At 33.2% G+C, this 72,089-nt stretch overlaps 1 pseudogene across 1 annotated transcript; it reads right to left on the bottom strand.

Annotated features, from left to right (window-relative positions):
- Nucleotides 1-32,274: 32,274 nt before the first annotated feature.
- Nucleotides 32,275-71,700, bottom strand: LOC308653410 (tetraspanin-3-like; annotated as a pseudogene). The gene is made up of 2 exons: nt 71,496-71,700; nt 32,275-32,987 (listed from the first exon to the last, which is right to left on the bottom strand). The product of its transcript is annotated as a tetraspanin-3-like (transcript).
- Between the last annotated feature and the right edge of the window lie 389 nt (nt 71,701-72,089).

Below are 72,089 nucleotides of genomic sequence, written 5' to 3'. Positions count from 1 at the left end.
GTCAGTGTACATTCTTGACCTTGTCAAATCAAATAATTATTTTCCAGTTAAAAATAGTATTCATTGATTTCCTAAGTGATTTAGACAAATAATAAAATTGACAATGAATAAACCAATTCCGGTAATATTTGGTAATTCTTATTATCATTTTATCTAATATTTTATTCCTGCCTAGCTCTACTAAATACTGGATGATTTATGTTTTTGTTACACACAAATAAAATTAAATTCTATGTGGAACTTTTTATATTTTAAGATCCATAGGTTTTCTGCATTGTTGGTTTTATTCAATGCCAGTGTAAAGATTTCCAAGAACCCATAAGTTGCATGTGTGAATCTTTATATTTTCTAAACTACTTCCTAGTGTACTCTCTCTTTTGGGCCTCATCTCAATCTCTGAAATAAAAAGTCAATGTCATCAGTTTATTAGTGTTGTTTTTCAATGATAAATTGAAACTAAGTTGATACATCCAGTTATCTTATGATACTGTACCCTTAATCCCAGAAAATATGGAATATAATATGTCATTGTGATTTGAAGTCCCTCACCTTCTAGAAATAGAATTTTCCCATCATGCCTAAAATCCAAAAATGTTAGATATTGTCTTTTCAGTTATTGGATGACTCTAATCCTACTTCTCTATGTAGACAGTATCTTAAGAAAGAGGTTAAGGGCTGGAGTTGTAGCTCAATGGTAGAGCACTTACCTAGCACACATGAAGCACTGGGTTCGGTCCTCAGCACTACATAAAAATAAAATAAAGATATTATGTCCACCTATAACTAAAAAGTTTTAAATAATTAAAATAAAGGAATTGTGTCCATCTACAACTAAAAAAATTTTTTAAGTGAAAGAGCACAATTAAATCTCTCACATCTCATGATTAAATATGATACCAATTCTCTAATTGATTATCTAATCAAATGTCTACTAGATAATGACAAATATTAATTACAAAAAGAACAAGTCAAATATCCAATGACTAACATATACACACATACAAATCTTTTTCTTTTCTTTGACTTCTAAATTGATGATTTGTTTTTTTTTTTTTAAAGTGGTTATTGGTGGGGAAGGAAGAAGGAAGTGAAACAATTGTTTCAGAAGATCAGAGCTAAGATGGTCAAGGCTGGCAGAATTTCAGAATAGAAAATAAATAATTTGTTTCATTTTTTTAAAGGAGGGACTGAAGAGACATTGAATTGGACTGTGAGCCTTTTACTAGCTTCTCATCAGAACAGGAACATGAAGAGGTGGAGTAATGATGGAAACCAGCAATCCAAACCATCACAATATGGTGAGCATTCTCAGATCCAAACCACAAAGAACAGCTAGTTGAGCATTGGTGAGAAAATGAAAAAAAAAAAAAAAAAAAAAAAAAAAAAAAAAAAAAAAAAAAAAACAACGCACTGAATCAAAGAAGTGAAAGCAAAAGTGGCATTGGAGTGGTGAAAGTCAGCATGAATATTATTGTTTGCAGGAAAGGGCAATGTCATTGATGAGCTGGTTTCCTGAGGCCAACAGTGAAAATGTGAAGGGTTAAGGTTAAAGGTGAAAGAAAGGGTGACTCCAGAAGCCTACTGGAAGAAAACAGAATAGAAACTTGGAAAATTATTAAGGCAACATTGGGTTCAGTGCACATAAATTAAGAAAAGAGTGCATTAAGGGAAATGTTTATAGAAAATAAAAAAACACATAAAATACTATGTCAGAAAGAAAATCTACACATTGAATTTAACAATCTTATCAATAACAATCTTTATTGTAAAAATCCAGGTGGGTTTTTTTTCATTATTTGGAAAGATGATGATTTGCCATGAAAGGATGAACAGTGAATTTTAGTTCTCATCTTTCCATATCTCTAGGATATTTGAAGTAGAATATTGCTTTAAACACAATCACTACTTATGTTGCTCAGGTTGCAAACTGCCAGACTGAGGGAGACTTTAATAGCTTATCCATGCAATGCATAACCTGTGCAACCCATACACATTGTCTCTGATTCTGGGTCTACATAAGCAATCAAATTACATAATAAATGCTGATCTTGGGAAGAGCAATGGATCAGGAGTCTTACAGTTTCTGCTTAGGTCCTAGCTGGATATTATTCAAGTGAATTAACCTCTTTCGATCCACTGTGCTTATTATGCAAAACGCTGGTAATAATACTTATCCTTCCAAAGCTTACTCAGTTGTCTTGGTAAGGAAGTTTTGGAAATTTTTGTTTTATATAAGTGTCCATTTTTATATAGAAGGTCAATACAAACTTAGGATAGTCGTGTTGTTACATGTATGTATCTTAATCTTTTGAAGAGATGGAATGACATACAACATCATGAAAGTTATAGTTACATGTTAAGCTAGAAGTATCTGTTTAATAAGTGGTTTTTAATTAAATGGATGGTTATTATGTGCTATGGCAAATATTTTCAACAGTTTGTACTACTTTTTAAATTCTGTACATTAGATTTAGAGAACTCCAGTGGTCTCATTCTCCTCAGGATTCCTTTTAAAAGTTCATTTTCATATTATAATAGAAAATGCAATTACAATAGAAAATGCAATAGTTTCTGATTCAAGATCCTTTCATCCATGCAGTCTACTTTGCAGATCATCTTCCTTTTCAAGACTTCCAGATATTGGAATATTTTAGGAATCTGTCTTCAACTCTCTCTCCTCTGTCCAAACTGAGGTTTTCTCAACTGGCCACATGACTTTTAAAAAATTTCATATGCAAAAGTCTTTCAGATTTATAGCTATATAGCAGAATTCTCCATGACATTTTTTGGGGGGGGGCGGGGATTTAACTCAGGGGATTTAACTCAGGGGCATTCAACCACTAAACCACAACGCAAGCTGTACTTTGTATTTTATTTAGAGACAGAGTTTCACTGAGTTGCCTAGCACCTCACTTTTGCTGAGGCTGGCTTTGAACTTGCAATCCTCCTGCCTCAGCCTCCAGAGCTGCTGGGATTACAGGTGTATGCCACCATGGCCAGCCCTCCATAACTTCTTGATTTGAGTATCAAATAGCATGTAAATCTTCTTTTGTGTGCCTAATCATCTCACAATAAATAGGTACCAAGTCGACTCCATGTTCCATCTAAAGTTGTTTCTCCCTAACTCATCCCTATTTTTATAATAGTGTCATTAAACCCCTGGTTGCTTAAGCCAAAAATATGGGTATCATTCCTGTCCTCTCTGCTCAATTCATCAGCAAACCCTGTTGGAGCTACTCCACACATGTCCCTTATTATGCTCCATAAAATGCCACATTATTGGATCCATGGCCATTATTTTATCTATATAAAGCAGGCTTACCATTTTCCATAGCATATTTCCCTCCTAGAAATTATTATGCTATTTATTTATTTATGTATTTATTTATTTATTTTCTCTTTTCCTATTAAGAACAAACTTTTTTTTGCTTCATTCCCAGGTCCGGAGCTAACATAATGCCTGGCATATCACAGACACTCAATCATACTGGTGAATGAGTGAATTCACAGCCATGTTATAAATTCTTGAATAGAGATAGGCCTCAGATTGTTGGAAAATCAGATCAACTGCTGCACCTAACCAACAGCAATGCTGAATTGGGACATGTGCATAAGTGTTTTCACAAACACATTCTCTGTTTATGAAACACATTCTTGGCATTACGTTTGACTTCAGAGAGGCAAAATTGTCAAATTGAGCCAAAGAAATAATTCTATCTACTTTCAACTCAAGTTTATAAAAATGAAAATTCTCAAAAAGAAAGCAAGGAAATGTATTTTTGTTTATGTTATAAGCAACTACTCCAACCACTCTTTGTACTTTCCAAATTTTTATACTTGGGAACCTATATGATATCTTTTCTTTCCTAGCCAAAATTGATACTCATACTGAATGCCAGTGACAAGTATGATTATGTCATTTTTTTTCAAATGGAACAGTAGCCAAAGCACATAAAAACATCACAGTAACAAACCTGCTATTTCACTCCTTCAAAGTCTTTTATTTGCCCTAACAAATTTTTAGACAATAGCTATAATAAATGGACTCTCCAGTGTGATTCACACATCTCTCACCAGAAAAATAGTGTCAGTTTCAGAACTTAAAGTTGTATTTGGTACACTTAAAAGATCCTGAATAGTAATCCCCAGAGTTATGCTGATTTTGTTGATAATGAATTTTATTGTCCACTACATTGTCTTTTGACTAGACCTGCAACTAATTACTTGCTAGAAATATAATAATTGAGCTATTGTCAGATTTAATCTCCTGATCAAGAAGCTTGTTCCTCCTTTCATATTTTATATGTTGCTTGATGATTCCTTTTTTATCCAATCTCTCATGCCATAAGTCATTTCGTGCCTCTCTTTAACATCATCTTTTAATAAAGAGTCACCATATCCTCTAGGTTCTGCATGCAGAATCTGTGGTATCTATGGTCTTCTCTTCAGCACCATGGCCTCTGTTAAAGACTGGCCCATTCTAGCCTCAAAGAGGTGTATTCACTCGCCTTATGACTTCTCTGATGCCTCTTTCCCATAAAATCAGAGAGGAGGTAAACTCAGAATCACACCCCAAAGCCTTCTCCCTGAGAGGTAGGTGCTAAGGTTTTGAAATGGTCATCTCACTACTATATATCCAGCCAAAAAGATGCCATTTGAGATACGAAATTCTACAGAAAGAGTATAAGCTGTAATACCAGGCAGGCAGTTTCATATTTCTTCTCTGCTTCTTCCAGTTGTATCATTTTGGGCAATTAACTCACCTCTCTGGAATTTAGTATAGCAGCATTTGATTTTGAGAGACTATTTTACACCATATGTTGTTGTAAAAGCTAAATAAGATCATGTAATTTACAAGATATTTGCTAACTCATGTTGGATGCTCCCAGATAATAGTTCCCTGGATATGTTCTCCTACCACTTCTAGATACAATCAGATGGTACCCAGAAACCCTGTGTGCTTCCCTAGTCCTTTTGGACCAATATCATCTGGGACCAGGGATTTCCTTACTTCTTAAACAGTATGTGAGTTGCACATGAGATGCTTAGAATATGGATGAGACTTAGAATATGGATGAGACCCCATATTCTGTCTCAGAAACCTGTCTGTTTCTATGCTTCTCCAAATCCTTGTTCTACAATATTGGAAAATGTTTCTCTCCATGCTATTTTCTTGCTTTACTATGCACCAACAACTCTCCCTAGATTAAAATCAAAACAAAGATTTCTGAGTCATCCTTACTCTATTGTTCTTATGCTTTTATAAAAATCAGCTCTGCCACTCGTGATTTTTGCCTGTTTGACTTCCTCAAAAAATTCATGGTGCCCCATATGGCCAAATTTAGAATGCACTACCCTGCCTGTGTGTTCTATAAATGCCCAGTATTCCCAGATAAAGTCCTCAATAAAACTTTGGGAATCTTATCTTCATCCCAAGAAGTCAGTTTTTCCCAACTTAGTGTTCCCCATGCACTTCAATATATCTCTATGAGCAGATATCTTGTCCTGTCAGTACCATTTTATATTAGTTAACTTAGCCACCACCATGTATATTCTTGAATGGATAACAGTATTGCAATACCTAAAATATGCTTGAAGATTCATAAATAAATAAATGATGAAGGTCTATTCTATTGTCTTTACCTATTTTAAAAAATATTTTCCCAGTCACATTCTTATCTGAATTTTGTCACACTGTGTTACTGCTTTGTATTTGGTATCATAAACAAATGTGATTTTTCATGTAAACACTATCTTCATATAATTCTAATATTAGACTTTAAAACCTAGACAAATACTCAGAATGTATGTTTCTCTCATTTGCATAAAGATAGCATTCTATAATTGAGATTTCAAAGTGGAGAAATTTCAAAGCCTTTGTTAGGGAAAAAAAAACCTTAGATAAATTAATCATATTTTGCCAGTTTATTAAATAAATAAATTGGAAAGCAATAGACCATAGTTTGAACAACCTTCAAATTGGTGTCAAAACATGAAACCCTACCATGATGACCCTAAGACATTCTACTTGATATAGAAATATCTGGCATCCAGCTACTACACTATACTTAACCTACTGCACAGTAAGTGTACTCCTAAAGTAACTTAATAAACTTTTACAATTCTCTGCACAAGATCTTCATCACTGAGATAAAGACCAGAAAGAGCAGAGCACTGAAACATCTATGTATTAAGCCCACTCCATAGTAGAGCTATATAAGAAGGTTTGAAGATTTCTATTGTTCTGTGTGGCAAGGGGAGAGTAATGGTATGGTTCCTTCCTATATTGTAGATGTGCTTAAAATTTTACATTATTTAAAATCTTTTTAGAAATTCTATGCATATCTCAAGAAATCTGGTAATTTATAGTTTGTCTGCATTCTTCAACTTATATGAGAATTTTTCAAAAACCCACTTCATAAAATAACTGACAGTGAGGAAATTGTACTTCCTGACACAACATGAGTTGGGAGTGTCATTCAAGTTTGATTAGTCAAGCATTAAAAAAATATTACTCTCATGCCTGTGACAAGATAAGACTATTTTTACCTCCTTTCCTCACTTTAAAAGGAAGATTCTGAAAAATTCCATTTAAGAATAAATACAACTTTTAATTATAACAATGTAAAATTTTCGAAATTAGAACCTCCAGATAATCAAAAATTTTATTTTAGGAGCTCTTTAAGCCTTTTTTCCCAATGAACTTCTTAATTTTGCTTAGAACTGAGAATTCATTTGAGTAGATTCTATCATTCATACTTAAAATACCTCTTCTCCTATTGATCAGCAGTACATTAGATACTGAGTAAAGAGTAGCTGGAGAAAGCATGCATAGAAACCAAAGACCAATCAACTCACAAATTTCATCTCTAACTCTTGGAAATTTTAAATACAATAAATCTTCAATTAGGTTTTATAATAGCAATAGACATTCTAAAACTAAATGCTAACATTTTGCAATTGAATTTATCATGGTAAAGGCAAAACCCATGACCTCTGGGAGATTTCAGCTGCATCCCTGTCATCTCAGTGTTCTACATTCCATGTGATCAAGAATCTATATTAATGAAATAATGATCTTGAAAGTTATACTTGAGATCCTTGAAATGTTTATTAAGAATTTCAGAAATGAATACATTGTAGATAGTGGGCAAGTACAGCAAATATATTCAAGGCTTGCTGTGTATGTTTGTTTGTCTGTGTCTCCAAACTGGTATGATGGAATTTGAATGCCTAGAAATCCCCATTCCTTGCTAGAGGGTTCTTTTTATGCTGTGGGCCTTAATCAGGAGCAACTTTTCTCCAGCTGTAGAGAAAGAGCTATTTGTGTGAGACTTGCTTCTTCTTTAGAATTTTTAAGGGGCAAGGGGTGACATTCAGTTTGTCCTTGTCTTCAAGGTATTGTTCTTTTTTTTTTTCTTGGCCCTAAATCTGTTTGAAATATTGTTATTGTTTCCACTAGCAGAATCTGCTCCCTTTGAGAGTTTTTTTTAAATGAAGACATATTGAACAAAGAGACTTCTGCTTCCCTGAAGTGCCTAGAATACTCCCAAACTGGGAATAACTGTCTTCCTCATAAATCCAGGTCCCAAGTATTGTCTCTGGGCCTGCTATATCAAAATAACTTAATCTACTTGTTTCAAAAATACAGATTTCTTAACTTTATTTCTGACCTTCTGGGCTACAATCTCCAAGCTAGAACTAGGGAAACAATATTTCGACAAGCAATCCAAATGACTCCAATACCCATAACACACTTTTTTAAAAATCCTCTTTGTATGTTTATGACATTGGGACTTAGACACAGATTTTAAGTTTTTATTTAATTTAAAAAAATCTTGTAGTTTCAATAACTTCAGAATCAGCACTCACATGGTAAATATTGATTAAAGGAAAATTATTTTGTTCTGTCTTTAAAAAATATGCAGATTCACAGCTTAACTCAGGAGTATATTTTGTTTTATATATAGCAAGAGAATGAGTATTCTAATTTTTGCAAACTCCCAGATAGTCATGTTCCTAATTTATTTCATTGGTTGTATTTCTAAAATAAGGATAATATACTGTCACCTTCCATATCTGTACTTTTCTGCACCTGAAGATTCAAATAACAGTCATCTAAGTGTTGAAAAAAAATTGTGTCTGTATTGAATGGATACAGATTTTTTTCTTCTTTTTTTTACCATGTTGATCACTACAACTCTTATTACATATATAGAGCTCAAATTTTCATAATCTCTGGTTGTATACAGTGTATAATAACACCAATTCTTGCAAATGTTTTTTCTTGTCATTATTTTTAAAACAATATTCTATAGCAACTATTTAAACAGCAAATACATTTTATTATCTATTATAAGTAAAGGTGATTTAAAGTTCAGGAGGATATATGCTTTAGGTTATATGCAAATGCTATACTATTTTATATGATACTTGAGTACCCCATAATTTGGTATCGGTGGGGATCTTTAAACCAATCTTCCCCAAATACTCCTGAAGGATAACTATATTCAGACATAAAAACCAATTTGGGATTTCTGTAACCAGTAAACAACACACAAAACGTGATTGAGTTTCTAACTCAGAATTGTAAGAAGTTTTATGTGTGTGTGTAAAATGTACATATCCACATGACGTATGACACACGTGTATATATACTCATAAATGTGAATATGTATGTAGGCATATGAAAAATGAAAATAATTTGAGACTTAAAACCATATTATTTTAGGAAGGACATTTTTTTTATTGCAAGCTATTGTCCATTATTCTGTTTTCATTTATTTGTTTGGCCTAAGAAAGTTAACACTAGGTAGCAATTATAAACTTCAAGGTCTAGATCACACGGATTCATGCCTGACTTCTAATGCTCATTTACACTGATTAGCACATATAAATGAATAGTGTTGAATGAATTAATGAATGAATGGAAAAACAGTGTCTTAGTCCAAGGGTTGGTAAACTATGCCTGCTGGCCATATGTAGTCTATCACCTATTTTTCTATCGTCTGGGAGCTTCACATAATTTTTACATTTTTTCAATAATTTCTAAAAGTCAAATGGTTGATGATACTTCATGATACATAAAATTACAGGAAATTCAAATTTTACTATCGATGAATAATATTTATTTTAAAAACTTGTTTAGGTATTACATATGGCTGCTTTTGTGCATTATGAACATTCAATTTAGAAAGATGGCCAAGTTTTCTTGCAATCAAAAAGTAAAAGATGGATCTGAAATTGAAATCAGTTGTTTTAGTTTCAAATTCAAGACCTTTCCCTTTATACTATTCCAAACCTAGAGAATTAATTTAAGTTCTGGACATTGCTTGCTGTTAGAGGTTCTTGGTGTCACACAGAACGGAATTTGAACCATGATTCTACTGAGGGTTGGCTGCATAATTTGTGAGATTCAACAGATAGGAAACATTTTGAGATGGGAATGCACTAAATGTGGAGTTGCCCACCAAAAGTGCAATGGAGCCACCAGTTCCAGGCATGGAAAGCTACTGCCTTCTTCCATGACCCCTCCAGCAGAGGGTGGCAATGTCAGAGAAGAGAGAAGGAATAGAGAGGAAAGGCAGGACTGAACTTTGCCTGAAGCTCCAAGCCCCTGGCTGGTACTCTATTGTCCTCCTGAACTTTAGTAAAAATACAAATTCAAAACCAAAATCACCAAGAATCTCAACCACAGAGCAATGAACCTCAAGTATAGGATTTCTCTAAGCCAGAGCACACTGGTGGTACCTCCCATGAACCACTAGAACACATACCTTCCCAAGTTAAAGGATCTATCTGAGCCTGTCTTTACATAATGATTCAATGTAGCTCCTGATATCTATTTCAAAAAGTTGGGAAGTCACAATAGAACTTGCATATAAAGCAGTTAGCAATGTTCTTGGCTATTGTTTTTCAATTTCCTATTCTTCCTCCAAATTCTTCCTCCAATTTGTTCTTCCAGGTGTAGTGTTCCTATCACAAAAGACTATCATTTCCCTATTCTCTAGACAAAACTTCTTACTAGCATAAAGTAATAATAGGTATGTAATATATTCTCCTACAGAGGTGTTCAAATTGGATTTAAATTGAGCCATTAGATAGCTCCATTTTGGTTTCTTGAGAATAATTCTTTCCCTGGGCACTTGTAAACTAATCTATGCCCTTCCAGTCTGAACCTTACAAAGCAAATAAGAAGAATTCCTTTGCATTCATTGTAGAGTGCTATTGCAAAGAGTCCTGCCTTCATGATAGGTCATATTTAATAGGTGATAGGCTAGACAAGACTAGCAGACATAGTTACCAACCCTTGGACTAAGTACTAAGCACTAAGCTTACACCAAACCTACACTAAAGCTACACTGAACCTCCAATAATCCTAGAGATTCTTTTCCAGGATTTTACTTAGCAGAAAAGGAAATGTCATCTATATACTTTATTATGAACATTTTATTTTCTACTAGTGGATATGCTGGTCATGAATTTCATAATAGGGTTCATCATCTTTGGTGGAAGTTGTTGTAAGTCTAGAGAAATGATTCACAGCTTTAGGAAAGAAGGCAATAACCTTATTCTGCCATCAGAGAACTAAGATTGTGAATAAACTCAATGTACTCATGAAAATATCCTTAGCAAGAGGCCTGTCCTGCCCACTGAGATTTTGGTAGTTTTTAACATTAAGAAGGATATTGCTTGTTTAGCTTTTGCTAAACAAGGTTTTATTTTTCTTCACATTGAATAACATTCAATTATTTGGAAAAGAATTTAATGTCCAAAACTGGTTAATATTTTCATAGAACTGGTCATTTGTTATGAATAATAGAGGCATCCAACAAGTGTTTAGTTAAGGTGAAGTTATAGAATCCTTTAATGGTTTAAAAATCAATTAGTTTGCAACTTACCAAGGGCTAAGATTTGCTGTTATGTGACATATCTCATTAAACTTTAACTTCAAGTGTTATTTGTAGTACCACTATCTCAGAGAAACTGACAGTACTTACAAAAGTAATTTACTAATTCCCCAGATACAACCTTGAGGAAAAAGTTTAAAAATATGTGAATCTACTCTATCCTACATCTTCTAAAACTGAAAGTCAAAAGGATCAGGCTAGGTGTTAGAGAATAGAAACAAAGTCTTGGAGCCCATTTATTCCTCTTATAACTATATTATCTATTCACTCCTATTCTTAGTCATGTATTTACAAATTAATTAAGGTCACTTTTAATATTGCTGCTTTTGTTTTTCTTTGTGCTGAGGATTGAACCAAAGGGCTTGAACTAGGCAAGTGCTCTACCAATGAGCTATATCCAGTCCTAACTTTGTTATTAATATAGTGTCATTTCAATAACATAATACTTAGCAGGTATAAGAAGAACATTCTATATTAGTGATATGTTATGATTATTTTTTCTTTTGTGATAGAAACATCAAGGTTTTGTTTTTCAAGATTTATAGGGCTGGGGATGTGGCTCAAGCGGTAGCGTGCTCGCCTGGCATGCGTGCTGCCCAGGTTCGATCCTCGGCACCACATACAAACAAAGATGTTGTGTCCGCTGAAAACTAAAAAATAAATATTAAAAAAAATTCTCTCTCTCTCTCTCACTCTCACTCTCTCTTTAAAAAAAGATTTATTATGCATATGAAGAATTCAAAATGACATGGATTCCTTAACATAGCTTATTAGTCAATAATAACTCCCTAATTGGATATTTGCTTTCAATAGTATTAAATATGTTTTTTAGTTATACATATAAACAAGCCAATAATACTTTCTTCTGTTGATAAAGAAAGAAATGATTTGATTATATAACAAAACAGGTTAGGAGTTTAGGGTGTCATATTGTCATAAAATCCCAACCTCAGTTCCACTTTTCCCAGTGTTAGCTTCATCATAAAACTTTCATTATCTTAATGAAATAATGTAGTCACCAATAACTTCGGGTTTTCATCTTACTAGTTTAGCAATACCAGAAGAAAAGAAATAATTAACAAGGGCAAAATAGCCTTACAAAAGTAGCCATATGGTTATGGTTTTGTATCTGTAGCAGAAATGTATGACAATGCATTTTTAGACTGCTTTTTACAAGGAAATTTTTATTTATATATGACAACAGAATGCATTACAATTCTTATAATACATATAAAACAGAATTTTTCATATCTCTGGTTGTTTACAAAGTATGTTCACACCAATTCATGTCTTCATACATGTACTATGGATAATATTTTCATCACATTCCATTATCATTTCTAAACCCATGCCCCCTCCCATACCCTCCCACCCCTTTGCCCTACCTAGAGTTCATCTATTCCTTCTCCATGCTCCCCCTCCCTACCCCACTATGAATCAGGCTTCTTATATCAGAAAAAATATTCAGCATCTGGTTTTGGGGGATTGGCTGACTTCACTTAGCATTATCTTCTCTAACTCCATCCATTTACCTGCAAATGCCATGATTTTATTCTCTTTTATTGCTGAGTAATATTCCATTGTGTATATATGCCACATTTGTTTTCCATTCATCTATTGAAAGGCATCTAGGTTGGTTCCACAGTTAGCTATTGTGAATTGTGCTGCTATAAACATTGATGTGGCTGTGTCCCTGTAGTATGCTGTTTTTAAGTCCTTCGGGTATAGATCAAGGAGAGGGATAGCTGGGTCAAATGGTGGTTCCCCAAGATAGATGCAATGTCTTATAGAGATAGGGCTGAAAGGGTGGGCCTCATACACTTTTTGGGATGCCTGCTCTGAGATGCAGCTGCTTTCTAGGTCCTGTCTGTTATCAAAAAGTTAGGGGCTACTTTGTGGGTAAGGCTATGGCGATGACTGCAGTGTCCCAAGATGAAAGTGAATTAGGCTTATGCTGCCAGGTGAGGGGGAAGTGAACTCAGACCTACTCTGAACCTGGGTTCTGTGCAGGTCATTGTGGGCAGATGTGTCCTGGGCCTGGGCTCCCAGGGTAGTTGTGTGCCTGGGTCCCTTGCAGGCTGGTGTGGAAGAATCTGGGCTGGGCCTGGTCTCCGACCATAGTCTCCAGTCAGAAAAGGCAGTTTTGTGCTAAGGTTGGGCTCCAGGGGGTGTATGCCCTACCAGTGGAGGGGATGGACCTGGTACTTTGAGGCTGGGTCCCACGCAGGTTGTGTGGAAATCCTCAGTTCTTCTAGGGACTTTAAAACAGAAGATTTATTGCTAGAATCCTAACATAAAAGGATTTTTTATGTCTAAACAGAAAAACCCAGTAAAAATCCATGAAACTACTATAATCCTTTTCTTTCCCCTTATTCTGACACTTCCTTACATCATTTTGGCTGGTACATTTATTAAAATAAGTATACTTAATTTTGATTCTTGCCTTTGTATTTCAAAATTTTTAATTTGTTACTAAAATATACTATGCAGAGGAGGTGACTGAATACAAAAGACTTATTTTTTATTTCACAAAGGCAAACTATGACTTCAAATTTCGGTTTATTTGTTATTTGCAACACGTGACATAATACGTAAAATCCTATCTTAAAATTGAAATTCACTAGAGATAGTTTCAAGTGATCAAAATACTTTGATTATTTGCTAATAATAGTGGTCTTTTAAAATTTTTAAATAGATTCACAAGAAGTTGCAAAATAATACAAAGAGGTAACTTGTACATTTGACCCCGTTCAAAAAACCTAACACTTTTATGTAAATATAACACAATATCACAACCAGAAAATTGGCTTTGGGAAAATATGCCTGCATATTTTGGCCATTATATTTGATGTGTAGATTCATGTAACCACCGTAAATGAGATCCAGAGCAATTCGGTCACCTTCAAGGTTTCTCTCCTGATACCTTCTCATAGGTGCACCTTCACTTTCTCCCATAGTCCCTGTCCCCTGACTGCTACTACTCTGATTTTCATTTCTATAATTCTGTCATTTTGAGAAGGTCCTATAGTTGGAACAATGCAGTATGTTAAATTTTAAGATGAACTTTTTACACTTATACAATGCCCTTGAAATCCATCTAAGATATTGTATATTTCAAATAGATTATACCTTTTTATTGTTGTAATGGACTTTTGTGGCTTTGCACTGAAGACTTTTATGTTAAAACTTTTACGATATTGCTCAATAATTGACTGAAATGAAAACCAATTGAACTGTACATATGCAGTTCATATGGAAGGAGACAGATTGGAGTATCTCCACTGTCTTTCAATCTGGTTATCTCTTTGATGGCAAAGCTGAGAAGGAAAACCTACTTAATGCCTGAGGAGAGTGGTGGCTTCCTTCACGCTATCATCTGAGTGGGTCTAACATCTTCCTTCCTAAGAAAATACTTGTCTAGGTTTTCCTTAATTCTTTAATTCTCTTAATCAAATCTGGCAATGAAAATTCTTCTTTACTTTCAATTGCATTATATATTTGAAAAGAAAAGAGGAACTAAAATATTAATCTATTTTGCAATTAATTATTTTAACAAATATATGGAAATACAAGAGGAGTTCACTCTGGTCAATGGAGTGACAAGGTTAAAAGAAATTAATTCTACATATATTATTCTAGATTTCTATGAAGTTCAATAAGCTTAAAAATAAAATAAAATAAAATAAATTGTATCTTTTGAAGTTATCCAAGAACTTCTGCTCAAACCTTATTCTCAGTCATGTTCCTTTTCTTCTTTCCCTAAAATTAGAATTTGATTAGCTTTGGAAGACATCTCTCCATTCCCATTAAGGTTATATTATACACTCATTCTTCTGGAAAATTAAGAATCTTTAAATATTAGCAACTCAATAGTTCAAGACAATAGTTTTTTAAATAAAAAGACTCAACACATTGAAATGAGTTATAAAACATTACATGTGCTATAATAGAATTTCAATTATCTGGGATTTTGTTTTAATAAAATAATTTTGGAGCACACTAAAATAATGGCAGCTACTAAATTATTAAAGTCAGAAAAATTATAATGAAATAATACCACTTATGTGATGATTTTAAAATTTCTATTTCAAAACAGTACCCAAACTCTTTCTGCAGAAAAAAAAAAAAAAAAACAAGAGACTAGAAATCTCTACAGATTACAAACTGGGAAATGTTTCAAGACTTAACCTTTACAAAACAACCTTTTGACACTTTGTCTATAGTGTATTAGGATAGATTTTTCTCTATCAGAGACCAGAGTCAGCTGCAAAATTCCTTTTAAGAGCCACGAAACAGGGGCTGGGGTTGTGGCTCAGTGGTAGTGCACTTGCCTAACATGTGTGAGGCACTGGATTCAATTCTCAGAACCACATACAAATAAATAAAATAAAGGTCCATGAACAACTAAAAAATATTTTAAAAAAAAGAACCACAAAACAATGGGCACAGATGGAAGAGACATGCTTCCAGCTCTGGTTTGATCTTAATAAAACAAAAGTGTTGATCAGGGTTCCAAACTCAGACAAACTTTTGTGACCATGGCTGGCAGACTCCCTGATTCATGTTCATCTTTATCATCAAAACTTGGGAAATTATATATCTCTACCTGTGTAGTAGGAAGGATTCTAGACCTCTCTTACAAGAAATTATAATTTATTTTCAATCAAGAACAACCTCAGAAATGAAAATATGAGTAAAATTAAAAGTACAAGTAATTTGTAAAATCTTTTGGTTTGTGTTAGTGGTCTCAATAATATAAGCTGGAACTATTTTGGCTTCTTAATGTAGTGCTGATATGTTTAGCTGGATTCTGTTGAAAATATTACTTATTTAACATTTTATGGTTTGGATTCTAATATGTTAAATGTAAGTTGTATTCTTCCTGAATACATCTTATAGTATTTCTGGTGTTTGTATCCTAAGTGTTGTTTTGAAGCACAAATGACCAAATATAATAAATTTCTTGCATTATATAAGCATATCACTGATCCTTCAATATCCTTTCTTTTGGGTATTGCCATGCTTTGCTCAAATTCTCATTATTTCATTTAATATGTTTTTTTCTTCAGAGTTTTCTTTAGATCCTAATTTATTATTTAAAGATGGAATACATATTCTCTTCTGAAATTATTATATTGGTGTTTTCACTCAGAAATTGATCTCCTAAGTCATACATTCTCCTGAAGGGTTTTATTCATCAGATTTCCAGTGCCTAAAATATAGCAGTCATCCAATTATTTAGAGATGTTTTAATGGAACACTCAGTACATGCTAGCACTGTGCCAGGGATAGAGATAAGCAGCTACCCAATGTCCCTGCTCTTGTAAAACTGCCTCCTCCTGGAGGAAGTACAGAAAGTAAATAGATAATTATACATATAGCATGTCATATAAACATGACATGAAGATAAAGCAGAATAAATGAGAGTATTCCAACTTTATACAACTGTATGCATGTTTTTTTAACAAATAGACAAATAAGGCTCATAAAAAGGCAAACAACTTTTCCAAATCACTTAACTCAATAACCATGTAGTCAGCATTTCAATTTGTTTGTTTTCTTTTTTTTTTTTAACTATAAATCCAATGTTGCTTTCCCAGTTGCGTGAGTGAGTGCTGGTTTTTTAAATGGAAGGAAGACAGTATCTAACAATATTACAAGCTCCTTCCCTTGAGCAAAAAGTTTGAATGAACATCTTCTTTAAAAGAGTAATTGTGTTAGACAATAAGATAACAAATAACCCAATCAACAAATGGGCCAAGGACCTGAACAGACACTTCTCAGAGGAGGACATACAATCAATCAACAAGTACATGAAAAAATGCTCAACATCCCTAGCAGTCAGAGAAATGCAAATCAAAACCACCCTAAGATACCATCTCACTCTAGTAAGATTGGCAGCCATTATGAAGTCCAACAACAAGAAGTGCTGGCGAGGATGCGGGGAAAAGGGTACACTTGTACATTGCTGATGGGACTGCAAATTGGTGCAGCCAATTTGGAAAGCAGTATGGAGATTTCTTGGAAAGCTGGGAATGGAACCACCATTTGACCCAGCTATTCCCCTTCTTGGTCTATTCCCTAAAGACCTAAAAAGAGCATGCTACAGGGACACTGCTACATCGATGTTCATAGCAGCACAATTCACAATAGCAAAGACTGTGGAACCAACCTAGATGCCCTTCAATAGATGAATGGATAAAAAAAAGTGGCATTTATACACAATGGAGTATTACTCTGCATTAAAAAATGACAAAATCATAGAATTTGGAGGGAAATGGATGGCATTAGAGCAGATTATGCTAAGTGAAGCCAGCCAATCCCTAAAAAACAAATGCCAAATGTCTTCTTTGATATAAGGAGAGTAACTAAGAACAGAGTAGGGACTAAGAGCATGAGAAGAAGATTAACATTAAACAGGGATGAGAGGTGGGAGGGAAAGCAAGAGAGAAGAGAAATTGCATGGAAATGGAAGGAGACCCTCAGGGTTATACAAAATTACATACAAGAGGAAGTGAGGGGAAAAGGAAAAATAATACAAGGGGGAGAAATGAATTACAGTAGAGGGGGTAGAGAGAGAAGAGGGGAGGGGAGGGGAGGGGAGGGGGGATAGTAGAGGATAGGAAAGGCAGCAGAATACAACAGACATGAGTATGTCAATATGTAAATCAATGGAAGTGTAACTGATGTGATTCTGCAATCTGTATACAGGGTAAAAAATGGGAGTTCATAACCCACTTGAATCAAAGTGTGAAATATGATATATCAAGAACTATGCAATGTTTTGAACAACCAACAATAAAAAAAATTAAAAAAATTTTAAAAAAAGAATTCAAAATTGAAAAAAAAGAGAGTAATTGTGTCTTAGATATATAAGAAGATTTATTGCTTTTTTAAATTTGTTATGATTAGTTATACATGATAAGTGAATGCTGCTCCCTAATTCAGGGGGTTGGGGGAGAATGGAGGAATTTTGGGCAAAGGGGAAGGGACGGAAGGGGAAATCTATAGCTTTTTTTTTTTTTCTTGCTGGAGTTGAATTTTAAAGTAGTTTTACAAGAATTTTCTAGCAGATAGTGAAATGTCATTCTATGGTCAATTGCTCTGCTAATTTACTTTATTAACTAAAAATAATCTTTGTATGTTAAAAAAATCAGTTTTCCAGATAAATGATATTATTCTGTTTTTAATGTATATAAGGAAAAAAGTAAAGATAAAGATAACACAAATATCCAAATACAAAAGAGGGAGAAAACAAAGGAGCATTTAACAAATGAGAATTGTACAAAGTCAATCAAAATGAAAATTAACTACTTTTTGTTTGTTTTTTTAAACTTTCAAATTAACAAAGAACTGTAGAGAATTGAAATGAATATTTGAGAGAGGTATTTTCACTTTACATTTCTGGCAAGCAAATTAATTGGCACAAATTTACCAGAGTTCTATTTGATAATACGTATTAAGTACTTTGAAAAGTTCTACAGCTTAAACTGGAGAATTCTGCTTACAGAAATTTATTTTTAGAGGAAAATATCTTGTGAAATCACAGATGTTTTATAATTCATTTAAAAAGTGTTGAGTTTTTATTTTTTCTTCTTGGATATTGAATATTTCAAGAATCCTCATTTTCCAAAAAAAGAGAATAAATAATGTAACTTGAATAGGAATAGAAAAATTCTTTTTCAGTCTTATCAATTGCTAGTTTTAGAAGAATAAAGTGACCAGGAGAGAGGCAAGAGCAAGAGTTCTTGGGGATTCTTAGATCATTTTTAAGTTATGAAGCTTCAAATTCATCTAAAATTTCTAATAAGATAAAAAGAATGCATTTTCTTTATGCAGATGCTATATAAAAGGAGATGTTTAGAATTGTAAATGCAAAGAAATATTAAATGTTTAAAACTAAGGATGATTTAATAAATCAAAAATTGTGATATATCCATAAAATTACACGTGCCCATATACAAAATATTTTGAAAGATACTTAATGATATAGAAAATCTTACAATGTTTTATTAAGCACAAATCATAAAAATATATGAACTCTGAGAATACAAAATGGCGTGTATACATTTTTTCTTTTTGTAAGTATATTTTTAATTTTAACTGACTTAAAAATTATATATATTTATAGGGCACAGTGTGACATTTCAATACATATTTGCAATATGTAATAATCATATCAGAGAAATTGGCGTATCTCTCACCTCAGAAATAGATTTCTTTGTATTGGGAACATTCAAAATCCTCTCTACTACCTATTTTGAAATATTCAATTAATTGTTTTCAATCCTAGTCATACTAATTGCTATAATACATTAGAAGTAATTTCTCTTATTTCACTGCACCCTTGTGCCTTTGCCCATACTCTCTCTACCCCAAACCCCACATCTTCCCAGGCCCACCTAACCATTATTCTATTCTCTTGTTCTTTCAGTTCAACTTTTTAGCTTACATGTACAGATAAGAACATACAGTATTTATCTCTCTGTGCCTGTCTTATTTCACTTAACATTATGTCCTCCAGTCTCATCTGTATTACTGCAAATGATAAAATTTATTGTTTTTTAAGAGTTGAATAATATCTCTTGTGTTTATGCACCCCATTTTCCTTATTCACTCATCCATCAATAAATAGTCACCTAGTTTGATTTCATACATTGGCTGTTCTGAACAGTGCTACAGTAAACATAGGAATGCAGGTGTCTCTTTAAAATAATGATTGCTATTCCTCTGGATAGATACCTGGTAGTAGGATTGATAAACCATATAATAGTTCCAGTTCTTGTTTTTGAGGAAACTCCATACTGTTTCTGTAATAACTCTACTAATTTATGTTCCCATCAACAGTACATGAGAGTTCTCTTTTCTCCATATCCTCTCCAGTGCTTGTTATATTTTTGTCTTTTTGATAATAGCTATTCTACCTAGAATGAGATATTTCATCATAGTTTTGATTTGCATTTTCCTGGTTATTTGTGATGTTGAATATATGCTCTTTTGAAAAATATCTAGTCAGCTCATGCATCCATTTTAATTTGCTTATTTGTGTTGTTATTATTCTGTTGTTGAGTTGTTACAATTCCTTATATATTTTAGGTATTAATCTCACGATGAGTGAATAGTTTGCAAATATTTTCTCTTATCCTGAAAGTTGTCTTTTTATTCTGTTGATTGTTTCTTTTGATACAAAGAAGGTTTTTAGTTTTGTTGTATTCCTTTGAAAATTTTTGCCTCCTTGCCTGTAAACTGGGGACATAGCCAAAAAATCTTTGCCCAGATCTATGTCTTGAAATAGTCTCTATGTTTTATTTTTGTACTTGCATAGTTTCAGATCTCCCCATATTTAAGTTTTTCATCTGTGTTGAATTGTTCTTTGAATATGGCGAGAGATAGGAATCAAAAGTTTCTTTATCCTGCATATAGACATCCAGCTTTCCCAGCACCACTCATGACCTTCCTTTCTCCAATGTAGGTTCTTATTGCCTTTGTCAAAAATCAGTTGGCTATAAAACATGGATTTATTTCCATATTCTTCATTCTGAAGTATACATGTCTGCTTTTATGCCAGTTACTATTGATTTGTTGTGTGTTTTGAAGTCAACTATTATAAAGACTCCAGGTTTCATCTTTTTTTTCAGGTTTAATCATTTAAAAGTTTAGGATTGCTTTGGCTGTTTGGGATTCTTTCATAGTGCCACAGAAATTTTAGGAGTACTTTTTCTATTTATTGTGGTGGGTTTTCAATAGTATTTTTAAGGCGCTGCTTTGAATCTGTAACTTTGGAGGCAACTTTACTGAATTTATCATTGCCAACAGTTTTTGTTTGTTTTTGAAGTCTAGGCGTTTCTATATAAAAAATCATGTCATATGCAAAGAAAATTTGTTTGGATGACCTTTCTTTCTTCTTTTCTTTTTTTTTTATTTTGTCTTAAACTCTCATTAAGACTTCCAATCCTCTATGGAATAAAAGTGATGAAAGTGAGCATAATTGTCTTGTTCCTTAGAGAAAGCAATTTCAGGTTGTCTTCCTTCAGTATGATGTATGTTGTGGGTTTGTCACATATAGCCCTTATTGTGTTGTGCTACATTCCTTCTATACATAATTTTTAGAGTTTTTTATTCATGCAAGGATGTGGGATTTTTATCAAATGCTTTTTTCCCTGTATGTACTGAGGTGATCAATCTATTGGTGTGATATACTATATTTTTCAATTGGTTTATATTGAACTATTCTTGCATCCCTGAGATAAATCCCACTTAATAATGATGTATAATATATTTTATGTACTGTTGAATTTGATTTGCTTACATTCTGTTAATTTTTTTTTTTTTTTTGCATCTCTGTTCATCAGGTATATTGGTCTATGGTTTTCACTTTTTGTTGTGTACTTTCCTGTTTTGGGTATCATGGTAACACTGGCCACATAGAATGATTTTGTCAGCATTTTCTACCTTTTAATATTCTAGGGTAGTTTTAGAAGAATTGGCAATGTATCCTCTCTAACAGTTTAATAAAAAACTTAGCAGTGAAGTCATCTGGTCCTGGGCTTTCTTGGAAACCTTTCACTGTTTCAATCACATTACTTGTTTTTGAAATGTTTAGTTTTTCTTTTTTTTCATGGTTTAATTTTGGTAAGTTATATGAATCCATATACATACACATATGTATACACAAACTTATACATACATACACACAAATGCAAAAAACTCTTTCTAAAATTTGTTTTTATTTGATTGCTTCATAATTGCTTAACAAAATGGTATGTTCAGAGGTAAAATCAACCCTTTCAGTCTTCCTTCCAACATCCCATCTTTGCTCTCATCCCACTTAAGTAAAAAAAAATTCTGGGTGAATCTTTCTGAATTTTTCTTATAGTTGATACAAGACTATACACATCTAAATATTTCTAGTTTCTTTTTTAACCAAAACAAATTCTATTATGATCATTTCTCTGCAATGATCTTTCATCATTTAACAGTATATGATGATCTCTGACAGGCAAAATGATCTAATAATTATTATTCAAGATGTTTATGCATGCATCATTTACACACATATAATTTTACTGAAATGGAAGCTAGTTGTGTAGGTTTTGTTTCATTGTTGTCATTTTTAAACTTCCTCTAATTTAGTCCCATAACTTGCCATTCACTTTACTCCCAAGCTCAGAGAAGGATCCACTAAAATTTGCTGATATAATTATCCACAGATGTGAAGGGGTTTATTAGCTTTTTGAAAATGTAATACTTTTGTGCCCTGATTTATACGTTATTTTTATTGCTTAATACAACTTTCTGGTACACTTAAAGTCAGCTATGCTAATTCAGCCTTTTTAATGAGAACCTGATATTCCAAGTTGTTGATAGACCAAAAGTATCCTAACCATTTCTCTGTAACATTCTTTTTATGTTTATGTAGTCAACATCCCTTAGTATTTATCCCAGTGAATTGATTCCTGATTTGTGATGGGATATATTTACAAACATGACATTAGCAAATCTAAGAATATATGTTAAAATAGTAACAGATTATTCTTCCTTTAACAAAAGCTATAAGAATGTACAGTTTTATGATCAATAATCAGAATATATTTTCCTAACAGTCCTTCAATAAATAAGGATTACTGCCAGTCTGATAGATATGAAATGGTATTTTATTATTACTTTCATGTGTATTCCCCTGATGAATGAGTTTTATCATATTTTATGATTATTCACCTTTGAATTTATTCCAGTGTGAAGTTATTATCCATAATTTTTCCAGTGTAGCTTTCTGTTGTCTTTTGTCTTTATCTTGTCAATTTGCTAATCATTTTTATGAGATTTTAGTCTTTAATCTACCATCCTCATTGCAAATTTTATACCAAGAGTTCCCCTAATTTGTGCATTTCTGCTCGTTTAAAAAGATTTCTCTATCTAAGGCTTTTATCTGTAGCCTCCAAGGTTTACTTCTAAAAGCTTTATTTTTAAAACATCTGGAATTTATTTTGCATATTATGTGAAGTAGAGATTCAATGTAGTTTCATCCTAATACCCATATATTTATTAATTAAACCACATTTTCTTCACCAAATTGATACTGTGTGCATAATTCTGCAAATAATTTGTAAATTTTGATTCTATTTTATTGCTCTCTTTTCTCCCTCTAATACCACAATAATATGATCTGTTTTTCATATAGGATGTTTGCTAAGGCAAATCCTCTCTTAATAATTTTCATTTTAATGAGGCTGTTATTAAACAATTGTTTGTTTTAGGAGTTTCAAGGTTAAAAAAAAGTAAATTAGAATGGAGAATTTAGAGGTAGGAATCAGGGAGATTGATTCTTAAGAGGTAATTTTTATCCTGATAAAAACTATTTTTAAAAGTACTTTGCAATTAGAATTTTATAGTAAACATGTTAACAATGATTTTAAAGAAAGTTAAGTTAACATTGTAGATTCTTTCTTTGGGGTGCATTTCACATTATTTTTTAACTTAGTGGTATAAAGTAGGAAGAAGATTGTATGGAATTCAAAAGACTGGATCATGAAGGACCCAAAATGACATTTTTAAGAGAGAAGCTATGGTTTGTTAAGACTGCAGGTAAGCATCTTAGGCCAGAATGGATTTTTATTTGAAGCTTTAATTACTTTGGGTGGATTCTCTCTTCCTTGTTGCATACCCTCATTCCTAATATATGATATTTAGAATCAAATAATTCTTGCTTTTTTAATACAAATTTGTTGGGCAATTATGATTTGAGTCCTGATTCTGCAGAGACTTTTTTTTTCTCAGAAATAAGCATGTGTGAACATACCAAAATAGGATAGGTTCCCCCTACTTTTCAAGACTCTGTGAACAAATAAAATATCAAAGTAACAGGCAAATGAACTTAAATTCTCCATCTGGTTTATTTACCAAAAATGTAGACTTTTTTCCCCTTTAATTATCAAAACGGATGACTTGTAGGAACATGTTTACACTATATATATTTCACTTAAAGTAAATGTCTTGATGTTATTCCTTGCTTACCCACCTGGTGGTACAAGGATGAGCTGTTGATAGATTATACTCTATTGGAGAGTAGGATTGTTGATTAACAACAGATCCTTTTCTTCTGAAAGGGTGTTTGTGCTTTTTATTATGGAAGATCCTGCATATGTACTGAGGTGTTCTATGTCTCCTTAAACAGCCCTATTTCATTAGGACATCTGTTCTCTTTCTCTCCCTCTCTTTGTCATTTTTGCTGTTCCCCTCCTTAGACATGTTGCTACTTTTTCTTTATGTATTCTGTGGGCTTCCACTTCATCTGCTGGAATTCCTTCAATATGGAATCTCAGATAATCAATGATGGATGATGCTTTGTTGTCTCCCTTGTGGGCAATAGTACTCTGATCCCCTGTTCACTTGTGCTCTTCAAACCTTAGGGACAAAAAGAATTTAGCTCAGGTATTTAGTTACTTCTCGTCCCTTTGGGAAAAAAAACATGGAGATCTAATGAATTCTTACTATAAATATCAATTCTCTCCTTTTCCTGATGTTTACAGGATCAGTAATTCTAGGACCTAGCCCTTCCTAGAATTACTTTGTAATTTTTTTTCAGATATTCACCTGGACCCTTTCTCCAAAAAGTAGAGTACAAGCCCTCCAGTGAATTTTTCTCTAAATCTTCCATCCAGTCGAAATGGCACACTCACAAAAGATAATTAATTTATTTTTATATTGAGTCTAGAAGAAAATTGGGGTATATTAGGCTGCTACATTTCTAGAATCCTTTTTATTCATTCATTCTATTATGTGGAATAAAATGACATTGTAATATGTATGGGAGAAAGAACGGACGGAATTTCTATACCTTATGCTCAATTTTGCTAAAAATCCTCAGCCTCTCTAAAATAATAAATTCTGTCATTTAAAATTAGGAATGAATAAGTAAGCATATTTAAACATGATTTAAAAGTGTAAAATGTCCAAAGGACTACCTGTATTTAATTGACTTGCATACATAGATTTGACATCTATACCTGTTCTTGGTGGCATACACAAAACTGCTTTCTGCAAAGAATTTCTTCCAACATTACTGAAAAAGATAAACCTCCAATCAATTGCTAACACATAATTATTAAACTAAAAATATAAATATTTTTAAAAGTTATAGTATGCAACTAGACAGTTTTCTCTTAAATATGTGCCTAGGCAAATGTGTTCGTTCATACAAACATAATATAGAACAAAATAGTGCAGCCTGAGACTATACTTCTAAGAATTTATAAATAAAAAATAAATAAATAAATTTTAAAAATAAAAAAGAATGGGAAAAAGGCACAAAAACTGCTTTTATAAAATTTATATGCAATCTGTATGACCCCATGTTAAGTTTTTACTCTATGAAGCCCTCAGAACACAGACCTCAGGTATTATTAGTAAAAAATTATTTGTCTATGGTCTGCTGATTCTGGCAGTACTCTAGTGGAAGAACAGCCTTAGTTACTCCTTTATTTCTCCATGCTCATTTGCATTTTATGTCTTTCTTTGTGATGTTGCTCTACCTAGGAGTATTTTTTGAAACCAAGAAACTTATTCATCATGTACTCTATTGTTTTTTGAAGAACACAATGAACATTGGGCAGATTAGAGAAAAGGAGAAGAAAATTATCTCTGGATTTTCAGAAATATAATTTGGCAAATATATGTATGATATACCAACTTAAAATGTTTTCCAATAAAGAAAGAAACGTCTAGACAAAATTGTCTCATTATTGTGAATAGTGAATACAGATTACTGAATCAGGATAATTTGTGTTCTAAATGCTGACTATGATGAATCAGATGAATAACAAATATGTAATATGTTTTTAGAATTAATGTCCCTATCTAAAGCCATTCAAACAGATTTATGATACATGCCAAATACCTTCCAAAAGATAGAATGTGCTTAGAGATATTTTTCCTTAATAAACAGATCCAAAATAGAAAAATTAAAAATAATTAGTTTTTAAAAAGGTACTTTATATCTTTCAAATGTCCATTGTTTCCACTAGACAGAACACAGAATTTTTTAAAATCTTCCAAAAGTGTGCTTTAATAGACATCTTGAATTTTGGATTTCAGAGTAATACATACTTTGTTATGAACTTTGACTCTCAGTAGCTCTGAACCTTGGTTAGTTCCTCATCCCCCAGCTAGTTATTGTTGGAATGGTTCCTCAAGGTTCTAGCACAGGCACCTTTCTTTCTCCCCAGAGTACTCTTCTTTATTTGCCAGTGATTCCCAAATATGTTTCTTAAACTCAGGCCTGTCTCTGGAGTTCCAGATCCACAAGAGTAAATGGCAACTCGGGGTCCATGGTTGCATGTCTCAAAGAAATCTCAAATCCAACGTGTCCCATAGAACTCAAAACCTTTCTTCTGAAATGAGCATCTCTTGGAACATTGCACTGCACAATGGATATCATGTTCCCATTTTTCATAGCAAAATTTTAACTATTATCTGTCTTCTTCAGTTGTGTCTTCACAAATATTTTTCCCAGTCTCATTCTCTTTATACTGTCATTTTTGTAGCAGAAGACTTTAATTTTAATGAAGTCCATCCAGCTTATCAATTCTTATTTTCATGGACAATAATCTTAGTGTTGTATCTAAAAAGAGACATTTGCCATATTCCAAATAATGAAGGTTTTCTCCCACATTATTGTATATAAATTTTATAGTTCTGAATTTTAAGTATAATTATGTTGTCTGTTTTGAGTTTAATTTTGTGAAGTGTATGTATAAGGTTGATATGTGGATTGATGTTTTTAACATGCAGATTTATCAGCACCATTTGTTGAAGACCGTATTTGTTCAATTGTATTTCCTTTGCTCCTTTATCAGTGATCAGAAGACTAACTAGCTCCATGTTTTGTTTTGTTTTGTTTTCTTATTTTGTTCCATTAATCTACTTGTCTGTTCTTCACCACACTATCTTTATTGCTGTAATTTTACAGTATGTCTTGAATTCAGGTAGTATCAGTCCTTCAACTTTGCTCTTCCCCTTCAAAATTCTGTTGTCTTTCCACATCATCTTTAGAGTCAGTTTGTGAATATCCATAAAATAAATTTATGGGATTTTGATTAGAATTGGGCTGCATTTTTAGATCACCTTGGGATGCACTCACATATTAAAATAGAGAATCTTCCTACCCACAAACACAGTGTATCTCTCCCTCATTTAATTTTCTTGATCAGAGTTTTATATTTTACTTTATCTACATCTTATCCATATTATTTAGATTTGTACCAAAATATTTAATTTCTGAGTGCTAATGTAAATGACATTGTATTTTAAATTTCAAATGTAATTTGTTCATTGCTGGTATATAGGAAAGTGATTCATTTTTGTATGTTAATATTGTTTCCTACAATTTTGTTATAATTGCTTATTAGTTTCTGTAGTCTTTCAGATGTTTTCCTGTTCATTCTTTCATATTTTCTACACAATCACAAATGTCATTTATAAACAAAGAGTTTTATTTCTTCCTTCAGAATATATATACTTGGGCTGGGGATGTGGCTCAAGTGGTAGCGCGCTCGCCTGGCATGCGTGCGGCCCGGGTTCGATCCTCAGCACCACATACCAACAAAGATGTTGTGTCCGCCGAGAACTAAAAAATAAATATTAAAAATTCTCTCTCTCTCTCTCTCTCTCTCTGTCTCTCTCTCTCTCTCTCTCTCCTCTCTCACTCTCTCTTTAAAAAAAAAAGAATATATATACTTTTATTTCCTTTTCTTGTCTTTTCATTATGTGTTCAATGACTTTCTTTTCCAGCAAAATATAGTGGCAATGACTGAAGGAATTAGGTCAGTTTTATTCTTTTTGTCACTAGGTAACAATACAAAATCTCACATATTATATATTAATAATATTTTTAAAATATTTTAAAATGTTGATTTATTCCATGATAAGAAACCAGGCTCCCTCCTGCAGATTACCTGATGAGTGTCATTTTTACTCCCAATTATTGGAGGGGACATCTGCAACTGAAACATTGTGGAAGTGGCTGTCAGCTGTTCACATGACAAATGGCCTGGAGAAAGAGGGCCATGTATCAATTTCCATGTATTCTGACACTGCTCACTGCTATAAACACAACACTGGCCTCAAACCAGGCCTATTTCATGTCCCCAATTATATGTTCTTAGTCTGTCATGTCAATCATCTTTGATCTCTACTGTTACCAAGCTGTGTACCTAAGATGTTGGCCTCATGAGGTGCCCTGGCCTCCGCAGAGGCAGGGAGGGGAGACCTAAGTCACAGTTCATTCCCAGGTGCCTGATGTCATCCTGGATTCTGGGTTCTGGGTTCTAAGAACCAATTAATATTCTAAACTAGAAAACAATTATTTGTATTCACATTTGGCTCCAAGGATTTGGAACTTTAGTGGAATACAGGACAGGCCAACAGAGAGAAGATACATGTGTATATTGTCCTCATGAGTTTCTGCAGATGGTCATGTAGAGTGACTGAGTCTCTCACAAAGGATGGAAAGAAGTCAGCCAGATTCCCATGCCCCTATAAATTCCACACATCATGACTTTGACAGGCTTTCTTTATTGAAGATGGCCATCCCATACATCCAGGTCAGAGTTCTGAACTGCGAGTCAGAGCATCATAGGAATAGGTCCCTTCTGTGAGAATGCATCATGGAGACTTGCACCAGCACTCCCAGAGACACAGACAGATAGGAAAGGCAGTGGAAGTTGCCCTAGGAAGACAGGATTGCTGTGCTGAGGTCAACCTCATATTTCAGTGTCATAAATGATACTCTGTTCTATAAGCTTAGGACACATTTATATTTTATAGAGAGAATGAAGAAGTGATGAAAGTCAGACAAATTATTAACATGTGTCTTTTCATCTTTAAATTGGGGATATAAATCCATATCTCATAGGTCATTATAAAATATCAGTGTAAAGTGTAGGGTTCAGGTAATACAATTTTGTAAATGATATCAGTTTATTTTCTTCCCAGACTTTGTATATGGGAAGAAGAAAGTTTTAGGATTTTAGTTACTACAAACATAGCCTAAGCTTCCAAAGTTATTATTTTACAATTCTGTGGAAGTTCAATACAGGTGTCGTTAAGCTGAGACATAGGTGTTGGCAGGGCTGTTTTCCACAGGAAGTCTCCAGGGCCTGCTGTATTCCCTTACCTTTTCCAACATCCAAAGGCCAACCCCGTTCCCTGGTTTATGTACTTCTTCCTTCATCTTCAAACAGCAGACTGACTCCTTCTCACACTTTTACTCTTATTTTTATCTCATCATTCTTACCCAGACAGGAAAGTTCCCCACTTTTAAGGACTCATTTTATTAGATTAGGCCTATTAAGATAATCTTCCCATTTCAAAGGCTTAATCACTTCTCCAAATTCCCTTTTGCCAGTAATATATTTACACTAATATATTAGGATATATTTATAATAATAAATTAGGATCTGGGCATTTTTAAGTGTGAGTAATAATCTCCTAAATAAATAAAAATGATGTCAAAATTATTATTATTAGCCAACTAAATTTCTTCAATATTCTAATTTTTTACAGTAAAAAATTAATAATAGCAAAGAAAAAAATTGGATTTCAGACCCAGTGGCACACACCTGTAATTCCAGTGAGTCAGAATCTTAAGACAGGATGATTGAAAGTTCAAGGCCAGCCTTAGCAACTTTCTTAAATATCAATACCTATATTTTGGAACAAAAAATATAATGAAACATTTGTTAATATAGTTTAGTTCTTGCAAGCACCTGCACTTATTTTTAAGACTAATTTTTATCTGAGAAATTTGGATATTTTGTGGTTTTTAATAATGATATCTTTGGAACGTTTTCCTTAATCTTTTCCTTTACTAAAACTAGGCTTAATATTAAACTGCTTCTAGATCCTTTGCAAACCTAGGCTACAAAAATCACAGACCTGAGGCAAGTGATTATAATACACAGTATGAATTATAAATTTCCCTCTCCAACAGTGCATTCCCTTCACTGAGTTTAAAAAACTTCAGCACAAGAATGTATTATTGCTGCTTATCACTGTGGCATATGAGTCTCAAGTCATTCATTCTGAAAGAGTATTGCATACTACTACATTGGCCTGACTCAGGTTTCTGGAGAAAGGCCAAGCAGACCATGTGGTTTCTTAGTATACAGTGTGTCTATTCACAGACAACAACAGGATTGCAGTACTAATAGAACCACAAAGAAATGTCATCCTTACAGCCATATGACATTGATTGGATTTTATAGCTAAAATTCTAAGGAATCACTGGGGCTACAAATTAAAAGAGGCAAACATTCTTTTTCTCATATTCTGCAGATAAGGAACTGTATCATCTACTGCTTTTATATTTATCCCTCAAGGGTAAGTTCCTGCCTAAAGCAATATCATGATTATATTACAGATAGCAACATGAATCTAATTTCTGAGTTAGGTAATTAGTATATACAGTTGACATAGTTGCCTTACAATGTGTTTAAATGCACCCTGATTTTAAAATTCCCTTGTAACAAATTTCTTAATACTACTATGCACAAATCTCATGGTTTATAAGCTACTTAGGATGGCTTATATAATTTTATCTTTGATTAATCCAGATGTTTTGCCCTTGATAAGGCAATTAATATTTACCAAATCAATTTTTTTTACAAACAGAATTAAAGCATATTAACAAAATCATAACCATCTCAGGAAATTAATTTATATCACCTTTATGTCCTTGGAACAGCTTGGCATACTGCTTGTGATTCAGCAATGCTCAATGAGTTTAAAAATGTGCTGAAGATGCAACATCCAGTGTGGCAAGAAGCACAGGGTTTCCTGGGCAGAGCACGCTTACTATCTGCCACTGTGGCTCTGCTTGCCTCTTCCTGCATGTCCACAGGCACACACCACTATGCTTTACATAATTCATCTGGCCTAGTCCATGTCTTCATAAAAGCAAACTAACACTGGTCTTTCATTTAGATGAACTCAATCCCCATTCAGATGCGAAGTCTGGTCCTTGATAAAGCTGAGGGAAAAAAAACAATTATACTTTTTGTGTATTTTCAGCCAGAGACCAAAATCATGAATATTTATGATTTAGCCTATCTTTACAACTCATTAGAAAGTCAAGAGATTCTAAGTAAAAGAAAACAACAAAAAATAAGAGAAGAATATAAATATTGAATTTTCACTAAAAGTTTGACTCTTAAGGAAGCAGTCTTTCCAAAGTAACCACTTAGGGAAAATATACACATTGAAGACAACTTAAAATTTTTCAAACTGCACCTACATAGAGAACTTTACTGAGAACTGTGTAACATATTATTTTGAATTTATTATTTTACATTAATAATACTTTATCATACATACTTTACAGTAGAGAATAGAAAATTTCAAATGGAATTCAGACAGTTTTAAAATAAGCTCTTGACTAGATTGAAAAACAATAACCATATTTTTAATTTACCATACCAATTGATACATACAAAAGTTCTTCTAAATTACATAAATGTATGTATGCCAAATGCAACTCAAAGTACCAGGTGGTAGTTTTCGTTGTTGTTGTTTTAGGGATCATACAGAGTTTATTGAATTAGATTTTTCTATGTACAACTGAGATTACATCTACATATTATTTTGCTAGTCTGTGTGGGTACATTATCTCTAATGAGTTTAAGATTTATGATGAATAGGCTCAATCATAAAAAAACACACTAATTGTTTAAAACAGTAGTGAATACATTAATCTCCTCTTATAAAGCCAGCTTTGATTACAAACCACTAGTTTCAGAGATCAGACTCTGATTTTGAAGATGAACAAAGATACACTCTGTATGATTCTAAAATCTATTTTAGCCATTATTTACAGTTTCAGTCTTATCAAACTACAGTGTATGGTCTTCAAAAGGATACTGATGAGGGGCACCATCTGGTGTCAGCTTAAACCAGACAGCTGGCTTCCTCCTCCTCTCCACCAAAACCTTTGGCCAAGAATTCTCCACATTAAAGACTGAAAGGACCTGGTGATACTATGACATCAGTCCCATCACTATTTGGAGGCAACAAAAGCGGCATATGTCCTCATTTAATTCTATGGCACTATGTACCTTGCAAGTGGTTCTGAAGTTAAAATATTTACCACTGAACTTAAGCATTAAGGGGCATGGGTAGTCAGCTGAAATAAAGGAAATAAAGTCATAGGTGTATAGGTAAATGGGTAGGTACATGAAAAGCCAAGCTGTTCCATCCAGCACCAGTGTATGTGTCTTTAACTAGATGAACTCAGGAGGCCAGCTGCAGCAGACCTGCTCATTTCACCTTCCAAATCAAAACAAGACTAACAAGCTCATGCTTGAGATATCTACTATGCATAAGTTCTGCCAGTGATGAAGAGCTTATAAGCAAGATCTCTACTCCCTCTGCACAACATGATGCATGCACCCTGCATGCCTAGCATCTGCACAGCTATAAAGGCCTGCACTGCCCAGATAACATGCATCAGGATTTCTTGTAGCTTCTTCACAACTAGAGCCTCACACCCCTCAGGATAAAGGTGAGAGGGATTGGCCAGGCTGTCATTGCATCTAATAGCAGACTCTCTGGAGCAATTAACAGGGATAGTCTAGTTTTAGGTTTGTTTGAACCAACCTGTATTCTCTCAGTCTGAGTAGTTACGAATTCCACAATAGCACAGCTGTCTCTGTACATAATCAATAACCATGCTAGCAGCATCAGGGTTTGATTTCATTGTAGGTCTTATAAACTTTCTGCATCAACCTCATTTTCCACCTCTGCTTTGTAAGCGTATTTGAAAATCATTACAATAACTTCCATGACAAAAACCAAGAGCAGGATGAGACAACAGTGGTAAGGCAAAGAGATTTTCCAGATTGTGGCACAGAAGGCAATTAGCACAATGATGAAAAACAGGGCTCCTACCTCTGTGATCACTACAGCAGGTATGAGAATGTACATATCTTCAAAGAAGTGTTCATAGTCATCATAAGTGATGAAGATATAGGCTCCCACATAGCATAAAATGCCTGCTGTTTCCCCAGAAGATAGGGTTGAGAAAGACTAGCAATTGGAGGAGGCAATGCTGCACTGGGCCAATGTGGCTTCTCAGGGAGGCCCTGCTGATTGAGCAGAACAGCACTTACTGAGCCTTGTGGCAATCCTGGTGGCTTCTCTAGGCTAGGAACTGCTTGACCTGCTTCCTGCAGACTCCTTCCTATTTTTATTTAATTGAGACATAACTATACTGGATTGTAGTCTTTGGAGAACATGATGTTGAGTTAGGAATTCTTTTCCTGTCCTTCCTTTGTTGGACTCTGACACCAGACCATATCTGTAATCAGACATGCATCCTTCTTTGACATTTGCCTTCTTTTTTTTGTCCTACACGAATTGTTATTACTTCCTAGATTTAAAGTCATTCTTGGTTGTTTTTTTTTAAAAAGGAACCTATAGATTGAATTTTATATTAAAAATTACCCCTCTCATAACGAGTCATATAATAAACAGAGGGAGATAACCACATTTTCAGTTTTACTAAGGTTCAGACTTAGAATCAGAAAGGATGTTGAGTTTATCTAATAGCAGATCAACAAGTGTTTGCTTGCATAAGAAAATGGCATAATAATTAAAATATTTTAAGTTTTTGTGCTCAGAAAAATTTAGACTCAGTGAGAATGTGAATACATAACTTCAGAAGTCTGAAGTGACTTACATACAAATACTATTATCAATTCAGAACACATTGTACCTAAGTAAGTATGAAATTTTGGCTTTTGTTCACACAAAAAGAATATTGATAGTGGATTGACTGGTTTTATTAAGATTCAGACACTCTTCTTTTATTATAATATAAAATAAATTTTTAGGGAAACATAAACAATTAAATTATGAAATGGAGCCCCACAAAAAAGCATGAAGAAAAAGAAACTTTCAAAATGATTGTCACATTTATTCTGTGGCTTTAGAAGAACTATATTCCCATATAAAAACTAATAATAATCTGCCCTTGTATAGATTGGCACTATTTAACATGCCTTATAGTCTTTATTATATTAGACTTGAATTTTCCTTGCTTAAGTTTAATGCCATATATTTCATAAATTTTAGGAAAAATAAATAAATAGCTTATTTTCATTGCACTTTAAAAATTTAGATAGCAGAGTGCTTTCCAAAGGTCTTCTACATAAATGAATGTGGGTGTTTCTAAGCTTTTGTTGATATTAACCTTTATTTATTGTTTTTTTGTGTATTTCCTTGAATTACTTTAGATGAGTGCTCTAGAGACTACATTCTCAACTTAAACATTCTAGTCACAGTTAACATTGTACTGTTGCACATGAAATTTCAAAACTATATAGCCACGTAGGGTCATTTATTTCTCCTATATTACACACACACACACACACACACACACACACACACACGTGTGTAATGAAACTGGGGTACATATTAGTTTTCCATGACTTTTATAATAAAGTACTGCAAATTTTGTAAATTAAATCAATGCTAATTTACCTTTGAATTTTGATCATCAGAAGTATGAAATGGTTTTCCCTGGGCTAAAAGCAAGGTCACAGTCCTTTCTGGAGGTCTCTAAGAGAGAATTCATTATTTTGCATTTTCATCTTCTAGAAGCTACACTCATTCTCTTTGACTCATGCCCACTTCAACCTTCAAAGCCAGCCAATAGCTGTTCTAGTCTTTCTCATATTGCATTACCCTGAAACCTACTTTACTGCCTCCCTCTGACACATTGAAGGAGCTTTATGATTAGGTTTGGGTTCAGCACCCTTATGATCCAAGAAAAAACAAAAATTCTTTTTCATGGTCTGATGATTAGCAACCCTAATTGAATCTCTTTCCTCGATTCTCCTTTGGTATATAATTTAACATATTCAAAGATTCTAATAATTAGGACATTGACATCTTTGGAAGGTCATTATTCAGCCTACAAGGACAGCTTAAAGTGCAAACTACCTTCCTTGCAATCTTGGCAGCCCAAATCTCAGCTCCTTTTAGCATCAGATAGACTTAAAGGAGTTTTCCCCACACGTGTTGTTCAGACCAATCAAAGAATTGGTCAGGGTTTATGTGAAGAATTCAGCACTCCTGCTCACAGGTTCTCCCACTTCTAAGATCTCACTTGACTTTATCCTCTAAGTATAGTTGACCCAAACTCTGTGCTCACTTTCTTCAAGCTAGTAAAATTGTGCATTTGCTATTGAGATTATAGCTGCCCCACCTTTTAGTTCAGTTGATGAGCCACGACATATGGGAAATTCACCTAGTGTAATTGCTTCTACTGAGTGTCAGTTTCTTTCCAGTATCTGCTTTTGAACATTCTAGTTCTTTCAGGTATGTTTTCATTTTTGTCTCTGGAAATTAAATACAGTTGTTATCTAGACAAGTTTGGCCTGAGCTATTTAGCCCAACCAGAATCCTTGATAATCATTTTTAAATTTGTCAATGACCTTATTTACTTGCTTCAACATGTTAAAATTTCATTACAACAATGTTTCCTTCTTACCTTACATCACCGCTTTAACACTCTATTTTGCATCACAGTAAATCTATCTCTCAATACCTGATGAATTTATCCTGCTGCTAGATGTTTTTAGGAAAATATTTTCATTGAAGTTCTACATATATAGTGAAATAGTCACAAATCAGAAGAATATCATTTGAATAATTTTTCTCAAAATAAACAGATCTTGGTAGACAGCACCCAGATCAGGAAATAGGATGTTATCAGTACCACAGACAATCACCTATGCCACCTTCCAATAACTGTAAACCCACTTCCCTAAAGCTAATAATTATCTTGATTTCTATCACTATCACTTCTATTAATGGATTTTGATGTGGCACTTCCATACAAGTATATATTGTGCACTGGTCATGTCTATTCTGCCTTCTATCTTTTCTCACCCTCCTTTCTCTGCTCTCTTCCTCCACGACTTCTCAGTCCCTAATAGTTTCTCTGCTACTTTTGGGTCCTTTTATTATTATTATTCTTTTAGTTTCCACATATGAGAGAAATGTTTTCTCATCTTTCTGTGTTTGATTTATTTCACTCAACATTAATTCCTCCAGTTCCATCCAAAAACCTCACATTTGGATTTGATTTCATGGCTTCTGTTTTCTCATGCCTAAATTATTAGATAAAGGTTTGCATTTAAACAGTGATTTTACTGCACAAATGGCACAGGTCTAAGTAAATGTAGATTATTTAGTTATGGTTTGTGATTTGGTTGGCCTCAAAAGTTCCATTAGCTGTTTGATTAAGTGTTTTTCTTCCCTGGTGTTTCTTATATCACTGCTAATGTTTTGCTCTTTCTCCCCTCCTACAATGTTAATTAGCCATATTAATTCATCAAATAAATTATGAATAATTTCTGATATTTTCTTTAGTAGATGATTTTGTTGCCATGGTGCTTTTAGCTTGGAAATTTCTGACATATTTTGGATTTCCTTATATTTCCTAGTCTTTTAATTTTTTCTAAATAATGAAATGAACTTCACTAAGATTAACATTTTAAAAATTCATTAAAAATTATAAAGAACTAATAAAACTAATTAGATAATTTTTGTCTTATTGAAATTTGGCTTGACATGTGATTTTTCTTTACATATAGTAGTGACCCTTATTAAAGATAATTCTCAGAGAAAGAAACATCTGACTAACTAGAATATTCTTAGGTAGACAGAGATGTTCAGTAAAAATCTTGATACCAGGCTATCTTAAAATTTTTTTTGTCCTTATTGGCATTTGATATCTCTGATTATATTCTGTTTTCTTAGGTGAAAGTTTACTTATCTAAATTATTATAAAGTAGTTAAGATTTTTGAATGTTTCAGAAAAAAATAAATTATATAATTTTGCTAAGGACGAAATAACATGAAGCTGTAAAATATTACCAAAGATTTAGAAAAAAGACTGTGCTACTAAGCCTGTGTCTATAAAATGTACAAAAGAAAAAAGATGTTATTTTAGTCAGCATTTTCTATTCTACATAGTGAAGAATTCAATTAAATGCTTCTAAATTATACTATTTTCCATGAAGTTAGCTTTATTGCACTGAATATCAAGGTGAACTTACTTGCAAGGATTCTGATCAGTCATCTGAAATCATATAGTCTAAAATACTAAAATATCACTTACCCTAAATAAATGTTAATATTTTCTGGGCAATTTCAATAAGTCCTACTCTTATTATCACAAGTACTCTTTTAGAGGTTTTATAAGACTAGAACTTTTAGATAATTTATCTAAGTCCTAGTCTGAGTATCAGAAATATTTTTTATACCACATGATAGGTGAATTCCTTAATTAATTGCCTCTAAAGAAATAGAACCAATAAGACAGATATACAGATGATGTTAATAGATAGGTAGATAGATAGATAGAATTTATTATAAGGTACTATTTCAAGCCATTGTAAAGACTAAGAAGTCCAAAGATCTCCAGGATAAGTCACCCTCCAGGGTGAGTCAGCAAACTACAAATCCAGGAAAACTGTTCAAATTTGAAGTCTGGCAGAATTGAGACACAGAAAGAGCCAGAATTTCAGTTTAAGCCTCAGTTCAATAGCAATCAGTCAGAAGGAATTCTCTTCATCAGCCTTTTGGGTCTATTCAGGCTTTTAACTAATTGAGTGAACCAATGCAGATCAGAGAGGACCATCATTTTTTACTCAGTCTAATGAGTTAAATGTTAATTGCATCCAAAAGTAACCTCACAGAAACATGTAGAACAGTGTTTGTCCAAACATCTGGGCATGGTGTGGCCCAGTGAGGTTGACACATAATTTAAGCATCATAGGTGAGAATGAAAATTTCATATTCTAATTCATATAGCACCTGATAAAATCAGTGCTAAAAGTGAATACAATTCTTCATCTTCTAACCTATCATAAGTAAATGAATAATAAAGATATTTTAAGTGTCTTCAGTGATTCTACATATAAAAAGCAATGAAACTATGTTTACATTGAAACATTTTATTCTTAAAGGAAAAGGAATTGAATCTTTGCTGAGCACCTTCTATGTGACAAGTTTTGTACATTAGTTCATAACTGAAATGCATCTTTGAGTTTCCTATAATTATTTTAATAATTAAAAAAATCTGTATTCCTAGTAAGGATATATAAGATTCCTTGTCAAAATTTTCCTGACAAGTTATCAAAAAATATTCAAGAAACATTCTTGGAGTGCTCCAGCTTTTGTGTAAATAAATCAAACTACTAGAGTAATGGCAGCAAGATGGTGAAACAGGAAGCCTCAGAATTCATTCCTCTGATAAAACACTAACTTAATAACAATATATTATACAAAAAGTCAATGGGAACTCTAGAAACCAGTTAAGAAGTTGTCATGCCCTAGGCAAGCAACAAGCCCAAAACAACCATATTGAAACAGGGAAAACTCAATGAGCTAAAAGAGAACACAAATTTTTAAAACTAAGCAAAATCAGAAAAATGACAAATACACAAAATGAGAATATCAGCAGAGATAGAAACTATTTTTAAAAATGGAAATTCTGGAACTGAAAAATAATGTAACTGAATTTAAAAATTCACTGGAGATGTTTAATAGCTGAATTGATCAAGGAGAGGGAAGAATGAATGAATTCATCAAAGACATCATTTGAGCCAGGCACAATGGCACATGCCTGTAATCCCAGAACTTCTGGAGGCTGAGACAGTAGGATCAAGAATTCAAAGCCAGCCTCAGCAAAAAGCGAGGCACAAAACAACTCAGTGAGACCCTGTCTCTAAATAAAGTACAAAAAATAGGGCTGGGGATGTGGCTCAGTGGTCAAGTGACCCTGAGTTCAATTCATGATACCCCCCCAAAAAAAACATATTATTTGATATCATCAAGCAAGTGAATCAAAAAGAAAAAAAGAATGAGGAAAACTAAAGAAGCCTAAGGAATTTGTGGGACATCTCAAGCAGGAAAATATAGGTATTACAGAAATTCCAACAGAACAGAAAGAGAGAGGGGCATAGAGATCATTCAAAAAATAAACGAAAATATCTGAAATATGAAGGAGAAAATGGAAATGCAGGTTCAATATGCTTAATGGATTTCATATAGATGCCATTCTATAGGAGGAACACAAAAGTCTATGCCTGAACACATTATAATTGAACAGTCACCAGGCAAAGAGAGAATCTTGAAAGCAGTCAAAAGGTTAGGGGTAGGATGTAAAAAAGCAGAGAAACAAAAGATAAAAGAAATCAATCAATTCATCATGTACAAGGTAGTATACATGAATATCAAAAGATATTTCAACAGAAGCCGAATGGAAGCACCCAAGTATATGAAGCACCCAAATATATGAAGTATATCTTGTATTGGAAGGAGAAATAGACAATAGCACAATAATAGTAGGAGATTTTGTTGTAGGGACAAATGAGGCAAGGCATCGAAGATAGCAGGAAACAGTTTTATTTGGTTGTAGCCAGGTTCAGAGGGCACAGCTTTTACTGTAATTAATTAATCCCCTGAACCCCGAGTTCAGAGAGTTTCAGAGTTTTATACCCAGCATGTAAGGGGAGGGGCTCAGAAGTTCACAGTCTGCAGAAGTTCATATAAAAGCAGGTCTTTTTTCACTGTTTTGGGCAAGTTAACCCTTCAAGGACAACACCTGAGAAAGGGAGAGCTTCTTCTCCCCTCTTTTTCCTCCCCCTGCCAACTGTTACCATGGAGCCAAATTGGTAACTTATTTTAAAAATGTAGCCATCTCTATGAAGCCCAGATCAAGACCAGAGGCCTTGTTTGCACATTTCTACAAACTACTATACTGGATATGTTTGTGAAAAACTGGTCAGTGGGTGTCCAGCACCTGGAGTGCTGGTATCTTCTCAGCCAGTGGCCAAGTAAAACAGGGCAACACGAAAATAGGAAGTTTATCTACATTGAACTCTTTTGCAGAGACTCTTTTTGCTGACAGTCCTAAAATCAGTCATGGTGAAGATTTCTGGAGAAGCCCAGTTAAGACCTTTCTGTGGAGAAAGGGGGTGCCACTTCAATTTCAGTGCTCCATTTTCAATAATGAATGGAACAACTAGAGAAATGATTAATAGAGAAATAGGGGACTTGAAGAATATTGTGATCTAGTAAAACTAATAAACATATACAGAATATTCTAACCAATGGCAGAAAAGTAAACATTCTTCTCAATGGCACACAGAACATTCTCTAAAATAGGTTATGTGTTAAGTCACAAAGTAAGTTTCAAGTTTTAACAATTTTGGGGGGGGGAGGGTTTGCAGGGCCTCACATATGTTAAGCAAGTTGCTTACCACTGATCCACATCCCAAGCCCAATTATTTTTTTAAGAGCTTTATGGTTATACAAGGTAATTGAGTTCATTCCAATAAACTCATACTTGCATGAAAAAATATTTCAATTCTCAGCCCAAGTCCTAACAAATTTTACAAGACTTAAATTGTGCTAATTATCTTTTCTGACCACAGTTAAGTGAAACTAGAAATTGAAAAGAAAAGGAAAATTAGAAAATTTGCAAAGATGTGGGAATTCAATAACATACACTGAACAACCCTATGGACCAAAGGAAAAACCTCACAACGCAAATCAGGAAATATCCGGAGATCAATGAAATAGAAAATACAATATATCAAAACTTGAATATAAAGCAAAATCAACACACAAACAAAGCAATTTATAATGATAAACATCTATATTAAAAAAATTATCTAATAATCAACAAAGTTCACAACAAAAGTAACAAGAAGTTAACTGAAGAAAGAAAATAACATATATGAGGGTAGAAATGAACAAAATTAAGAATATAATAAAATGAAAGCAATCAATAGAAATTCATTTTTAAGAAGATAAATAAAATTGATAAACCCAAAAGTAGTCTAAGAAAAAAATAATAAAATTAGAATGAAGAACAAGTGAGGAAATGCAAAAGGGTATGAAGAAACTTTGGGGAGAGACAGAAAATTCCATGTCTTGATTATGGTAAGGTTTTCTGATACATTTAACTATTAAAATGCATCAAACTGTATACTTTAAACAGATGGATTTCATTATATATAGATGACATTTAATAAATTGATTTAAAAAGGAAGATACACTTTTCACCAAGATTAATCAACTCTTCAAAAGATAACGATAAAAATACAACACAATGTGAAAAATATAAGTTGCAGTGAAAAAAAAAAAACATTTTCCTTTGATAAATAGTGGGTATTGGAAACCTGGTATGATCAAATGCTGTTTTGTAAGTAAATTAACTGGGTTACTCAATACACAAGAATAAACTCTATCAAAAAATATTTCTACAACTTTTTCATTGGTATCCAAAACTAAAATTTGCAACAAGTCTTAAATGGCTCAGCTACATACAAAGTGTGTGTGTGTGTGTGTGTGTGTGTGTGTGTGTGTATACATACATTGCAGAGGACTACTACATATGGAGGGCCAGAAAGACTGAGAGACAGAGTCAAAAATAGAAAGCAAATGTAGCAAAAATAGATAAGCTTATATGGGTTTTTGTTTTACTATTCCTCCAATTTCCCTTTAGTTTTAAAATTTTCAGAAGTAAACTTTTGAGGTAAACCTTAATCAATAACTTACCAAATTTAATCAGTTTCCCACTGAAACCATAATGTGTAAGGGAAGGTTATACTGTGATATGGGTACATATTTTATAAGGCATTAAAATAGAAGTATGAAATGTAGCAAGAATGGGGGGAAAACGTGAAATAAGGAATATGGACTTAACGGATTATCAGTAAATTCCATGTGATCTCTAAATTTTCAAACCAGGAAATCTGATTATTAAATGATTTAAAACTATAATATTAAATAGTGACTATAAGCTTCGGCTCCACTGTCTCTTCCTTCTTATCCCTTACTAATTTCCTTGAAACTCAGTGTCCATTATATAAAATGGAAAGAATAAAAGTACTTATACTTTAGGATTTTTGTAAAGATTAAATAAGATAACGAGCTTAAAAAGTGTTTAGCACAGTACTTAGTACAAAATAAGCATTCAAGAAATGTTGGCATCTTTGATTACTATTATTTTAGAAAGAACATAAGGATGTATATTCATAAAATCATGACTAAATTTATACTACAAAAAAAATCAGATTTTCCATCTTACCACCTGCCATTTCCCAATTATAATGAAAGACTCTTTCACTTTTAGATTTTAGGTTGTTCAAAAAAGACTTTGAGATTTCTAAAATACAAAAGATCTAATCTTATCAATGTAAGCCTAGAGAACAGCTCCCCCCACTCACATTCCAAATTAGGATAAGTTTTTAAACTAAGAAGATTTGGAGGTTTAAAAAAAATCTCATATATCAAGATTAGAAACACTATAAGGAAAATGCTAAGCAGTTGAAATGTTCTTTGAAAACAAGGTTGTGCTGTTGATAATTCAGACTATAGAAAATTTGATTTTCATCTGTTTTGCTCAAGTGAGCTATGTTTGACAATCTGACATTTACCATTTGATTATTTAATGACTGGAAATATATTGTGCTCAGTAATTGCCGACCTGCTATCTGACAAGAGAAAATGAAACAAATGATGTAACATTATTGACTTAGATATGGTAGCTTTTGAGTTTAAATCACTGGTCTTGTAGGGCACCTCTGTTGAAAATTTAATTTAGATTTTAGTGAAGTAATGAACATATCTTAAAATATCATAAAAACACTTTATAAAGATTTTCTGGTACCAAATTGTCAAAACACAACAATAACAAAAATGATCTTATGATTTAATAGGAAGTTTAGACCTCTGTACTATGTATTTGTACACCCAGATTTGTACCTTATATTTATCTACATAATATGATGTTATCATTGAGACTACCAATTCAGGGTGCTTCTTTTAAAGAGTTTTGGCATCCAAGTCAGTAATCCAAAATTTTCATTTCATTGATGGTTTGCTCTTTGCAGCATCTGAAGGAAGTAAAAGTAATTCAAGATGATACTCAGTATTAACACACATAAAATTTACTACTTTTAGAATATATGCATTTATAATTAACCTTAAAACATAAGTGTTGGAAGAACATTTGAGAGAACATAAATTATTTACAACTTTGCAGGTTTTATAAAACTTTCATATCTGTTATAGATCATTATAACAATCCTTTTGAGGATCATAAGATGACCTGTGTTATAGGTGTGTTTTCACAAGTTTGTAGAAGGAAAATATAAAGTATTTCTATGTTGTTTTAAAATATGTGTCTATTAGTTCATTGAAATGCAAATCATAATTTCAACAGAGATTCTTGATAACAATATTTGTGATCTAAACTTCAAAGACTATCATATCTAAAATGGCTGTTAAATTATGTCAAGTAAGTAGAGAGACTAGAATTTTTGAGAGCTTTAATTAATAATTGGGAAAGAAGAGACAGATCTTCTTTACAATAGAATTCCAAAGAATATCAGGAAACAACTTCCTCCTCCAGAAGGTGGAATTCAGCTGCCAACATATGCTTCAGAATGTGGTCTCACCTTTATTCTAATTAAAGGGGAAAATATTAAAAGGGAAAGATAGGAAATATACAATGGAGAAACCTGCAAAAACACCCTAAGTAATCAAGATAGCATCACCAGTAATGTCATCTGGATACCATGTACCTGCTAAAATGATAGGATGAGAAAGGTACTTCTCTTGATTCTAAGTTATTCCAAAATAAATTTGTTTCAAAACACACACAAACACACACACACACACACACACACACACATTGATCCTAGTGTGGGACTAGAGTTCTAGCTGAAAGGGCTACCCAACTCTACCAAAAATGAATGACTTTTTAAAGTCTAAGAATACAACTTTGTGCATAAATACAAAAAAAAAAAAGGAATGCTTACAGTTGCTGATACTTTAATTTGTATTTAATTTGTTAAAATTATAATTTGAAGTAATTATTCTCAAAGATTTATAGCAAAAATCACATCTAATAAACTCTCCTATAAATCTAGTATTTTTGTTAAAATAAAAAATATGCATTTCTCCCTTCTTCTTTGAACAAGTGTTAAATTAATTTATGAATTTGACTGATTACTTTCTCCAATTAATTTAACTTATTAATTAATTTAATAAACCCAATTAATTTAATTTCCTTGACACTTTAAATTTCAGTTCCAAATTTTAATAGATTCTAATTCTTCAAGCATTTCAAACACTTAAGATGAATGATTTATTAAATCAAATAAACAACAACCTCTTAAATTCCGGGCCACTACATATGAACCCCAAAAAGGCTGAATTTCTAGAGTATTAAAGTGTTATTTTAAACGTTACTTACAACAACTTCTCTTTCCTTACAGTTATCCATTTAAAATTATAAGTACAAAATATATGTCATTTAATCATTTTATCCTAAAATCAAAATTCTAATATTTATCAAACAAAACTCAAAAATTCAAATTGAAAAAAATCACAAGTTTAGCATCAATCTCATTTCTTAAACACTTAGAACAATCTATCCAGCACAACAGATTCTCTAATGTCAAATTCAACATTTACAAATTTAGTAAATAAAAACCACACACAAGTTATCATGAGGATTATACAACCATTATGGTATAAATGTTGGGTGTCCCCCAAAGGCTCATGTGTGAGACAATGCAAGAAGGTTTAGAGGTGAGTTATTGAGTTATGAGATCCTTAATCTAATTAGTGAATTAATCCTCTGATAGATTAACTGAGTGGTAACTGAAGACAAATAGGATGTGGCTGGAGGAGATAGGTCATTGGGGGCATGACTTTGAGACATGTTTTTTATCTGGTGAGTGAAGTATCTCCTACGCTTTCTGGTTCCATGTCCTGACCTACTTTCCTCCTCTCTACCCTTCCATGATGATGTTCTGCCTCATCTCAGGACCAGAGGAATGAAGTTGACCATGTATAGACTGAGACCTCTGAAACCTTTAGCCCCAAAATAAATGTTTCCTCCTCTAAAATTGTTCTTGTCAGGTCTTTTGGTTGCAGCAGTGGAAAAGCTGACTAAAACAACAACTTATTCCTAAACTTACTGTATGTGTGTTATATACCTGACTTCTGTATTTTTTCTATGCTAATATATTAACATTTTATTATTGCAAATGGCTTGGGAGTCATTTTCTCACGGGAAGTGGAGTGCCATCTCAGGCCAGATTCAGGATTCATGAGTAAAGAGATTAGCATATGAGAATTCGAGTTCATCTGTCAGGATTATTTAGCCAGAACCTTTTTTAAATGAGCCATTTCTTATAATAATGAAACTTTTCAAAAGCCTTCCATGACTTTTATTTGCCTGAATAGAATTGAGATTCAGTATCCCCATGCACACTGCAAATAATCTACTTATTACCTTATTTGGTTTCTGAAACCTCTTTATGTTTTACTTTCTTATCTTGACAGACATCATTTTAGGTCATTTGACTGACACATCATTGTTTCTCAATGTTTCATCCATTTATTTCATTTTCATGAAGGAATACCCACAAAATTAGCTGTTCTATTCTTCAATTATTCATTTTGCAATGTGTGTCAAATTCTTTGTTCTATTCATTAAGTTCATTAAGACATAATTATTTCAGGGATACTGAAGTAATAATTCTGTTATCAACTATACTTTTATCATTATTTATAATTAATCTCTTTAACTACTGTACAATTCCAGGAAGCAGTAGAATCACAGACCATTTAAGTAAAGTTCAACTTCTTGTTAAGTTGCCAGTTCAACATGTATTTTCACTATCCCACTCAATATATTTTATTTCCTGGATCTTGTAGGAACCTAATGGGAAAGAATCACTCTAACTCACATGAGTGCATTAGCCCCATCTTTTTTTTTTTTCTTTTTTAGTTGTCAATGGATCTTTATTTTGTTAATGTATATGCAGTGCTGAGAACAAACCCAGTGCCTCACACATGCTAGGCAAGCGCTCTACCACTGAGCCACAACTCCAGCCCTTAGCCCCATCTTTTGACAACAGCATCATTTTCTCTTACCAGAGATCATCAATAGCTCTGTGACTTCAGTTCTGATGATTGATGATCCGAGATGAATTGACTCACTTATACAATTTTATTTAATTAAATAATAAGCCAAAGAGCAAGCATCAGAGAAATGATATTATGATATATTAAAGGCATTGACTTGAAAAAAAGTGGTGAAAAATATAAAATAAAATATGCTGCAAAATAGCCAGTTTAATTCTGTTATTGGCATTTTCCCCCGAAGATTTAAATGACTGACTCCCTTTCATTTAGCATTTCTATTCCAAATGACCAATACAATGTTTCATTTTAATAGCTAGAACCATTGTAATGTTTGCTTACTTCATGATTACATTAAAGACAGCACGACATAATTGAAAAAACTTGAGCTACAAAGTCAGAGAAACCTAAGTTCAAATTGCAGAAAATTTTAATTAACTTTTTTAACCTTCGGTTTCTTTCTTTTTTTCACTATTTGTTCTAATTCGTTATACATGACAGCAGAATGTATTTCTACTCATTGTACACAAATGTAACACAACTTTTTATTTCTCTGATTGTACATGATTGCAGTCACATCATTCGTGCGATCATACATGTATACAGGATAATAATGTCCATCTCATTCCACCATTGGTTTCTTACCTTTAACAAGAAGATAAAATCTAGCTTGAAGTAAGACCTCCATAAAGCTACCTAGTACAGTTACTGTTCTTCAAATGTCAGTATTGTTTTTTTATGACCTTGCTTTTTGGCTTAAATTTGCTTTGGTTTTAATTATAAACAAAATGTTCTTTATTTAAGTGCAACATTTTTAAATAAATCAAATTGATCATATTGTTGCATACTCTTAGCTTTATTGTGCTTTCATGTACACTGTGATGAAGAACACTTTGTTTAATCTGGGTCTTTGGGGCACAATTGCAAATATTTTTGTGATGTAGCTGATATCACAATTGTTTGATAAAGAACAATTTGCTTAACAACATCTTGTCAGGACCACTTTTAACAAAAGGATTTTTATGAATAATTGACCAAATTTCTAAAAGTAGAATGATCACTAACTTGTTAAAAATGTGTGTGTGCACACTTTTTATAGTACACAGAGTTATTAAAATACACAGAGTTACAGAGCATTGGCTTCAGTACCTCCCATAGAAACCAATATCCTAAGATGCTCAATTCCCTCATAACCTATGCAAACCTCTCATATACCTTAAAACATCTCAAGGATATTTACAGTAAATAATGCAATATAAATTCTATGTAAATACTTGTCACACTGCATTTGTTTGGGGAATAATGACAAAAATATCTATACATATTCAGTACAGAGGCAGTATTGCTTTCCTAATGTTTTCCATTCACAATCAGTTGAATCCACAGAAAAAGAACTCACAGATATGGAGGGTTGACTGCCTATGTATATCTGAAGAAGTCTCTTTCAACTTATAGATTTCCCTAGAGATAATATGAAATCAAAATATGGCAAAACTCTGTTTAGATGTCAAACCAGTGATTAAACCCAGATCTCTTGAATCCAGTTTGACTATTACATTATAATGATGTGGAATGTATATGCATTAAGCCTTGCAACCTTGATAAGATGTTTTTCTCATACATGGTTTCCTCAACCAGAATCGTGCTGAATAATACTTAATTAGCCAAATTTATAACTCCACTTATTAAATCTGAATTTTCTCTTTTTGGTATCCATTTACTCAAGTACAGAATTCAATTATAATTTGGATTTGTATTTATTTGATTTAACTATCTTTTCAATAAAATTATGAAACAAAGACACAAATGCAAAGTGATAATACACTGAGCTGAAAAAGTCATTTTACTTTCTTATTTTTATTATTATTTTTTTATGTCTCAGGAGATATTTTTCTGCTATGAGAAGTGAATAATGTTTTGGCACCATTTGGCCCAGGTATTCTGGCACCAGCTCTGCACTACAGTGACCAGCTACATCAGTCTGGTCATTGATTCATCTTGTCATATCTTGTTCAATCTTCCTTGCAGACTGTTCCCATAGCTCATCTGAGTGGACCAGAGGATGACAAAACTCAGGCCCAACTAATGAAATCAGATTTTCTCTTCTCTGTATTTGAATTTAGAATACAAAATTGTATTGGAATGTATTTGACCTGGGAGGTGATGAGTCTCAAGGGCTAGAACAGTACTATTTTTATACATATTTAAAAAAAAAGACAGTAGAGGGGAAAGTAATCCAATGTGCAAGGCAGAAACCGAATCTAGAGACAATACTGTTTGGGGAGGGATGTGAGGAGCTGGCTCCTGTCTTGTATGTACCTGCTCCTCAGTTGCTTATTCTTAAAACCCTCCAACTAGAATTTTATCTGTGAATGTCAGGAAATTGCCTTGACCTTCCTAATGTGTGTCTTTCATTACTCCAATTTGTTCTCTTTTATGTTTAATCTTATATGTTCACATGCACTTTTGGTTTTTGAAATTAAATGATTTCTGGAACAGACAGTATCTTTTTATATCACCTTGGAAAAGTTATTATCCTCTATCACCCCTAATTCTCTAAACTGCCTCAATGAAAAAACCTATTTGTAGATATATTAGAGCAATTTATGTAAATAAGTAGATTATTATATACTTTTGTATATGTCATATACAGTGTAATTTATACTCTATATAGTATAATTTTTAAAATAAATATTGTGTTAATAAAAAAAACTGCTTGGGGGGTTGGGGATGTGGCTCAGGTAGCATGCTCGCCTGGCTTGCGCGAGACACTGGGTTCGATCCTCAGCACCACATAGAAATAAAACAAAGATGTTATGTCCACCAAAAACTAAAAAATATTTAAAAATTCTCTCTCTCTTTAAAAAAAAACTGCTTGGCATACAAAGTGTAGTTCAGATACCAGCAGCATAAACATCAACTAGAGTTTAGTAGAAACAGGAAACCTTAAGACCACCCCAGACCTAATATATATATATTAGTCTTATATATTACATGCACTTTTGGTTTTTGAAATTAAATTACTTCTGGAATAGACAGTATCTTGTTATATCAGCTTGGAAAAGGTATTATCCTCTATCACCCTTAATTCTCTATACTGCCTCAATGAAAAACCTATTTGTAGTTATATTAGAGCAATTTTATGTAAATATATCTTCACATGATTTATATTCACCTAAAGCTTTAAATTATGGGTAATTTTCAAACATTGTGTGAATGATTCTGTGTTTGTGTGATATATATGTGACCATACTATATGATAACCAAAAAACTTGCCAAGAACTCACTCTATACTGATTTACTCTAATTAATTATTGACGATTAGTCTGACAATTAGTTAAAAACAAATAGAATTCTTTTTTATTTTTAATTTTTTTCTAATTAGTAGAATACATTTTGACACATCATACATAAATGAAGTATAACTTCTCATTCTTCTAGTTGTACATGATGTAGAATTACATGGGTCATGTATTTATATGTGCACATAGGGTAATAATGTCCAATTCATTCTAGTACCATTCCTACCCTGATGCCCCTTCCCTTCCCTTCACTTCCCTCTGTCTAGTCCAAACTACCCCTATTCTTCCCCCAACCTTATTATGAATTAGCATCTGCATATCAGAGAAAACATTCGGCTTTTGGTTCTTTGGGATTGGCTTATTTTGCCTAGCATAGTATTCTCTAATTCCATCCATTTACCAGAAAATGCTATAATTTTATTCTTCTTTAAGGCTGAGTAATATTTCATTGTGTATATATACCACAGCTTCTTTATCCATCCATCTGTTGAAGGGCACCTAGTTTGGTTCCATAGTTCAGCTATTATGAATTGAGCTGCTATAAACATTGATGTGGTTGTGTCATTGTAGTATGCTGATTTAAAGTCCTTTGGGTATAAACCTAGGATGACTGAGTCAAATGGTGTTTCCATTCCAAGTTTTCTTAGATATAGCCATACTGTTTTCCATAGTGATTACACCAATTTGTAGTCCCACCATCACAGTACAAGTGTACTGTCTTCTCTACATCCTCGCCCACATTTATTGTTGCTTGTATTCTTGATGATTGCCATTCTGAATGGAGTGAGATGGGATCTCAGTATATTTGGAAATAAATCTAACAAAAGAAGTGAAAGAACTCTACAATGAAAACTACAGAACACTAAAGAAAGAAATTGAAGAAGACCTTAAAAGATGAAAGATCTCCCATGCTTTTGGATAGGCAGATACCAAATAAATTAACATTGTCAAATGGCCATACTACCAAAAGTGTTACACAGATTTAATGCAATTCCTATTAAAATCCCAATGACACTCTTCATAGAACTAGAACTAGAAAAAGCAATCATGAAATTCATTTGGAAAAATACTCTTATTTTCCAAATAAGAATAGCCAAAGCAATCCTTAGCAAGAAAAGTAAAGCAGGAGGTATCACAATATCAGACCTTAAATTATACTACAGAGCCATATAACAAAAACAAAATGACTTTGGCACCAAAGCAGATTCACAGACCAAAGGTATAGAAGAGAAGACACAGAGACAAACCCACACAAATACAGTTATATTAGAAAAAGGTGCCAAAAACATGCATTGGAGAAAAGATAGCCTGTTCAGCAAAAAGTGCTGGGAAAACTGGAAATCCATATATAACAAAAAGACATTAAACCTCTATCTGTCACCCTGCACAAAAATCAACTCAGAGTGGATCAAAGACTGCACTAGAAGGAGACCCTGTGCCTAACAGAAGACCAAAATCTCCAACATGCCAGCTTAGGAAGTGACTTCCTTTATAAGACTCCTAAAGAGCAGGAAGTAAAATCAGAATCAATAAACAGGATGGATTCAAACTAAAAAGCTTTTTCACAGTAAAGGAAACAATCAATAACATGAAGAGAGAGCCTACAGAAGGGGAAAAAAATTTTACCATGCGCACCTCAGATACGGCATTAATCTCCAGGACGTATAAAGAACTCAAAACACTTAACACCAAAAAAACAAATAACCAAATCAGTAAATGGGCAAAGGAACTGAGCAGACACTTCATAGAAGAAGAAATACAATCGATCAGCAAAAAATATGAAAAAAAGTTCAACATCTCGAGCAATTAGAGAAATGCAAATCAAGAGCAAACAGAATTCTGATAAGAGAATTGCAAAACTTTTTGAAGTGGGATTTTTTTAAACTTGACTGCATTGATACATAATTTGATTAACATCTACTTATATCAAATATTTTTTCAGCCTGGCTATTTTATAATTACTATAAGCTCATGACTACAATTATATTTTCTGAATAACAATTTAATTTTCAGTTGCTCAGTGTCAATAATATAAGTATTTCTTGTCATATGCTTACATTAAAATCATTTCAGTTTGGGAGTTGCATATTTGCATAGATTTATCTAAACCTCATCTGTGAAACATAAATTTAATGAGTCATTAAAGGGAGCCAGAATAAATTAAACAGGTTGACTAAGTTCTATTTATACAACATTGTTATTTCTCTGCAGCCAAAACTAAACATTTAAGAGCATTGCTGAGCTTAGAGATTTAGGTTAAGTATAATTAGTTAAATGCATGTATATATAGTGTGTGGATTAAAAAGATGTGTACTATAGTTGGTACATTTTTTTAATAGATGAGATAGTTGGCTAAAAGTATAAAGGGATTTGGTCCTGATGCTTTTACTTCTTGTCCAGTGATGGTGTACCTATGAAAATACAGTTATTAATCTAGAAGTCACTTATTTGGAACCCCCAAGCTGTCAAGCATGACCAAAGTATATAGGATCTCTGAATATACAAATTGTTGATAACAAATCCAAAAATCAACTCTAGTACTTGTATACTATTCACATTATTCATCATTCCCCCAAAAAACAATTTCAAGCAGTTTTATGTGTTTAATGCTTACCTTTGGACAATCCATTAACTCTTTTTTAAAGAAAAAATCCTCAAAGAATCCTTATTCATCCCTAGATTCCACAATTTTTCAGGCTATTGTTTGAGCAGCAATTGGCTACTAAAATATCTGACTACAAAAAAAAAAAAAAAAGAAGTGTTTAAGTGTAGTGACCTGAAATCATTTAGTGATAGTACAAATAACTTTACCCACACCAATGGCCCTTGAGGGAATTAATGCTTTGTAATATGTAACAGTAACCAGTGCTCTCTCCTGAGATTCCTCCTGACATTGCAGAAGAGACCCCCGCTGTAGAACCCAAGTGAGGCAGCCATGGGCGTGCCCCCCTGGATTCCTGTGTTCTTGCTCAAGAGGATTCCAGGCAAGACACAAGAATTAGTGAAAGAATGGCAAAATTTATTAAAGGAATAGGAAATAGGAAGGCGGGGAGGGGAAGCACTGTCAAGGAAGAGAGTAGGTCCTCAGATGGAAGGACAGCCTGACCTTCCCGCTCTTCAGTTTTGTTGAAGGTCAACAGCAAAGTTTCCAGAGACTTCCATCCAGGTTCACCTCTTGACATTTGATTGACAGCAGAATTGCTTCAGACTTTCACATCCCAATTATACATGGTAAACGTCCAAGGCAATGTCCAAGGCAATACTGGGTCACTTTGACCCATGCTGAAGGTTTTAATTGGGACTTGTTCTTTCAGATTTTACAATTAGAGGATATAGCTGGTGTGTATAAGGGTCATAAAAGGCCCCACCCTTCAGGGTAACTATTCTTCTGACATACATGTAGAGACTGCATTCCTCCTGCCAATAACAGGAGAAATTTGTTTGAATTTGTTTGCTGAGAAATTTGACATAACCTGTGGAGTTAAATCAGGCAGGGCTAAAGGTAAGTTGCTTTTTAAAAGAGAGCATTTTGGGATCAGCACAGTGAGCCAAATTTATAGAATTATTTTCTTAGCCTCATTTTATTTCTCCACTTTTCATGCCTGTAACCTACCTCTGAGTCACCTCAGAAAGTGAGTTAATATATAAAAAGTGCAAAGAAAAATCACTAGCACATAGCATGTAAGACGGGCCATGGGAATGGTGGTCATTATAACTATTCCTAAGAGTTTTGGAGAAGCTAGAGTGGAATGGTGTGTACAGCACCACAGGTATAGTGTCTAGCTCATGATTAAGGCTCAGTGCATGGTGATCTTACTACTGTCATTGCTATAAAGCTAAACAATGAATTAAGTATCAGTCCTGAAAGACTGGAGGGCTTTAAATTGTTTGCAAAATTCAAAATTCGTTTTACTCAGAGGCAGCAAGTCTGGTGAAAAGCCACAGATGTGGGTCACAGACTTGAAGTCACTGATGTGGGTTTACCTTTCACTGGTTGAAGAGCTGAACAAGATATTTGACCTCTGTATCAATAAAATGAAGTGAAAATAATTAAATAAGTTAACATATACAAATATCATAGAGAGTAAGTACTTCACCAATATTAATCTTTACTCTTTTCTTTCAAAAGAAATTGTTACTGGTACTGATTCCCCCACAATTTAAAGTACGTTTTTCAATTTTACCAAATTAATATCAAAGTTCATTTTATAGGTAAAAGGGAACTGAGTTCAAATGAGTAATTTCTGTTCCTTATACTTTTCAAACAATTATAATCCTTAAATTATTCATTATCTTCCAGATGAAGTGGGTGAATATGCCATACTTACAGGTATTATTTAGAAAGCATTCATCATTTAAAGATTCCTTAAAATGAAGTTAAGACTTTAGTGAATTTTGGGAATTTTTCTAACAGTTGATAAAATCTGTACAAGTAGGATAAGGGTTAACAGTGCTGGCATCAAAACATACAGAGAGAAATGATTGAGTGATTTATAGTAGTAATCAATTGAAGTCCTTCCAAAAGATGTATTTATAAGAAGAGCTTTCAAAATGTCACCTATATTGCTAAACTATAAATTCTTTTTTTTTAATAAAATGGGAAAGACAAACTGTTGTGAATCATTTATTCCCTCCTCTTTGGGACACTGATATTATGAAGGGAGAACAAGCTCTACTTGTCTTTCTGCTTTTTCCAAGGGCTGCTCTGCAGGGACCCCTATGACTATGTACTAGTCAATCTATTTTGCTCCAGGGACATTAACTGAAAGGGGCTCTACCTGTCCTATGCATATGCTAATATTAACAGCAGCAGCCTTGACATCCTCCTGAAGAGAGAAAAGAGTTCTGGAACCTAATCAGATTTCAGGGGAAGGATTTTTGGAGTTCATCTGCTGTTTTATATAAAGGCCTAATGTGTGCCAGGCATTGTGCTAGATGTTTATCTTCATCTCATTATATTATATAGCCCAAGATAGAACATTCTTTCTATCTTTATTCAAATTGATTAGCTAAAAGAACACAAGTGATTTAGATTTTAAATAGGTCTATCTCTCTATCATGCTTGGCAATGATTTCTTAAATATTAAATCCAGAGTTCAGACTACAAAAATCAAGAATAAATAAATGAGCCTACATCAAACTAAAAAGCTTTTACACAGCAAAGAAAACAATGAATGGAATGAAATGGCAATTTATGGATTGAGAAAAATATTTGCAAATCATATATCTGATAAAAGGTTAATATTCAAAATTTATAAAGAACTCATAAACTCAGTAGCAAGTAAACATAACCCAATTAGAAAAAGGGTAAAGGACCTTAATAGATGTGTCTCCAAAGATCACATAAAAATGGCCAACAAGTATAGGAAAAGATACTCATTCCTAATCATCAGGGAAAGGCAAATCAAAACCACTCTGACCTATTACCTCACAACCATTAGGATAGCTAAGTGTTGGTAAAGGTGTGGAGAAAAAAAAGAACCACTGCACATTGTTGGTGGGAATGTACATTGGCTCAGACATTATGGAAGACACTATGGTGATTCCTAAAGAAATTAAAATTAGAATTACCATGTGACCCAGCAATCCCTCTTCTGACTGTATACCCCAAAGAAATGGCGTTAATGTCTGGAAGAGATATCTATACTCTTCATTTTCATGACATCATTATTCACAATAGCCAAGGTATGGAAATTATCTACATGTTCATCAATGAATGAATGGCAAACAAATTGTGATATACACATGTGCATGCACATATGCCCAAACACAATGGAATACTATTCAGCCCCCCAAAACCACACATGAATGGGCAAGAAGGACAGTATGCAAAGAGTCATAAGCCATACATATATTACATGATCACACTTATATGTGAAATCTTTAAAAAAAAGTGGCAAAGATACAGAAATAAGTAGGTGGGAAGAAACAGAAATGTAGGTCAAAGGATATAAAATAGCAGATATATAAGATTAACAAGTCTAAAGATATAACATACAAAATGAGGACTGTGGTTAATAATAGTACATTATATTCACAATTTTTCCTAAGTGACTATCTTTTGTCTAGTGGATAACAACGTAATAAAAGTTTCACTATAATAACCATTTTACAACATATGTACCTTATAACATCTTTTTGTATACCTCAAATATACATAATTAAGATTTATTTTTTTAAAATAAGCCTTTCTGTAGAGTTGAAAAGAAAATGTCTATCTCACCTAACTTTGGGACTCTATAAATGAAGTGAAAATATTCCTGGCATCAAAATTGTAATTTTAATATTTTATCTGTTCTTCACTTTCTGTTTTACATCTCTTTTTTATGCACTTGTTTTAGAATATCTTGTCACAGAAATAGTTTGTTCATCGGAAAAGGATTTTGAAAGCAGTTTTGATTATTTTTCCATGAAACTAACAAGAGTTTTGCCAAAATTTGTTCATTTGTGCTAGTTCATAATATTGGTGGATATTTACTCTTGTCGTTTTAATTAAGCGAAGGATTTGTGTAGTGCCTTCATATTTTCAAGTTCTTATTTCTATAGCAAATAATATTGAGCACACTCTAAGGTGAATTTTAATCAAAACTGTTATGGATCTAGCTCTGTCATGCAGAGGAATCCTTATGAACACAGCGCTGATGAAACTGATAAAGGCTGCAAAGATTTCATCAAATAACCAGAAAAACAACAAATTCTTTGAAATTTAGTTAAGCTAAGGTTTCAGCTTTTAGAATACCCCACTGGGGTAATTAATATTTTTCTTGAAACTTTCCCTCAAATTGAAAATGATTATTTTTTTTGGTACCAGGGATTGATTGAACACAGGAGCCCTTTTTAATTTTTTAACCACTGAGCCACATACCTAGACCTTTTTATTTTTGATTTGAGACAGTTGAGACAGTTTCCCTAAGTTGCTTAAGGCCCTGCTAAGTCACTAAGGCTGGCTTTGAACTTATGATCCTCCTGTCTCAGTCTCCCCAGCCACTGGAAATACAGATGTGCATCACCATGCCCAGCTAGTTTTACTTTTTCTGATTACTAAATCAATATAATATCATGGGCATAAAAATATGAGTGCTATAGGGATGTGTAAATAAGAATACAAAGTCCCTTATAGATCACCTCCTGAGAAATGGTCATTATTAACTGAACTTTTTGACTTAATATTCAGGTTATTTCTATAACTTAAGTTCCTCAACTTAGAACGGGGACTTTGTGTGGATCATTTTTTACAATTTTCACATTTTAAATAACTTACTTAATTTTCTTCAATTAACACATATCAACAGGACCTTGTCAGACAAGGTTATTCAATTTTGTTTGAAAATAAAAACTAAAAACCATCTTTAATTTCTTAATGGATAGAGTGATCCCATGAAAATATTAGCCCATTACATTTAGTTTATTAATTCATGTCAGTCCTGCAAGGATTTTATTTTAATTAGGGTACCCAGTATGACATATAGAACCTTTGATGAACTAGATGGCACCAAATTTTCTAGCCTCAGTTCCCATTACTCTCTTCTTTCCTTCCTCACATTGAAAGCACACATATGGACTTTTGCAGAAGCAACAATTTTGCTTTTTTCACTCCTTATGTGTTCTTACACTCCTGCTTATGTTATTTCTTATTTTTCATTCTACCTTTCCATACCATCTTTCACCATTCTGAAATTCTTACTTGTACCTCATATTGGGAATTTTTCCTATTCATCCCTAACCAACTTTGTGATACAATTTTATGTAATCTTTTTACGGCTTACTTTAGTCTGTTAAAATTGAATTCTACAATATATATACATATATATATACATATATATAATGTATTCAAATATATACATATATTTTATATATGAAATATGGTTTTTATATAAAATATGATTTATATAAAATTACTATAAGCCTAACATAGATTAAATGTTTTAACAGTTTAAAAAGGAACGAGTAGATGGACAGATCAATAGATAGAAGATGGGTATATGGTTTGATAGATGAATAATGCATGAAAATGGATACAAATATGATTAGAAATATAGTTGAATGGGTTCAGATAAGACAGAGTGGAACTCTCTTTAAGTTTTCATTAGAGAACAAGGAGGCAAAAAATAAAATAACAAATGTAAGTGTCCAAATTACAGCACAGTGTGACAAGAGCTCCAAGAGATTTCTATACAACTTTATCTGTTATTTGTGGAATCTTAGAGTTATGGGATAGCAAAGCATGGAATTTATCTTAGTTCTTACAGTCCTAGCCCACCATTTTACAGAAGTAGAAAATGATACCTAGAAATACAAATTTACTTGAGGCCTAAGGTAAGACACTTAACCTTTAAATCCTTCAGATCATGCTGACAATTTTCCTACAGACAGAAAAAATGAAAGGAATAAATTGGCTTGTGACGTAGAGCTAAATCATAATTTATGTCTCAGGAGATTAACTGTTACTAAGATTAAGGTAGTATGTTGTTGTAATGTGATTCAGCTCTTCTCTAGCATTCTAGATTTATTAGAAAAATCAATTTTGCATGGAAAATGACTATATTTTTTTCATTTACAAATATTTATCAGTATTTACCATATGCAAGGCTTGTTGACCACTTTCTTTTTTTTTTTCCTTTTAAGGACTATTTCTTTTTAGCTTTCTTTAGATGTTCTTGATTTATATAAATATTTTATTTGTTATTCTTCATTATTTGCCTACTGAAATTATACCTGTAAGAAATGGTGCTTAGGGGCTGGGGATGTGGCTCAAGCGGTAGCGCGCTCGCCTGGCATGCGTGCGGCCCGGGTTCGATCCTCAGCACCACATACAAACAAAGATGTTGTGTCCGCCGAGAACTAAAAAATAAATATTAAAAATTCTCTCTCTCTCTCTCTCTCTCTCTCTCTCCTCTCTCTCACTCTCTCTTTAAAAAAAAAAAAGAAATGGTGCTTATTAGTAACATGGGGAGATTTTAGCTATATTTTAAAATAGATGTTTGGACATTAAGAGTTTGATTTAGAAGTTATTTCTGAGGCAAAACATTTTTTCTTATGTATGTTTTTTTTTTCTTTTTGACAAATACAGTCTCTTCACACAGAAACTATTTTCCCTTTGTTCTGAAATTGTAACAATATTCTGTGGTAAGAAATAAAACATTGAGTATATGTAACATGTTACAGGAAGTGAGCCCTGACATTAATTTCTTTAAGGGAATCAATTTGTATTTTCTATGCCTTCTTGAAGCCTTCTAAACATTTCATTTCTTAAAATTAATATGAATAACTTCAGTAAACATCGCCCTTCAACAGTGCTAATCAAGCCAAATAATGTATTAAGAAAACCAAAACTATTTATTTTCTCAGTCTCTGACACAAAGGAGAAACTGTCCTCAACCTTTTTATGTCATCTGCAGTGTTAATATACCACAATGTATTTTAAGTTTGGGTTCCTTTCACCACACTCAATACTGTTATAATTCTTTCATTAATATAGCTTTTCAAAATACTTACTTGCCTCTTGGTAATGAGTTTCTTAATATTTGATTTTGATTTTGTTTTCCTTTTATACTACTGGGAATTGAACTTGGGGCACTCTACCACTGAGCTACATCCCTGGCCCATTTTTAGTTTAATTTTGAGAAAGGATCTGACTATATTGCCAAGGCAGGCCTGGAACGTGCAATCCTCCTGCCTCATCCACCAAGTGGATTATATGTGTACATCACTGCATCAGAATTTGCTTTCATACATTTATAAAAACGAAAGCTCATGTAGGAAAAATAAATCATTTTATAATTTTCTTTAACATATTTTACATTTTAGTCTATATTTGGACTAAAACAGCATATCATTTCAAAGTGCAGAGAATGCATCATTGAATCAAAGAAATGAACGCTCCTACCCACATAAGCTCTGTGTGTGCACAAAAAAAGACAAATATAAGTCAAAATAAAAATGTTATTGTGTAGTATCTTAAATGGTATTAAAAAAAAAAAGAAATATGGAGGATAAAGAATAGCATACTGTTATAATCTTAAATAGCACAATAAAAGAAAGTCTCATGGATGGGGTGGCATTTGAACAAAGACCTAAAGGATGCTATTAAAAATTAACCCCTGTGAATCCATGGGGAAGGCACTTTTAAGGCAGAGGCATCAAAAAGTGCATTCTCTGTCTTTGTTAAAGTAATAGCAAGGAGGCCTATGTAGCTGGAGCAGAGTGTGAGGAGTGAGAGGTGTCAGAAATAAACTCAGGTATTTGGGGGTCAGGTCTTATAAAATAACAACTAAAAGCTATTCTAAGTAGTTGTCTTGTTTAATTGCCCTAACTAAAATGGGAATACTTGTGAGGTTCTGCCACAATGGATAGGCATCACTTGTGTTTCAGCAGGATCACCCTGACTCCAAGTCAATGAAGGTGTCAGAGGTGCTAGCAGGGAAACAATGAGAAGGACATAACCACAGCCTGGAAGCAAGGGACAATGGAGGACACTAGAGAGTTGCTAAAGGAGGCAGGAGGGATTAATACCTGGTTATATTTTAAAAATTAGAGAAAATAACATTTACTGATAGACTAAATGCAAAAGGAAAGGAAGTACAGAGGGTCTCCAAGGGTTTTAGCCCAAGTAACTAGAAAGATAGCATTGCCACTAACTGAAAGAGAAGAAGAGAAAAGGGGCAGGAATTTGGTTTTGGATGTGTTAAATTCAGACGCATGTTCAAGATCCATGGAGAAATTTTGAGTGGACAGCTGTGTTTATAGTAGAGGATCCAAGGAAAAGATCTGGAGGTACAAATTTGGAAGTCATCAGAACATATATACACACAGTGAGAAAAGCCAGGAGAGTACACATAAAGAAAGACATCCAAAATTGGATCTGGGACAGGCAATCAAATGGAAAAGCACAATATCAAGTGTGACTTTGCCATAAACAATACTTACCCCTACACCATACACAAAAGTCAATTCCAGATGGATCATAATTCCAAATATGTGGATTGTAATCCTAGATTTATCAAGAAAGTTAAAGCTGAACCATAGATAAGTAAAAAGTTGCAAGATATCTATCTGATGAACAGTTTTTATTCTAAATTATCAATAAATCCCACAAATAAATAGAAAAAATAGACAATTTAATTGAATACATAATAAGCAAAGGACTTGAACCAATATTTCACAAAAAGGACTAGCCAATGGCCAATAAACATAAGACATGATATTTAATCACATTAAAAAGCAGGGGGAAAAACAAGTTAAAATGACAATGTGATACCACTGCACATTTAATAAAAATGCTAAAATTTTAAAAGTTGATGACAGGAAGTATTAGGATGATGAGTGACTGGATATTTTGCATATTTCTGGTGAGAGTGCAAAAGATTCAATCATTTTAGAAAACTGTTTGGTGGCATCTGAAATCTCTCAGTAAGCAAGGTCTTCCCTGGTTATTTACTGTACAGAAACACGTACATCTGTATACTCTCCAAACGACAAATAGATAAAGGTCCCTCCAGCAATATTTTTAATAGACTCAAACTGAAAACAATCCAAATTCCCATCAGGAATAGAATGGATAAATGAATTGTAGTATACTCATACTATAGAATACTATACATTTATATCATAAAAAGAATTAACTCTGGTTGCATACAATAACATGAATCTTACAATCATCATGTTGAGCAAAAAGAAGCCAAGCACAACAGAACATACACATATCACATGATTTCATGCATATAAATTGAAATATCAGCAAGATTAGCTAGGTTGATGGAATTTAGCATAGTGGTCATTTTTTGAAAGGGTTGGGAGCAATAGTACCTAGGGGTCTCCAAAGTACTTCTCAGGAACCCAAAGAGTCTTGCAGCCAGATCTAAGAGGTGGCTTATGATATGTTCCCTTTATAAAAATTCATAAAGCTATGTAATGACAAGTTGTCTACTTTTCCATACATTCTTATTCTCCAGTAAGAATGTTCAAAAACAGGGCTGGGGCTGTCGCTCAGTGGTAGAGCATTTGCCTCACATGCGTGAGGCACTGGGTTCTAGCCTCAGCATCACATAAAAATATATTTTGTATATCTACAGCTAAATATATACATATATATATATATAATATATATATATATAATATTATATAAAATATATATAATATATATTTTAAAAAGAAGAAGCATGTTCAAAAACAAAGAAAAACACATTGGTACCATTTATATTAATTGTTGTCCTCTACTCATCCAACATTCTCTAATGAAAATCTGCCTTTTTCTTCCTGATTTCTCCACTGTTCCTTAATTAACTTTTTTTTTCTTTTTCCTTGTGGCTATATAGATTGAGCCAACTTATAGTGAAAAAAAATTGTGTTGTCTGCACAAAGAAATAAATGATATAATAATAAATTATAAAAAGGTTGTATGTCTCCTATGACAATACTGACAGCAATTTAAACAGCTTTTTTGAAATGGATTCCTTCTAAAGAATGGTGTTACTAATTGTCTATATTTTATGTGAATATGAGAACAATATAAATTTCATTCATTCTTCTTTCCTTAAGAAGGACTCAAAGGCATAACCTTTTCTATTTTAGAAGCTTTCTGTTTAGCAAAATGGAAAAGGTCCTTCTACTCCTTCCTCTGAGGGAATTGGCAAAAAGATAGCACTTTTAAAAATTTAAAGTAAAGTTCTTAAAGTGTAAATGATGGTGCCTAGGGATATACATTTGGGTGATAAACTCCAAGGAAACAGGGATATGATACTTAAGATAATGTTGACTGTTGGAGGGAGATTGAGGGTGACAGAACAGGAACAGAGGGACTTTGGGATGACTCGAAATATCTAATTTATCCTGGGTGATGATTACAAGAGTGTTTACCTTATAAAAATGTATTGAACTGCACATTTGGTTTGTGTTTTATTTTAAAATAAAAAGAAAAATGCATAAAATGTTTAAATTCTCACTTGGAAAAATCAGAGGAAAAATGCCAAGATTGAGGATTTAGAGTGACTTTTCAAAATCAGTCTTCTATAACTAGCGTTCTTGAATTTGTTTATTTGTAGGGTCTTATGAAACTGACCTACCATCCTGTTCTTCATCTTTGTTGATATTGTTCCATATGTGTTGTAAAAAGCAATCACTCTTAGGGAACTGGAAACAACAGGATTTAATAAATCATTAGAAGAATGCTATGCCAAAGTTGTTTTATCATATTCAATTTTGAAATAAAAATCATTTTATATTGACAGTCTGCTGGTAAATAATGCTGTCTACCAAAATGAATTATTATAGTTTTAATTAATAGGAATGAAGTTAATGACATTTTTAATCAAATAGCTTGTAAACAACAGAAAAATGCATGAATTAAATTTAATTATGTTTTTCATAATTTTTTAAAGTAGTTGTCTGAAATAAAATTGATTTGGAAAATCTTGTTAAGCCTTAGAAAATTCATCAGAAATTTTAAAGATGAAAACTACCATGGTAACCATTTATTCTAGAAACAATCATCACATCTGTCATGAGAATGGTATTCTAGTTAAAAAAAGTGTGCAGGACATACCCACCAGAAGAATGAAGTAATTCAGACTTGGGGATGGTTCAGAAGACCTTGGAAATGTCTGTCTCCCAAATTAACAAATGAATTACAACTCCCAACAGAGACTATATGAAATGTAGCTTTTGAATCACCTCTTTAAAATCCCCTCTTCTCCCTGATGAGAAGAATCATAGCCTCTGAGAGAGGCATTTCTTCTTTGCTAGAAAAGCAATAAAACTTCTTTTCCCTTTAAAAGAAAAAGTGTGCAGAATAGCTTTTATTCTCAAAAAGCCTCTTTTAAGGAATAAATAAAATATTAATTATTAAATTAAAGGCAAATGAAAACAAAAATTGTTATACCAGAGTTAAATATATGATTTAAATCATATGATTCCTGAATAGAAAAATACTTTCTTAGCATGAAGCAATCAAATAGCAAAGAAAGACAATAGTTTTTGATAAGGGTTTTAAACCAAAAGAAAAATGTATCAAGTTACTATATATTGGAGTACAATTTCATAAGTTTCTGGAAGCAATTTGAAGTATGCGCTGAACTTATTCTTTTGAATTTATGTTCATATCATTTCAACTAATACTTGCATTTCAAGGCATCTGTCCTGAGGAAATAATCAGAATTGGGGAAAATGCTTTTTCAAATATTTCCAGAAGTGTTATCTAATGCATTGAGAAGACAAAAGCATAATAAAAGCATAATATCCTCTCTATTGAGATTTCTCATTAGAGATATTTTTCCAAGTTACTTGAAATTTTGCATTATCTGTTGTAATACTTCTGGTACGGTGATACTTCATATAGAATATCTCAATAGATACCATTATAAGGAGACAAAAAGAATTAGATGTCTCTAATTAAAATGCCAGTGCAACTTTAGGTTTGTGTTGGGGAAAGCCATATTTTTAAGTTATTGTTACAAAATGTTTATGCAGTTGACTAGAGTTGGCTCATCAGGAAAGTTTTCTCAGTATCTCATCCCCAGAAAAATCCAGTTTCTTTACTCAGATATATTCTTTTAAAAATTCCCCAGTTAGGACAAATGTTGCAGCAATATCTGAAACATGATGATACAATTAATTTCCAAGAACTATCTGGTAACTTAAATGTATTTGGAAGCTATAGTGCTGTTGCTTTATTTTAAATTAAGTTAATTTTGAGAGAGAATTTTAGAAATATTTAGAGTCATGTCCATTTCCCCTTCTTAAATCCCATTCCCTATTCCCTGACTTCCATGGGTCTTATCTAAATTGCACCTAGCAGACGCTCAATCAGTGTCTGCAGAATGAATGGATGAATAAACTAGTGTGGATGTTTGTAAATCTTTAAGATTGAGTGCTCATCTTTTCAAGCAGAGACTTATTTTTCAGTTAAATTACCTTTCACCTGCAAAAGAGAGATTAGTCTTAAAGAAACTCTCATATGGAATTGTTTGACTTCGTCCTTTCTAGGGAAATTAAACTAATTAAAGTAGAACTTCATGTCCCTAAAGTAAGAACATTAATATGCATTGAAAATGTTCACATAGATTCTTCTGCAATTCAGTAGAGTAGTAGACACTATTAATGTTCTCAAATATCCAGTTCTCTTCTGCTTCTAGGTATGAGGAAGATTATTCTTCCCAAGCCCTTGAAGTTAGTATAGTCACATAACTAATTCCTTCAAAATAAAGGTAAGCAGTAACTAGCAGGAAATACTGGTGCTCAAGTACCCTGCTCTTCAGCACTACAAAAGAGATATCATATGAAAATGGAGTGGTTACATGGAAAAGAGCCCCCAGGGAACTCATATTAAACCTGAACCATGAGCTAGAAATAAGTTTTGTTGCTATAAGCTATTAAAATTTTGGTGCTGATTGTTGACACACTATAACCTAGCCCATTTGCTTCAAGATATCTCTGTTCAGTTTCTATATACAAAATCTTCAATATCACACATACTTTCACTAACGGTAGTAGAAAAATATGTGTTAATGATATGCTTTATTTGCCTAATGTTAAAGTTGAACAATGCATTGATATGTCTTTAAATAGTTCAATGCATCAAGTAATAATTTCCCTGTTTCCCTTTAGAGGCCTACTAGTGGCAGATGCTTTGCAGAAATTCAAGGGCCCTGGAGATACAGAATCAACCTCTATCTGAAGGAGAAGCTGCATAAGACAGAATTAAAAATTAAGATTTCCCTAAACGTGATAGAAAGTTTTTGTTGTTGTTGTTTGTTTGTTTGTTTTGTGTATGTGTAATGAAGCTGAGCTTGGAATGTAGGCTAATATGGTAGCTCCATGGTGTCTTCAGAATCCAAGTCCTATCTTTCTGTTCTGTTTTCTTTGGTTTATGACTTTATCTTCAGTACCAATTTATTTGTCTAAAAAAAGTTGCTGTAGTTCCAGGCCTGAAGTAGAAGAAAAAAGAAAATCACAAGAGTATACTATCGAACTTTCTCGAAACAGCTTTCTGGTTCTTCCTGGAAATTCCCCATGACACTTCCTGTGCTGCATCTTATTAATCAGAACTTGATCATATAAACATACTGAACTGCAAATGTGCTTTAGAAGTGTGGTTTTTTATCTAGAATTAAAAGGGGGATGGATATTAGGTGGCAACTAGAATCTGTGTCATATTCCTGCCAAGGTTTCTATCCTATGTTGACTATCCTAATTATCTCTATATATATTCTTTTAAGTCATTAAAATTTTAACTTCTGTTCTTCTCATCTTTCACTAAATATTGATATTATTTTCTTAAAAATGTTTATATTTTCTCTTTTCTTGATCAATCAAATGATCCTTTTTCATTTCAAATCTTTTTAGCATCTATCACAACTTGAAACTTGTCCAAAAAGAAATATTATTCCCTCTTGCTTCTTCTCTTCTTTTTTGATTAGACCTTTTCTTGGGTTTTTAATTTATTCTCTTACTGCCTCACACAGGATCCTCTGTAGCTCAATGATTTTGATACAATTCTACATATTATAAATGCAACTGAATTTTTAATTGCCAGTAAAAAAAAGTGAACTTAACCTTTCACATTTGAAAATAAGCTACAAACAAATGGCTGTTGCCAGGGAATGGGAGGGAGTAGTTAAAATTCAGAATATACCATTATCAAAATATACCATATATCAGAATACATTTTAGTATTTTTGTTAACAGCCTATATCAAAATAGAAAATGACACTGAGGGTGTTAAAAAAAACAGAACCCCTACAGATCCTTGGTAAGAATGTTAATTAGTTCAGCCATTATGGAAAACAGTATGTAGGTTCCTTGAAAAACTGAAAAAAGAACTACCATATGATTCAGCAGTCCCACTACTGGGTATATATCCAAAGAAAATGAAATTAATATGTCAAAGAGATATTTGCACCCTCACAATTTTGCAAGACTGAAAAGAGATGAAAACAACCTAACTGTCCAACTGATGAACACAAAAAGAAAATGTGGTACATATACATAATGGAATACTATTCAGCATAAAAAGAATGAAACTCTGTAATACATTTACAGAAACACAGATGAAACTGGAGATCCTTATGTTGAGAAAAATCAAACAGGCACCAAAAGACAAGCACCATGTGATCTCTCTCATTTGTGGAGACTACAAAAGTTGTCCTCATAGAAGTTGAAAGCAGAATGATAGTGACCAAAGCCTAGAAAAGTAGAGAAGGGAGGGAAAGGGAAATGCTGATGAATGAGTACTTACAGCCAGGAGCCGGAAGTTCTGGAGTGCCATTGGGCAATAGGATGACTATAGATAATGGTAATGTACTGTGTATTTCTAAAAGCTCTAAGAAAGGATTTTGAATGTTTTTACTACAAGGAATTTAACTGAGGAGATAAGTATGTTTAACCTAATTTAAACATTACACAATGGATACATGTGTTACAATATCATATGGTATTCCATTAATATATAATTGCTAAGTTTTTATTTTTCAGTTAAAAATTCAATTTCATCTAAATTTTTAAAATATTTATTAAATTAAAGCAGGAATTACTAGCGTTAATACCACTTGAAAATAATGCCTTTCAAATTAAACTTGTTATGTCTGAAAAAAAAATGTACAAAGATAAACAAAATAACAGAGCATCTAGAGTTTAAGTATATGAAAAGTTAACTTATTATATTATGAATAGACAATAATTTTGCCATAAGAATTGGATTTAGAGAAGAAATTTGGCAAAAAAATGTAAAGTAGTAACTAATTTTTTGGTATAATTTATGTGCAAGTTCCATAAGGTTGTGAACATTTTAACTTGAAATATATTACTACTCTTTTCATTTTCTGAAAAGCAAATACATTTATTTTATAGTTTAAGGCATAAGCGTAAATTAATCTGCTTTATAGTAGTACAATCATATATACACACTTACCTTTCTTTGATATTACAGAAGTAAAAGTATGTCTGTGGATAAAGTTGGTATTGAAAGGTCTTGCCTGGTGCTGACCTTGGAGATTACATACAAGATCTCCTCAAAAGATACTCCCATGCAGGTCATTCAGGTTTGACTTATAAGGTTAACAGGAATATAACATTAACAATTATTTTGAGTGGACAGTACATCAAATTAGGGTCCATATACAGCTAACATTCCACATAGAACATCTTTCCTGTCTCACACTTGTCAGCACAGGCTCACATAACTGTTTGCACTATGTGCTTCCACAGCACTTTATTTTCTCCTTAACAGAACACCTACAATATTTTAATCATTAATCTATGTCCCCTATTGTAAGCCTCTTTTGATGAAACATTGTGCATTAATCTTTGTATTCTAAATTACAATGACTGTTATGCATGAAATTTCAAAGATTACTTGGTAAAAAAAATAAGGATTAAAAATAAAACATATATTGAAATGCCATTGATTTCTTCTCCCTTAGTCTCCTGGCACAAATATAACTTGCATATTTCTCAGTAGATGTTATACTGTATGAAAGATTTTTAAGCTAGGAAAAAATTGACTGGCTTCTTCTGATAAAATACATTCTCATGATACTCAGGGTTCATCTTAATCTTATGAAATGGGGGGGAGGGGAAGCCACGTGTCACTTAGGAAGACTGTTGCTACCATGTCTGTCCAACAATCTTCTTCTAAAGATTGATCAGTAATATACTTTATTTCAGGATCTACTGGGAAACACCGATTAGTTAAAGTTGACCAAAATACTTGGAATGCAACCACCGTTTGACCCAGCTATCCCACTCCTAAGTCTATACCCAAAGGACTTAAAAATCAGCATACTATGGTGACACGGCCACATTAATGTTTACAACAGCAAAATTCACAATAGCTAAACTGTAGAACCAAACTATATGCCCTTCAACAGATGAGTGAATAAAGAAACTGTGGTATATATACACAATGGAATATTACTCAGCCATAAAGAAGAATGAAATTAAGGCATTTGCAGATAAATGGATGGAGCTAGAGAATATCATGCTAAGCGAAATAAGCCAATCCCCAAAAAACAAAGGCCAAATGTTTTCTGATAAGCTGATGCTGATCCAAAATGGAGGTGGGGCAAGGGAAGAATGGAGGGACTTTGGACTGGGCAGATAGGACTGAGGGGAGGGGAGAGGGTATGGGGGTGGAAAAGATGGTGGAATGAAATGGACATTATTACCCTATGTACATGTATTATTGCACAAATTGTGTGACTCTGCAGCATGTACAACCAAGGAAATGAAAATTTGTGCTCCATTTTTGTACTATGAATCAAAATACATTCTACTGTCATGTATAACTAATTAGAACAAATGAAAACTAAAATAAAGATATAAAGTTGACCAAAGTCTAAGAATGGGAAAAGGTGACAATAGGGCAATGGTTATTGTTTCAATGACTCCTGCTGTCACTGCTTTTGCTAGAAGATAAAAGAGAAAAATGACAAAGGAGTGGGGCAGTAGTTCTGGGCCTTATAGAGAACCCTCAGAAATCTTACCTAAACTCTCCCCTATCAACAAAAAGCTGGTCCCATGTGTATATGCCACAACTCTATGTGGAAATAATCACCAGCGAGTGCACAAAGGATGTAGTTGCATGAAGTGCAAGAGAAAAGCTATCTCCTAGAACAAAAGAAGCCTGAAAGAAAGGGAAACATAAAACACTCCATGTTGATTACAGGAAAACATTAATTCTTCTCTGTTCTAAATAGAAAAATAGCTTGATTACATATTTAAACTTAGCGGTCCATATCATGAGTGTTCCCAATGAACAGAAGTTCATGAAAGGTAGACAAAATAATGTGTCTTACAAAAATCAGGCCTTGGGCTGGGATTGTAGGTCAATAGAAGAACACTTGCCTAGTACATGCAAGGTCCTGGGTTTGATCCCAGGAAGTGCAGAGGAAAAAAAAGAGACTTATATGATCCCTATAGTTATACACACACACACACACGCGCACACACACACACACAGAGTGTATATACATTTTAGAAACCCCAAGTGGTAAATTACATTTTGAAACCTTAATATCAATTCATGCAGAATTATCTGCTCTTTTAACAAGAAAAATGAATATGAACATTTGTAGTACATTATTGATTTGCCTTTCTAACCATTTCTACACATACTAAGGTTTTCAAATACCTCAACGGAATTATTGCATTTATTCATTTATATATGAAACAAATATTTACTGAAGTCTACTGAAGTGTACCTAGTGTAAAGTATAATGCTAACTAGTGAAGATATAAAAAAGAAGTTTATACAATTGTTCTTCTCACATGTAGCAATAAAATCACAATAAGTTGAATACACATTAGTGTATCAGTTATATAATCTTATTGAGGATTCATTTTATTGATCATGAAATGTATAAATAATCTCCACTAATGTCTTAATAAATGATTTTGTAAATCATTTTCTGTGCCTTAAATTATATGTGCAATTATCAGTAATTCTGATAATCTTCATTTATTTCTGATTGAAAAACATATAAGGATTATTCAGCTGTATAGTGAAATTTATGTATTGAATATGCTTTGTTGGATGACTCTATCAGTTCTAAGCAATAATGTATGTGGCTTTTTTGATCACTTATTCATATACTATTTTATATTTTTTGTTTCTTGACCATATATGATTACCTGTATCTCTAAAATTAATATTTTCACTTGTGCAAATACATTAGCTCATAGTCAATTTATGTACCAGAATCAACTGCTGCTGTTTGCCTTGGTGCCAATGAAATCACTCTACCCTCTGACAACAGTGCTGAAATGAAGCACCTTCCACAGATGTAGATTCACCTCATTTTATGTTTGGATTTTGGAATATCCATTCTCTAATTTACCTATTCACCTTTTAGGACCTCACTTTTCCCCCTGCAAGATAATAACAAGGAAAAATCCCTGTTCAGCCTGAGAAGAAAAGAAAAACCCTAACTTGTAAAGAAGGAGAGAGTAATAATCATTCCATGTGTGAAGGAACATGTCAGTCCCACTGTAATCCATATGCTGCTAAGAAAGTCATGAGTTAAAAAGAGCTGCCCCAGTCCAGTGGCTCCTCAGGGCTGCTCTCTTGGTAATAATGTAGTGAACACACATGCATTTCATTGGCAAGACTGCAATGTCTAAGTTCAGAGAAGGAGGACTGCTTACTCTTTATATCACCTTGTCAACTGGAGGTAAGGAGGGACATATAGCATGATGGTTTTAAAGAGTAAGGACTTGGGTTGAACCAAAGGGTGGGGAAACAAAGGTGAACAGTGAAGATGCTTCCCGTTCAGGTGATGTTGGTAGCTGCATGAACATCATAATAACCAACCCTAGGAGTAGGACACCCTTGCCACCTGGCATGTCAGTGACAGAGAAAGTGTTGTGGTTCTCAGCAAAACAGTGATGAAGTTTAGTCATCAGGGCAAAGCTTCCTCCTGCTACTGACTCCATAATAATATAATTACAGGCAACTGCCATAACACATAGAGGCAATCAGGTTATCTGTAACTAAAAAACGTCTTCAACATTTACTACAATTTGACCTTGAATGTTCAAGCCATTTAATTTCTCTGTTGCAGGAATAATAATGGTAGTATTTATTTCATAGGCTCAGTGAGTTTAAGTGAATCAATCGTATACGTAAAGTATTCAGAACAGTGTTAGGTACATAACTATTTCTATATGCATATCAACGACTAATACTATCAATTTATATGCATACCAATATATACATGAAGTTTTTGTTCATGTTTTACAAGAACAGAGTCATGTCATACACATTTCTATGCCTTTAAGTTTTTCTTTGTAGAGAAGAAGATCTTCTAGAAATTCTTCTTAGTCAAGTAGCTTCAACATCTTACATTTAATAAAAATACCATGTCTTGATCTCTCTTTAAATAATACTTTCCCTCTGCTTAAAAGGCATGAGCAAGTCCTTTTCTCTGCCAAGGTATTTTCTGCCTTAGAGTGAGAAGACATTATTTCCTGGGGCCAGCCACACATGACTCTACTGTCATCAGTTTCTATATTTTCACCTTAAATTTCTACTGGTCAGCTCCCACAGTCTCAGGGAAAATTATCCCTGCTATAGGTCATGTAATAAGAGCTCCTTAGTCTTTTACCCACTGTCATGGCCTTCATCTCCATACTACTTTATGATCCACAAGCTATTCTTCAGTGAGTTATCTTGACCCACTTAAACCCTGTCAAGTTACTATCACATCACATTAAGAGAATAAATGAGAGGGAGAGATAATGTAGCAACAGTAAGAGCTAACACATACTGAGGGCTTCCTACCTGCCAACGCCACATAGAATTGTACCAGACACTGTTGGTGCTCCACCTGGATCCGGATCACAAATGCCCTGTCCTCTATTCCCATCCCAGCCTCTGTTTGCAGGCCTGCCATAGAATACCCAGAGCTGTTTTGTCTCTGTGGAGAGAACCGGAAGTTCTCCTCACCCCAAAGCAAAAGACAAGTGACTGAACCAGGCAGGGTCATGTAGCCCCAGCTCCTGTGCCTAGAGCAGGATGGACTCTAGGATGACATTTACACCACGGCCTGGCTTATGAGATTGGGCAGAAGCTACCTTCAGTGGAACTTTACAGTTGTATCTTTGGTTTCTTCCCTGAACCCCCCACCCACACTTGCTTTATCTAGGAATAACTTCTCAATATTATCACTTCGAACCTAAGTCACTTCACAGTTTCTTATCTCTTTTAATTTTCACATCAGCTCTAAGAGGGAAGTTAAGCAATTTAGCCATGGTCTTTCCTAAGAAGTACAGAGTTGGGCTAAAGATTCAGTATGTCTGAATTTAACGCTTATGCTCTAAATTATGACTTCTTAAAATGATTATTGATAAGGACTTGAAAACTCAGGAAGTAAAA

This window comes from Spermophilus citellus (genome assembly GCF_964194105.1).
Source record: "Spermophilus citellus genome assembly, chromosome: 7".
NCBI classification, from domain to species: domain Eukaryota; kingdom Metazoa; phylum Chordata; class Mammalia; order Rodentia; family Sciuridae; genus Spermophilus; species Spermophilus citellus.
Note: the sequence above shows the minus strand (reverse complement) of the source record. Positions and strands in the feature narration are given on the sequence as shown.